Source organism: Coregonus clupeaformis, chromosome 19 (genome assembly GCF_020615455.1).
Source record: "Coregonus clupeaformis isolate EN_2021a chromosome 19, ASM2061545v1, whole genome shotgun sequence".
NCBI lineage: Eukaryota > Metazoa > Chordata > Actinopteri > Salmoniformes > Salmonidae > Coregonus > Coregonus clupeaformis.
In genome coordinates, this window is record NC_059210.1 from 9,628,308 (window position 1) to 9,688,574 (window position 60,267).

The following is a 60,267-nucleotide window of genomic DNA, read 5'->3' on the forward strand; positions in this document are numbered from 1 at the left end:
AAACGTCTGATAGTTGACCTTTGCATTGGTACACATGTCATATAGAACACAAGTAGAGATAACACTGATCCTAGATCTGTGGTGAGGCGCAACCTCTAAAAGTGCATGGGAAAAACACCTCTGTAGAGTTATGAAAAGTGTGCTGTAAAATGCTTATTTCTTTTCAAATCCGCATCAGGCTCCAATTAATGTTAATTATCTGGCCCTGGACAATGAGCAAGAAGCGTTGAATGAGGGTGGTTGTGGTGGTGGACATGTAGGTCAGTGGATTGTAACAATGTGACATTCATTTGTGCATTTTAATATTCCATTGGTTCCCAGCTAATATGGAACACTGTTACAGTAACACTGAATACTGGAAGAGAAATTCCCATATACAGTGGGGCAAAAAAGTATTTAGTCAGCCACCAATTGTGCAAGTTCTCCCACTTAAAAAGATGAGAGAGGCCTGTAATTTTCATCATAGGTACACGTCAACTATGACAGACAAAATGAGAAAAAAAAATTCAGAAAATCACATTGTAGGATTTTTAATGAATTTATTGGCAAATGATGGTGGAAAATAAGTATTTGGTCAATAACAAAAGTTTCTCAATACTTTGTTATATACCCTTTGTTGGCAATGACACAGGTCAAACGTTTTCTGTAAGTCTTCACAAGGTTTTCACACACTGTTGCTTGTATTTTGGCCCATTCCTCCATGCAGATCTCCTCTAGAGCAGTGATGTTTTGGGGCTGTCGCTGGGCAACACAGACTTTCAACTCCCCTCCAAAGATTTTCTATGGGGTTGAGATCTGGAGACTGGCTAGGCCACTCCAGGACCTTGAAATGCTTCTTACGAAGCCACTCCTTCGTTGCCCCGGGCGGTGTGTTTGGGATCATTGTCATGCTGAAAGACCCAGCCACGTTTCATCTTCAATGCCCTTGCTGATGGAAGGAGGTTTTCACTCAAAATCTCACGATACGTGGCCCCATTCATTCTTTCCTTTACACGGATCAGTCGTCCTGGTCCCTTTGCAGAAAAACAGCCCAAAAGCATGATGTTTCCACCCCCATGCTTCACAGTAGGTATGGTGTTCTTTGGATGCAACTCAGCATTCTTTGTCCTCCAAACATGACGAGTTGAGTTTTTACCAAAAAGTTATATTTTGGTTTCATCTGACCATATGACATTCTCCCCAATCCTCTTCTGGATCATCCAAATGCACTTCAGACGGGCCTGGACATGTACTGGCTTAAGCAGGGGGACACGTCTCGCACTGCAGGATTTGAGTCCCTGGCGGCGTAGTGTGTTACTGATGGTAGGCTTTGTTACTTTGGTCCCAGCTCTCTGCAGGTCATTCACTAGGTCCCCCCGTGTGGTTCTAGGATTTTTGCTCACCGTTCTTGTGATCATTTTGACCCCACGGGGTGAGATCTTGCGTGGAGCCCCAGATTGAGGGAGATTATCAGTGGTCTTGTATGTCTTCCATTTCCTAATAATTGCTCCCACAGTTGATTTCTTCAAACCAAGCTGCTTACCTATTGCAGATTCAGTCTTCCCAGCCTGGTGCAAGTCTACAATTTTGTTTCTGGTGTCCTTTGACAGCTCTTTGGTCTTGGCCATTGTGGAGTTTGGAGTGTGACTGTTTGAGGTTTTGGACAGGTGTCTTTTATACTGATAACATGTTCAAACAGGTGCCATTAATACAGGTAACGAGTGGAGGACAGAGGAGCCTCTTAAAGAAGAAGTTACAGGTCTGTGAGAGCCAGAAATCTTGCTTGTTTGTAGGTGACCAAATACTTATTTTCCACCATAATTTGCAAATAAATTCATTAAAAAATCCTACAATGGGATTTTCTGGATTTTTTTTCTCAATTTGTCTGTCATAATTGACGTGTACCTATGATGAAAATTACAGGCCTCTCTCATCTTTTTAAGTGGGAGAACTTGCACAATTGGTGGCTGACTAAATACTTTTTTTCCCCACTGTATGTGAGTCAGTGAACACTGCAAAGATGATTGATGTCTCTCTGAACAGCACTAGAACATCTCCTGACTGGAAGACACTGTCATGGCTGCTTCACTCTTTTCGATGATGGCCTATACCAATGTAATCAAATTCAAACCTATTTGTTATTCAAATTTAGAGTTCATAATAATATGTAATACATGCATTTTATACATATTCAAGGTCGATTGAATTTCTCAATGATTGGACCACAGACAGCCGACATTATAATACTGTATACTAGTGCTGCATTTAATATGTTGGAGTTGTTGCCAACCGAGTTTTCAAAAAATCCCATCATTACTCCCATTTGGTCATAATATTGTTGTTTATGAAAAAACAGGATCCATTCTATTGGCTGTATGAGGCAAAGTCAAGGGAATTATGTTAATAAAATCACTTAATATGATTACAGGGCCATCATCACATAGAAACACATTTAGGACCAACCGTTTGCATGACATTACTTTAAGCCTAGCAGAAAGACCTTAGAGAAAGAAGTCATCATGTAATCATTCATACCCCAAGGCCGTTTATGAAACAAAAGGACACGTCAGATTTATGAGGTACAGAGAGAACACGCAGTACGTGTTAATACTGTGGTGGCCGTATTTCTCATTTTAATTCAAGGACATTAGAATAGATTAGGGTTGAGGAGAGAAGAACTCATCCTTCCCAAGAACAAAGACAAATGTAGATTTGAAATAACTGAAAACAGACTAGACATGTTTTCTTATGAATATTACATTAGAATGCCAGCATGTGACAGAGTGGTTGTGTGCCGAAATGACACCCTATTCCCTACATAGTACACATTAGACCCTATGACTATAGTGAATAGGGTGCCATTTCAGACACAGTCAGTGTTTCATCTGATATTATTCAGCATGGCATTGTCTTTAATAATAATCATATTATGTATTCTACAAACTCTCAGAGACAGTGTTGTAGGCCTACAGTAACCAGAGGCTCTTCATTATTAGACAAAGAATAACAGCGGATGCTGAAATGTGAAGTATTTTGATTATGTAATCCTGGAGAATAGCTCTTGCATTCATTTCTGCCTGAATAATTGGCTCAGACAAGCAATCAATGCTAGGCCCATCTAGATTTGAGAATGGAGATTAGGAAAGGACATGTTGGCCCTCTGGTAAACATTTTCATATCGCTTGTCGTATTGTAGTTGTACCACAACATGGGAATACGTCACAAAAAGTGTTTTGATAACAACATGCAGTTTAACGACTTCCTGACCTGTGGGCCTATAGGTCTGGGCCTTCATTCATAAAGAAACTCAGAGAAGGAGTGCTGATCAGCAAGATCAAAAAGGCTCAACTGATCCTAGATAAGCACCTCTACTCTGAGAGGTTTTATGAATACGTGTCCACTGCCCAGGTTTCCGTTATCACTCAGTCAAACCATCTCCTTGGACTCTGCTGGCCGTCCTTTGTGTGTACATCATCATCTCCTTTATGTGTACATCATCATCTCCTTTATGTGTACATCATCATCTCCTTTATGTGTACATCATCATCTCCTTTATGTGTACATCATCATCTCCGTTTGTAGATCATCATCATCATCATCATCATCTCCTTTATGTGTACATCATCATCTCCGTTTGTAGATCATCATCATCATCATCATCTCCTTTATGTGTACATCATCATCATCTCCTTCGTGTGTACATCATCATCTCCTTCGTGTGTACATCATCAGCTCAGTGAGTCCGTCCATTCATCCCCCTTTAATCAGCCTCTCTGTCTGTCAGGTGAAATATAGAGTCCGACATTGAAGAGCGAGGGGTGTGTGTCTTTATAATGTCAGATAAGACAGTGTGTGTGTGAGTGCAAGTGTGTGTAGGACCGTAACCAGGGTCTGAGTTTTAGTGAATGCTAAAATACTATTTAGAGAACAGCAAAAACAAGCCAAAATGACCCCAGTCATTATCACATTGCTTGCTATATTCACCTCAGTCTACAGTGGGGAAAAAAAGTATTTAGTCAGCCACCAATTGTGCAAGTTCTCCCACTTAAAAAGACGAGAGAGGCCTGTAATTTTAATCATAGGTACACGTCAACTATGACAGACAAAATGAGTAATAAAAATCCAGAAAATCACATTGTAGGATTTTTTATGAATTTATTTGCAAATTATGGTGGAAAATAAGTATTTGGTCAATAACAAAAGTTTCTCAATACTTTGTTATATACCCTTTGTTGGCAATGACACAGGTCAAACGTTTTCTGTAAGTCTTCACAAGGTTTTCACAAACTGTTGCTGGTATTTTGGCCCATTCCTCCATGCAGATCTCCTCTAGAGCAGTGATGTTTTGGGGCTGTCGCTGGGCAACACAGACTTTCAACTCCCTCCAAAGATTTTCTATGGGGTTGAGATCTGGAGACTGGCTAGGCCACTCCAGGACCTTGAAATGCTTCTTACGAAGCCACTCCTTCGTTGCCCGGGCGGTGTGTTTGGGATCATTGTCATGCTGAAAGACCCAGCCACGTTTCATCTTCAATGCCCTTGCTGATGGAAGGAGGTTTTCACTCAAAATCTCACGATACATGGCCCCATTCATTCTTTCCTTTACACGGATCAGTCGTCCTGGTCCCTTTACAGAAAAACAGCCCCAAAGCATGATGTTTCCACCCCCATGCTTCACAGTAGGTATGGTGTTCTTTGGATGCAACTCAGCATTCTTTGTCCTCCAAACACGACGAGTTGAGTTTTATTTTGGTTTCTTCTGACCATATGACATTCTCCCAATCCTCTTCTGGATCATCCAAATGCACTCTAGCAAACTTCAGACGGGCCTGGACATGTACTGGCTTAAGCAGGGGGACACGTCTGGCACTGCAGGATTTGAGTCCCTGGCGGTGTAGTGTGTTACTGATGGTAGGCTTTGTTACTTTGGTCCCAGCTCTCTGCAGGTCATTCACTAGGTCCCCCCGTGTGGTTCTGGGATTTTTGCTCACCGTTCTTGTGATCATTTTGACCCCACGAGGTGAGATCTTGCGTGGAGCCCCAGATCGAGGGAGATTATTAGTGGTCTTGTATGTCTTCCATTTCCTAATAATTGCTCCCACAGTTGATTTCTTCAAACCAAGCTGCTTACCTATTGCAGATTCAGTCTTCCCAGCCTGGTGCAGATCTACAATTTAGTTTCTGGTGTCCTTTGACAGCTCTTTGGTCTTGGCCATAGTGGAGTTTGGAGTGTGACTGTTTGAGGTTGTGGACAGGTGTCTTTTATACTGATAACAAGTTCAAACAGGTGCCATTAATACAGGTAACGAGTGGAGGACATAGGAGCCTCTTAAAGAAGAAGTTACAGGTCTGTGAGAGCCAGAAATCTTGCTTGTTTGTAGGTGACCAAATACTTATTTTCCACCATCATTTGCAAATCAATTCATTAAAAATCCTACAATGTGATTTTCAGGATTATTTTTTCTCAATTTGTCTGTCATAGTTGACGTGTACCTATGATGAAAATTACAGGCCTCTCTCATCTTTTTAAGTGGGAGAACTTGCACAATTGGTGGCTGACTAAATACTTTTTTTCCACACTGTATCTACAAACACATAGATTATTAGCTATACAATTAGCCACTACACATTAGCACCAGGATTAAAAACGATAATTTAATAAGTACAGAGGGATCTGTTAGCAGAAAAATGATTTTATTAAAAGTCCAATGCAACCGTTTTTATCTCAATATCAAATCATTTCTCTAACAATTAAGTACCTTATTGTGATTGTTTTCAATTAAAATGGTCAAAAAGAAACAAAAATAGCTTCTTAGCAAAGAGCAATTTCTCAAGAAAGAATTTGGCAGAGAGGTTTGGAACTCTCTTTCTTATTGGTCTATTCACAAAATTTCTAAAACTCCATCCCACCAACAGCTCGTACACTAAAAGGGCATTATCACAATTTCACAGTATTATTCCAACCTCATAGTGTGGAGATATATATAAAACACAGACAAATCTAACTCTCAACAGTAAGATGAGACCCCGACCAAGTTCCACAATTTTTGTTTTTTCAAATTCGAAAAGATTACAGAGGTCCGGACCTCGGTGTCCTCATATGTAGTTACGGCCCTGAGTGTGTGTGCGGGCATGTGTGTGTGCGTGAGCTTGCGTGTGTGTGTGTGCGTGTGTGCAGTCACCGTCGAGTCACCTCAAGAGATGACATGTATCGCCATGCTTATGGTTAAACTCATCTGATTTTAAGAGGCACTGTTAAAGACAAGCCATATAAATGTGTTGCGGCATCAGTTCATGATCAACAACACACAGCGACTAAAGGAATAAATAACAACAGAGAGTACAGGAATAAATACAGTGGGGAAAAAAAGTATTTAGTCAGCCACCAATTGTGCAAGTTCTCCCACTTAAAAAGATGAGAGAGGCCTGTAATTTTCATCATAGATACACGTCAACTATGACAGACAAATTGAGAATTTTTTTCCCAGAAAATCACATTGTAGGATTTTTTATGAATTTATTTGCAAATTATGGTGGAAAATAAGTATTTGGTCACCTACAAACAAGCAAGATTTCTGGCTCTCACAGACCTGTAACTTCTTCTTTAAGAGGCTCCTCTGTCCTCCACTCGTTACCTGTATTAATGGCACCTGTTTGAACTTGTTAGCAGTGTAAAAGACACCTGTCCACAACCTCAAACAGTCACACTCCAAACTCCACTATGGCCAAGACCGAAGAGCTGTCAAAGGACACCAGAAACAAAATTGTAGACCTGCACCAGGCTGGGAAGACTGAATCTGCAATAGGTAAGCAGCTTGGTTTGAAGAAATCAACTGTTGGAGCAATTATTTGGAAATGGAAGACATACAAGACCACTGATAATCTCCCTCGATCTGGGGCTCCACGCAAGATCTCACCCCGTGGGGTCAAAATGATCACAAGAACGTTGAGCAAAAATCCCAGAACCACACGGGGGGACCTAGTGAATGACCTGCAGAGAGCTGGGACCAAAGTAACAAAGCCTACCATCAGTAACACACTACACCGCCAGGGACTCAAATCCTGCAGTGCCAGACGTGTCCCCCTGCTTAAGCCAGTACATGTCCAGGCTCGTCTGAAGTTTGCTAGAGTGCATTTGGATGATCCAGAAGAGGATTGGGAGAATGTCATATGGTCAGATGAAACCATAATAGAACTTTTTGGTAAAAACTCAACTCGTCGTGTTTGGAGGACAAAGAATGATGAGTTGCATCCAAAGAACACCATACCTACTGTGAAGCATGGGGGTGGAAACATCATGCTTTGGGGCTGTTTTTCTGTAAAGGGACCAGGACGACTGATCCGTGTAAAGGAAAGAATGAATGGGGCCATGTATCGTGAGATTTTTGAGTGAAAACCTCCTTCCATCAGCAAGGGCATTGAAGATGAAACGTGGCTGGGTCTTTCAGCATGACAATGATCCCAAACACACCGCCCGGGCAACGAAGGAGTGGCTTCGTAAGAAGCATTTCAAGGTCCTGGAGTGGCCTAGCCAGTCTCCAAATCTCAACCCCATAGAAAATCTTTGGAGGGAGTTGAAAGTCTGTGTTGCCCAGCGACAGCCCCAAAACATCACTGCTCTAGAGGAGATCTGCATGGAGGAATGGGCCAAAATAACATTAACAGTGTGTGAAAACCTTGTGAAGACTTACAGAAAACGTTTGACCTGTGTCATTGCCAACAAAGGGTATCTAACAAAGTATTGAGAAACTTTTGTTATTGACCAAATACTTATTTTCCTCCATAATTTGCAAATAAATTCATTAAAAATCCTACAATGTGATTTTCTGGATTTTTTTTCCTCATTTTGTCTGTCATAGTTGACGTGTACCTATGATGAAAATTACAGGCCTCTCTCATCTTTTTAAGTGGGAGAACTTGCACAATTGGTGGCTGACTAAATACATTTTTTCCCCACTGTAACAACAGAGAGAGTAAAGGAATAAATAACAACAGAGAGTACAGGAATAAATAACAACAGAGAGAGTACAGGAATAAATAACAACAGAGAGAGTACAGGAATAAATAACAACAGAGAGAGTACAGGAATAAATAACAACAGAGAGTACAGGAATAAATAACAACAGCGAGTACAGGAATAAATAACAACAGCGAGTGCAGGAATAAATAACAACAGCGAGTACAGGAATAAATAACGACAGAGAGTACAGGAATAAATAACAACAGCGAGTATAGGAATAAATAACAACAGAGAGAGTACAGGAATAAATAACAACAGAGAGAGTACAGGAAGAAATAACAACAGAGAGAGTACAGGAAGAAATAACAACAGAGAGAGTACAGGAAGAAATAACAACAGAGAGAGTACAGGAAGAAATAACAACAGAGAGAGTACAGGAAGAAATAACAACAGAGAGAGTACAGGAAGAAATAACAACAGAGAGAGTACAGGAAGAAATAACAACAGAGAGAGTACAGGAAGAAATAACAACAGAGAGAGAACAGGAATAAATAACAACAGAGAGAGTACAGGAAGAAATAACAACAGAGAGTACAGGAATAAATAACAACAGAGAGAGTACAGGAATAAATAACAACAGAGAGAGTACAGGAATAAATAACAACAGAGAGAGTACAGGAATAAATAACAACAGAGAGAGTACAGGAATAAATAACAACAGAGAGAGTACAGGAATAAATAACAACAGAGAGAGTACAGGAATAAATAACAACAGAGAGAGTACAGGAATAAATAACAACAGAGAGAGAACAGGAATAAATAACAACAGAGAGAGTACAGGAATAAATAACAACAGAGAGTACAGGAATAAATAACAACAGAGAGAGTACAGGAATAAATAACAACAGAGTTCAGGAATAAATAACAACAGAGAGTACAGGAATAAATAACAACAGAGAGAGTACAGGAATAAATAACAACAGAGAGAGTACAGGAATAAATAACAACAGAGAGAGTACAGGAATAAATAACAACAGAGAGAGTACAGGAATAAATAACAACAGAGAGAGTACAGGAATAAATAACAACAGAGAGAGAACAGGAATAAATAACAACAGAGAGAGAACAGGAATAAATAACAACAGAGTACAGGAATAAATAACAACAGAGAGAGTACAGGAATAAATAACAACAGAGAGTACAGGAATAAATAACAACAGAGAGAGTACAGGAATAAATAACAACAGAGAGTTCAGGAATAAATAACAACAGAGAGTACAGGAATAAATAACAACAGAGAGAGTACAGGAATAAATAACAACAGAGAGAGTACAGGAATAAATAACAACAGAGAGAGTACAGGAATAAATAACAACAGAGAGAGTACAGGAATAAATAACAACAGAGAGAGTACAGGAATAAATAACAACAGAGAGAGTACAGGAATAAATAACAACAGAGAGAGAACAGGAATAAATAACAACAGAGTACAGGAATAAATAACAACAGAGAGAGTACAGGAATAAATAACAACAGAGAGTACAGGAATAAATAACAACAGAGAGAGTACAGGAATAAATAACAACAGAGAGTTCAGGAATAAATAACAACAGAGAGTACAGGAATAAATAACAACAGAGAGAGTACAGGAATAAATAACAACAGAGAGAGTACAGGAATAAATAACAACAGAGAGAGTACAGGAATAAATAACAACAGAGAGAGTACAGGAATAAATAACAACAGAGAGAGTACAGGAATAAATAACAACAGAGAGTACAGGAATAAATAACAACAGAGAGTTCAGGAATAAATAACAACAGAGAGTACAGGAATAAATAACAACAGAGAGAGTACAGGAATAAATAACAACAGAGAGTACAGGAATAAATAACAACAGAGAGTACAGGAATAAATAACAACAGAGAGTACAGGAATAAATAACAACAGAGAGAGTACAGGAATAAATAACAACAGAGAGTACAGGAATAAATAACAACAGAGAGTACAGGAATAAATAACAACAGAGAGTACAGGAATAAATAACAACAGAGAGTACAGGAATAAATAACAACAGATAGTACAGGAATAAATAACAACAGAGAGAGTACAGGAATAAATAACAACAGAGAGTTCAGGAATAAATAACAACAGAGAGAGTACAGGAATAAATAACAACAGAGAGAGTACAGGAAGAAATAACAACAGAGAGAGTACAGGAAGAAATAACAACAGAGAGTACAGGAATAAATAACAACAGAGAGAGTACAGGAATAAATAACAACAGATAGTACAGGAATAAATAACAACAGATAGTACAGGAATAAATAACAACAGAGAGAGAGTACAGGAATAAATAACAACAGAGAGTACAGGAATAAATAACAACAGAGAGTACAGGAATAAATAACAACAGACTACAGAAATAAATAAAGGAGTCATACACACTGATGGTATCATTCATTCACTTTAATAACAACTTTAGAGGTTATACAGAATGTAGCCAAACTAAAAACATAGATATCAAGACACACTGGTAGTTTAACTTCAAAACAGTAATAACTTCATTACAACATTGCAATAAAACACTTGATGCGGTTGTACTTACCATATACACCATACATCATTATATATATCATATACATGTAAATTACGATTTGATCAGTTTCCATGAGCTGCTAATCTGCCTCCCAGAACACTGATTTCATATGGTGCTAGAACAGGGAACATCTAGACCACCACAGGAAACCAGCTTCTGGGGGGAGTTATTCAGTGTATTTTTACTGTGTCTGAAGTCACTGAAAATGTCTTCATTCTGCCAGAAGAGGTCCCTGTCTGCAGACAGTAGGTGTGGTAGGCTATTTGTGGATTAAAGAGCAATGCGATGGCCTGGCTGAGACCGGCTTGTTACTAAAGTAGGAAGATCACAGGTTACCTTGGTCACGGGTTGGAGAGAGAGAAACTGTCCTTTCTCTCATTTCACTGTCTGCATGTCATGTCCCATTCTAAAAATTAACAGCAGAGGGCGTGGCCTGGTCACATGTATTATTCAGAAACCAAAACGGTAGTGATGAAAACCTGAACAGGGAAACAAGGAGGGTGGGGATCATGGAGAAATTCTGCATTCTAGCAATACAATGGGCAGTATTTGCTGGATACACACGAGGGTAGGTTACAGTTTACTTCAAGAGGAGTGAGGACCAGTACATGGATATTCTGAACGCTTGCACATTTAGCATTACAGTTGGCAGTATTTCCTACATTCATTCGAGAGCACAGTTTCATTGAAGAGGACAGGGGTCCAGTACAGTACCGTCGCAGCATCAGCGAAGCAGGGCAGGAAGCTTTGCGGTGGTTGGGAGGGGTCTGCCTGAGAGTAAGAGGGAGTGGAAAACAGACTGAGCTTTGTAATAAAGAGAGGAGTTGTGTGTTATATTGAGTCTACGAGTCTCAATGCAAGCATGTACATAAGGGTTGTGTTGAGAGCGTGGGCTGTCTTTCTCGGACAGTGACGATTCCACCCTACAGGGATTATGAGTCATATTGCTCTCAGATGGTCCACACACACAGCCCTGGGTGTCGACCGGTGTCATTTGGCATGGCGAGTTGACAGGGGTGAGTTTATCATGATGTTGCACGCACGCACGCACGCACGCGCACACACACACACACACACACACACACACACACACACACACACACACCATATGTTCCCTACAGGCTCTATGTACGTGTCAGAGCTCCTCAGCTAAGCAAAGTAGTTCAAACTGTCATGCAGAGAGACAGTTACAGCAATACAAAATACATGTCGATGTAAGACGAAAGCTGAAAGGCAAGCTGAAAGAACACCTTCATTACTCTGCCATCTTCTACAGACATCACAACACATGAGTAGGCCTGTCTGTGACCCGTTGTGTTTGTGTGAAAGGGCGTTGTCTCTGCATCACTTAAAGGATCATATTTCTAGAAGCAATGACTGACTAAGGCAGACAGGAATCTGAGAGAGTGGCAGAGTGGCACTTCAGAGGATGATTGCTGGGTTTGTCACAGAAAAACATCATGTGTTTTGAGTCACCAATTTGTTACTCATCACATCAGTAGTTCTCCCATCCCACTCCCCTATGTCATTTAACATATCCTGGAAACCGGCGCCTGGTCCGTAACCTGATACAGTCTAAGGAGTGGTCCTCCTGAGTGGCTCAGTTGGTAAGAGCATGGTGCTAAACACCAAGGTTGTGGGTTCAATTCCCACAGTGATCACATACACAGACTCAAAATGTATGCATTTCCTATACGGTAAGTCACATTGGACAAAAGAGTCTGCCAAGTGCCATGTACAGTATCATATTATAAATAGAAGTGGCGCTGTCCCCTAAAGATGAGGATAAAACAGTGAGTTATCCCCCTGTGCCTGAGGAGGACAGGGAGCTGTCTCAGTATGCTCTACCACAGTTCATGTTGAATTTAACGTGGCTTGGTGTGCCTCTCCAGGTTCACATCCGAGTTAATTTCCCTTCGGTTCACGCTTGGGGTAAACACACACAGCAATTATCCTTAATAACACAAGCTAGGCTATGGCCGTGGAGAGTGTGAATCTGCTGACAGAAGCGTATTCCAGGGGAATCGCCCTAGAGAAGCGGTCTGATATTCATCATGCCATGGCTACTAGGACATTATACAACAGTGTACTTACATCAACACTCCCTGTTTAAATGCACACGCACACTTTAATTCCTAACGTGGGTAAGCATTTTACTTTAAATGTAATACAGGGGATTGAAGAGGGATTAAGGAGTAAATTACTTGACTCTGTTTTCTGGATGTACACCCAAAAAAAGCTCCATGACACGACATGTGCTCCAATCACAACCTGGCTATGACTAACAAGGTCGCTACCTGGATTTCGATTCCAATCAGCATTCTAATGGCAGTTAGTCAAAAAAGCTAAGAACAAGCTCTTATCCAAATTCCTTTCAAATGTGTCTGTCTAAAACCCCCGACCTTATACTTTCCCAGAACGGACACAAAAAGCTTTACTTTATAATAATTTCAAGCAATACTCCATGTCCTCTTATCGTTTAATATGCATACAAATGTCAGCACAATTTCCCAGGCGCTACTTCCCTAAGGGATCCTGCCTCACAGTGAGAGACTTCAGGGAGTGTGTTCTGTGTTGTTGGAAGAGCAAACACTAGGGAGGGGCTGCCGTTCTGTTGTTTATTTTCAAATGACTGAGTGGGGATTTCAGTCCAGGAACCCAGTAAGGCTCTGGGTCTGGGCAGTGGGCCAGACAGGAGAAACCCATCCCTTCCCATCATCCCTCAAACCAGGATGTTATAATGTACTCCTTCGACCAGCTCCGCCTTGCTTTCTCCTATCAATGTCAACACTTCACCTGAGACGTCAGAGCGGTGGGCGCAACATGGCAACGACGCACTCCATTCTACAGGCAGAAAGCATTCACTGGGCTATCATTGTGCTGGATCACTCATAATAACATGGATTGTCACTCAGTAGATTTTCATTTCAATGGACAGCTTCAAAAGGGGACATGGTCTGAGACCACGTAAAGCAGATTGTAATGCCCATAAATGAAGATATTAGCCATCTACATAGAGATCCCTTGACATTATGAGATGCAAAAATATGCAAAATACCCACATAAATAATGGAGGAAAAGGTCAAAGTGCATTTCCTAGTACAGTATTTGATGTATGGGCCAGCCATGAGTCCTCGCCAGTACAGTAATGCATGGATGAGAGTCCTCTTCTAACTAGACAGCGTTGCTACAGTTAAGCTACACTTTACACTGAGAGAAGAGACAGTTTGTAGTTAATTAGGCTGAACCTTTGTCACCTGGGCTACAGATCAGGGACTGTACAGACAGAGGGACTGACCCTACAGATCAGGGACTGTACAGACAGAGGGACTGACCCTACAGATCAGGGACTGTACAGACAGAGGGACTGACCCTACAGATCAGGGACTATACAGACAGAGGGACTGACCCTACAGATCAGGGACTGTACAGACAGAGGGACTGACCCTACAGATCAGGGACTGTACAGACAGAGGGACCGACGATACAGATCAGGGACTATACAGACAGAGGGACTGACCCTACAGATCAGGGACTGTACAGACAGAGGGACTGACCCTACAGATCAGGGACTATACAGACAGAGGGACTGACCCTACAGATCAGGGACTGTACAGACAGAGGGACCGACGATACAGATCAGGGACTATACAGACAGAGGGACTGACCCTACAGATCAGGGACTGTACAGACAGAGGGACTGACTATACAGATCAGGGACTATACAGACAGAGGGACTGACTATACAGATCAGGGACTATACAGACAGAGGGACTGACCCTACAGATCAGGGACTATACAGACAGAGGGACTGACCCTACAGATCAGGGACTATACAGACAGAGGGACTGACCCTACAGATCAGGGACTATACAGACAGAGGGACCGACGATACAGATCAGGGACTATACAGACAGAGGGACCGACTATACAGATCAGGGACTGTACAGACAGAGGGACCGACTATACAGATCAGGGACTGTACAGACAGAGGGACCGACTATACAGATCAGGGACTGTACAGACAGAGGGACTGACCCTACAGATCAGGGACTATACAGACAGAGGGACCGACGATACAGATCAGGGACTATACAGACAGAGGGACCGACTATACAGATCAGGGACTGTACAGACAGAGGGACCGACTATACAGATCAGGGACTGTACAGACAGAGGGACCGACTATACAGATCAGGGACTGTACAGACAGAGGGACTGACCCTACAGATCAGGGACTATACAGACAGAGGGACCGACGATACAGATCAGGGACTATACAGACAGAGGGACCGACTATACAGATCAGGGACTATACAGACAGAGGGACTGACCCTACAGATCAGGGACTATACAGACAGAGGGACTGACTATACAGATCAGGGACTGTACAGACAGAGGGACCGCCTCTACAGACAGGATAGAACTGACAGAGGGACCGACTCTACAGACAGGATAGAACTGACAGAATGAGGCTCGCCACTCTGAGGAAGAGACGTAGCTATATACATGCACAGCCAATGTAGGACAAACTCCAGGTGTGATCCCCCGGCACTAACATGGGCTAGTTGGGTCTGACAGAGAAAGAGAAAGAGAAAGCTAAGCAGAGTCAAAGTGAAACTTACACACAAAAAAGGCACAGACACACACACACACACACACTCTCATACAAGAGAGAAGTAGACTGATAGTGAAACACACACACACACACAAACACACACAAACACACAGCTAAAAACATGACACCTAATAGGGTCACACAACTCTCGCACCATCTGTATGTTTATAGGGTGTGTGTGTGTATGTGTGTGTGTGTGTGTGTGTGTGTGTGTGTATGCATACGTGCGTGCGTGAGGTTACAACTGAATGAGATCATTGTTTACTCTTGAGTGGGAAATGTCTTCCAGCCAGTCTCTCTGTGGCTAAGCCTTAGCTTCTGTGAGGGTAATGTCTTCCAGCCAGTCTCTCTGTGGGTAAGCCTTAGCTTCTGTGAGGGTAATGTCTTCCAGCCAGTCTCTCTGTGGCTAAGCCTTAGCTTCTGTGAGGGTAATGTCTTCCAGCCAGTCTCTCTGTGGCTAAGCCTTAGCTTCTGTGAGGGTAATGTCTTCCAGGCAGTCTCTCTGTGGCTAAGCCTTAGCTTCTGTGAGGGTAATGTCTTCCAGCCAGTCTCTCTGTGGCTAAGCCTTTGCTTCTGTGAGACGTGTGGCGGGAGGGAGTAGCTTCACACTGCCTTACACCACAGCACATCATTCTATTGATGTCTATGAGTGTTTGGGGATACTGGTGTCTAAAGTACAGTGCATGACAGATGTTCGTGAAACCTCATACGCCCAGTTTGTTAGCAGGCTTATCAGAGAATATCGATTAAACAGTCTTTGTGGTTTGACTGCTGCATGCACTACATGTTTTCAAAGATGTACTACTACATGAACAGTTACCACGTCTATGACAAAATTAAAGACAAACCGTTATTATAAATGGATACGCTATAAATTCTGAATCTTACTGAAAACACGAGTTACTTTTCCGATTACACCATCTAAATGCCATTGAACATAATTTAACATAGTTGTTGTAACAGTGAATTTCAGTTGCATTTATACTCTAGAATATAAATGTACCATGTACACAAAGACACACTAACCTGTTAGAAAACTCCCCCTGTGAGCCACATGACGTCCAGGAGCCATCTCCATGTTGCCTGTGTTGCTGTGCTGTTCGGATGTAAGGAGAGGAGTCCATCCACCCGGCCCATCTATAAGCACATTCTATTGTTTGGTTGTAAGGAGACGAGACCACCCAGCCCATCTATAGGAACATTATGTAGCTCTCTAAGCCCTCGTGTCTGTCTCTAAACAAGCCCACAGAGAGAGTGAGGAATAGATGCTATGAACGGTAGGTTCCAGAGAGACTGTACAGCTACAGCCGCTCTTCCTCTCCTCTTTACTCTCTCTCTCTCTTTCCTCTCTCCCTCTCCTCTTTATTGTAAGTGTGAGGCTGTGAACTGCTCATCCAGACCTGAAGCAGATTAAGTCATTCTTATGCTGTGAGTCAACAGACTTTATGACACACTCCATTTCACACACACACACACACTCTTTTAGAATCACAACTGTACAAAACACACTTTTAGAATCACTTCCTGTACACTTGAAACAGAATACGACACACCCACAGTGCAGCTCTAGTGTTCACCACATGGTGGCATTGTTTGCTTTTTCTCTTCAGAGCTTGGCTGCATCTCCTCTTTAAAAATAATACTTAAAAACACATTTTAAAATAATATTGTTTCGGTGAAAGAGACAGACTCCTCATTAATGATAAATCACTCAAATCAGGGATACTTGAGATCCAATTGTACACACACACACACCACAACCCCTGTGACATTCACCATGTCCAGACCACACAGAATGGAAAATTCCCGGGAAGACGCAAGAGGAAGTAATGGTATCCAGGTGGTGACTAACAGGACAGGAATCCTGCTCCAACATTCCAATCATGTGACAGGAAACAGAACTAACGGAAGCCCTGGCTGTCAAAGACCACACACACACAGAGAGAGAGAGAGAGAGAGAGAGACCCCTCCAGCTGCACATGCTCCCTGTCGTTCCTGTGGTTTGAGTCAGCTGACCACACGCTGAGTCGCTCCCTCTCCTTCCTCTCCTCCTTTCATCTCTCCATCTCTGTGGGAGCTGAGTCACAACTACCCTTAAACCTATAACCCCTCACCCAGATCGGCCTCCATCACCACCACCATCACTCATCCCCTCCACACACCACTAACATGTGACAGAATCATCAGGTTTCAGGGATGGTTTCTTAGACAAAGATTTAAAAAATACCCATGGACTAAAAATCTATTGAAAATCTCAAAATAATCTGTGTCTGGGGCACCAGCTCTTAGAGTACAGCCACTTCTGCTCTAACTGTCAATCATCAGTGACAACCTATCAACCTCCAGTGGCAACGTCCATTGCATGGGCACTTGCTGCTCCTCCTTCCTCCTCTCCTCTCCTCTCCTCTCCTCTCCCCTCCCCTCTCCTCTCCTCTCCTCTCCTCTCCTCTCCTCTCCTCTCCTCTCCTCTCTCCTCTCCTCTCCCCCTCGGTGTGTGCGCTGACCAGCTGAGCTGCGTGCTGCCGCAGCATCGTGTAGAATGCCTGTTTGGACGTCTCCTGTCCCACAAACATTCCAAACAGTCCCCACCCTAGCCTTTTACCAGAAATCCTGACCACCCCTCCATTTCTCTGTCCGTCTAAAACACAAACCAGCTGTATTATCTGGCACCTAGCAAGGGGAACTTTCTGTTTCACACGAACGCTCACGCACACACAGTTTCACAGAAGCACTTTGCACGTGCATCTACATTAATCTGTCAAAATCAATTACATATCAAATGCACATAATTACAATGAACATTCACTGTATAATCAACAGTGCAATCAGTTTCCATAATGTTTACCCTGCCACTGAGGGCGAGACTGAGGTCACATAAACACTGGTGTTACATAAGACTTCCCCTGAGTACAAAGTACAACAAAGTACTTTGCTTTATGTTTTTTCTGTGTTTTATGTTAAATGTCAGCTCAGCACACATGCTCTATATATGTAATTATATAATAACTATGTATTCATACTATGACTCTCCCATTCCATGGAATGTCCACCACCCTTATATGTCTCCTAAAATGTTTTTATTTGGTTCTTCAATGATAGACAGAACAGAAAAGGTTCACTTGATTTTATACAAGACCAACAAAATCCAACTTATTACATGGAATGTGCATAGGCTCCATGATGAAGAAAAAATATATATGGTTCTTGAACACTTAAAGAGATTGTCAGCAGATGTGGTTTTCCTGCAAGAGCTACATTTCAAAAAAGGAGAAATTGAATATTTAAAGAGGAGCTGGGTTGGAGAGGCCTATGCTGCCACCTACTGTAGTAACAGCAGAGGTGCAGGCATCCTGATAAATAAGAATACACAATTTTCCCTTATATCCCAGCATATGGACCAAGAAGGCAGTTTTCTCATGTTAAATTGTACCTTACATGGTGAAAAATACACATTGATTTCATTGTATATCCCACCAGGGGAAAATCTGGTGTTTTTAGATAGAATTCAAGCTATATTAGATCAAATCCAGAAAGGAACTATTATTTTAGCCGGCGACCTAAATCATACATTCGATAAGATTGAGACGTAGCAACAAAAAAAGGCAAATTTCAAGGAACCTCCAAAGAGGCTGAAAAATATCATCTCTACAAATAATTTACCGGACACCTGGAGTTTACTATTCCCAACTACAAAAGACTACTACTTTTTTTCTTAAAGTAAGAAAAGCTATTCAAGAATTGACAACTTTTTTTCTAAAAAAAATGCTCTCAACAATTTACTGGGTTAAAAAATTCATGACAGTGATATTGGATCATTCTCCGGTATCATGCTTAATTACAACAACAGAAAATCCACTTAGAGACAGAATATGGAGAATGAACAGAGGCCATCTTCCAGACCCAAAACGTATTAAATACGTAAATAAAATAATGAAAACCTTTACTATTACAAAAGTAGACTGAGGACAGAGAAAAGCAGACCCCCGATATAATTTGGGATGCTTTTAAGGCATACATTTGGGGAATGCTAATCTCATACTCTGCAAAAGTTAAATCTGAGTTAGAAATTTAAATGAAATAAAAAGAAATCCCTATTTTAGAAAAAGATCAAAAATCTTTACAAGGTAAGAAGATAAAAAATTCTGAATTTAAGCAGGAATATTATATTTTTCTTTTGAAGAGAGCCAACAACTACAGGTTAAACTCAAATAAAGCATACTACTTAATGGCAAATAAAGCTGGTAAACATCTCGCAGCTCTCACAAAATGAATACACCCCCAAACCAGTTATAATTTCAAAAGATAAGGATACAAAGGCTTTAATTAGAAAACAACAACGCAATTAATGTCCATTTTAAAAGCTTCTACGAAAATCTATATAAAATCAGAATTAAACAACCTACAGCCTTAGACTCTACACCCCTGAAGCAATGATCAGCAGACAAAAAATAAAATCACAAAAAAAAACAGAGATCACCCAAATATAAATATTAGATACTGTTAAAACATTTGCACAGAGCAAAGCACCAGGAATGGACGACTTTCCATTAGAATTCTATTTAACATTCTGGGACAAAGTAGCGTCCCTATTTACACAAATGTCACTCAATTCCATGCTTCCTAGTTCCATGTATCAAACAGTTATTTCAGTGATATTAAAACCAGGAAAATCTAGAGTCCCCTGCTGATTACAGACCAATTAGTTTAATAAATTGTGACAATAAAATAATAACAAAGGTCATAAGCAATAGAATGACAAGAGTCTTACTAGACTTGATACATATCAATCAAACAGGGTTAATTAAAAATAGACACTTACAAAGAAATACAATAACATGTTTCAGTTTAATACAATATGCTAAAAAAACAAGATATAGATTTATCAATAATGGCTGTTGACGCCGAAAAGGCTTTCGACCATATTGAATGGCATTTTCTATTCAACAATCTTTTGGACATCAGAGCAATCTTGAGGGAATCCTATTTGAGTCAGAAAATGATACTCATATGATAGGTAAGATATACCAAACCTTGCAGAGAGCATATCCAACTGACAATCTCTCAGAACCCCCCCCCCGTCAGAAGAATTACAAATGGATTAAAAGTAAAATTACATTTGTAATCCATCTGTCTGCATATTTCAAGACATGGCATATGAGGGTGTAGTGAGATACCTGATTGGTTGGACGATACTTTTCTTGTCAATCATCTGGAAAAAACGCATACTTAAACTAGAAATCAACCAATCCTCCATCGTTAACACAATGGAAGGGTCAAATGCTTTATTATCTAAATGTTGAAAGTGCGTGGGCGACAGAGAGAAACAAAATGGTGCAGTTTAAGGCCATGTGGCGGAGAGTGATGCGGGCGCTGGAGATGGGGGTGTAAGCAGGTGTTTCTGGGCAGGGGTGATGTTGTGGATGTTTATGTACGTCTGTCGATTGTCGTTTGTATGTGTATGTTTTGTACTGTTAAAAAATAAATATATATATACACAGTACCAGTCAAAAGTTTGGACACCTACTCATTCAAGGGATTTTCTTTATTTTTACATTGTAGAATAATAGTGAAGACATCAAAACTATGAAATAACACATATGGAATCATGTAGTAACCAAAAAAAAAAATGATTTTATATGTGAGATTCTTCAAATAGCAACCCTTTGCCTTGAGAGCATTGCACACGCTTGGCATTCTCTCAACCAGCTTCATGAGGTAGTCACCTGGAATGCATTTCAATTAACAGGTGTGCCTTCTTAAAAGTAAATTTTAAGAAGTAAGTAAATACGTGTTCTAAAACTTTTGACCGGTAGTGTAAATATAAAATAAATACTTCCCCTGAGTGGTCTCCAGACTTCAGACAGACACACCCTTGGTAACAATCACTATGGCATGCCCTGCCACCTGCTTCTATGAAATGAGGCCCTTATATAATAGCTAATTGTATCTCTTATAGAACACAGCTATACAGCTGGAGCAGCTATACATTTACCAGTGGTGTAAAGTACTTAAGTAAAAATACTTGAAAGTACTACTTAAGTAGTTTTTTGGTGTATCTGTACTTTACTTTACTATTTATATTTTTGCCAACTTTTACTTCACTACATTCCTAAATAAACTATTCTACTTTTTACTCCATACATTTTCCCTGACACTCAAAAGTACTCATTACATTTTGAATGCAATTCACACACTTATCAAGAGAACATCCCTGGTCATCTCTACTGCCTCTGATCTGGAGAACTCACTAAACACAAATGCTTCGTATGTAAATTATGTCTGAGTGTTGGGAGTGTGCCCCTAGCTATCCGTAAATAAAAAAAACATGAAAATTGTTCCGTCTGGTTTGCTTAATATAAGGAATTTGAAATGATTTATACCTTTACTTAACTTTTGATACTTAAATATATTTTAATAATTACATTTACTTTTGATACTTTGACTTTTACTCAAGTACTATTTTACTGGGTGACTTCTACTTTTACTTGAGTCATTTTATATTAAAAAGGTATCTTTACTTTTACTCAAGTATGACAATTGGGTACTTTTTCCACCACTGACATTTACACAGGGGAACATGATACTGACACAAGGCTGTATGAACACATTCGTTAGAAAAATGTTTTTACCAAAATCTTAATCTGAAGATATAACATTCCCCAGATTCTGTTGCTACGGACACGGATGTAATTGTAATTGTATGAGTCAGTACGACATATAGCTATTGCGTACATCTTACAACATGCATCTCAAATGTGTGAATTCCTGTACCTTCCTGAGATTTTACATCTGAGTGAGCAATCGGGTCAACATGGGGGGGATTTACAATCTCTAATACAGGTTGAGTGACAGCAGTTTGCTCTGGCCTTTACAAGTAATTCACACAAAGAGAAGGTACTGTACTTCTCGCTCATGCACACACACACACACACACACAGAGTATATGGGTATGCACTTACACGGTTACATCAAACATGCACCAGTCAGAACCATGTTAGAACAAGCCACAGAAAAACAACATGTTATTCTGACCACAGCTTCCCCTCTGGGTAATAGAGTAGGGAGCAGACAGACGTCAAGTCTGGTTTTGGAGATGCAGATCACAGTTTGGTTAGTGTTTTGCTTTCCCAGTCTGCTATTAGGTGGGGAGGCCCATAAGCGGCTGTGGGAGAGTGTTTGAGGCAGAAGACACACACACACACTTAAACTTGCTCTATTAAAGACAGACAGAACTTTTACTGTGGTAATTACTGTGGTCATTACTGTCCCCCCTGCAATATTCTGGCATTGGATCCCTAACAATGAACTACCACATGATCTTCTTCTCAGAGATGCACTGGCTGGTCCTGCAGAGTGTCGATGTCACACCTCAGCAACTGAACTCCTGTTGCCAAGAGATGCAAAAGAGAAAAGGAGAGAAAATGTTGTGCTCTAAATGTGTGGTAACCACATCCCCTTCCTCCTGCTCGTACTACCCCTACTAGGCTACTGTACATCTCACTTGGCCGACCCACCTTCTCTGTCTATTTCCTGCCATCACACACACACACACACACACACTTGTAAACACAAATGGCACCAGTGTGTGTGTGTGTGTGTGTGTGTTGAGAGATGTCAGGAAATAGACAGAAGGTGGGTCGTCCAAGTGAGATGTACAACACTCAGTTATAATATCTTCTGCAATGGTTGATGGGTTCGGATATGATACATTGTTTTCATATCTCCTTCATGCTGCTTGTACTATATTGGAGGCATTGACTACCAGTCCCACTCACAAACACACAAGCCTAAAACACTCACCCAGACTTGCTGGCGGAAATATGCACTGTCAGACACTGGCAAGACAGAGACATGCCCTGATGTCTGTCACAGGAGAACTGCCAAGACTCCTACTCTCTGTAGGAGGCATGGCAAAGCATCAGTCAATGGATGCAAAAGAGAACCGTTGAGTTCACAGCTTTTTAAGCAGCAGATGAGATGAACTAGAGTTGACTGAGGAACGAGTCAAACTGACTCATAGTCCTTTAGCTTTTAAAAAAACAGGCCAATGCAGCACAGCTCGGCTCACTAGCGTGACAAGAGTTTAAGAAAGAGGGCCCTCTCCTGGTGACAGAGCATGGTGCAGTCAAGTACCACAGCACATTTTCTTTAAAATCGGTAAAAACGGGGTGGACATTGAATAAAATCTATACCAGGCCGTAAAGGCACGGATGGCCAGACATAATTTTAGCAAGCTGCTATACATTTTGGACACTTCAGGTTCACCTGAAGGAACAATTACTATAGAGCCTATAGAAGTAGTCCATGGAGAATAAGAGCACTTCCTCCCAGCTGCCCACTGCACTGAGGCTAGGAAACATTATCACCACCGATAAATCTACAATAATCGAGAATTTCAACAAGCATTTTGCTACAGCTGGCCATGCTTTCCATCTGGCTACCACTAACCCGGCCACCAACTCTGCACCCTCTGCTGCAACTTGCCCATGCCCCCCCCGCTTCTCCTTCACACAAATTCAGACAGCTGATGTTTTGAAAGCGCTGCAAAATCTGGACCCCTACAAATCAGCTGGGCTAGACAATCTGGACCCTTTCTTTCTAAAACTAGCCGCCGAAATTGTCGCAACCCCTATTACTAGTCTGTTCAACCTCTCTTTCATAACGTCTGAGATCCCCAGAGATTGGAAAGCTGCCGCGGTCATCCCCCTCTTCAAAGGGGGTGACACTCTAGATCCAAACTGCTACAGACCTATATCCATCCTGCCCTGCCTTTCGAAAGTATTTGAAAGCCAAGTTAACAAACAGATCACCGACCATTTCGAATACCACCGTACCTTCTCCGCTATGCAATCCGGTTTCCGAGCTGGTCACGGGTGCACTTCAGCCACGCTCAAGGTCCTAAACGATATTATAACCGCGATTGATAATAGACAGTACTGTGCAGCCGTCTTCATCGACCTGGCCAAGGCTTTCGACTCTGTCAACCACCGCATTCTTATTGGCAGACTAAATAGCCTTGGTTTCTCAAATGACTGCCTCGCCTGGTTCACCAACTACTTCTCAGATAGAGTTCAGTGTGTCAAATCGGAGGGCCTGTTGTCTGGACCTATGGCAGTCTCTATGGGGGTGCCACAGGGTTCAATTCTTGGGCCGACACTTTTCTCTGTGTATATCAATGATGTCGCTCTTGCTGCTGGTGACTCTCAGATCCACCTCTACGCAGACGACACCATTTTGTAAACATCTGGCCCTTCATTGGACACTGTGTTAACAAACCTCCAAACGAGCTTCAATGCCATACAACAATCCTTCAGTAGCCTCCAACTGCTCTTAAACACTAGTAAAACTAAATGCATGCTTTTCAATCGAACGCTGCTGGCACCCGCCCACCCGACTAGAATCACCACTCTCGACGGGTCTGACCTAGAGTATGTGGACAACTACAAATACCTAGGTGTCTGGTTAGACTGTAAACTCAACTTCCAGACTCACATAAAGAATCTCCAATCCAAAGTTAAATCTAGAATCGGCTTCCTATTTCGCAACAAAGCCTCCTTCACTCATGCTGCCAAACATGCCCTCGTAAAACTGACTATCCTACCGATCCTTGACTTCGGCGATGTCATTTACAAAATAGCCTCCAACACTCTACTCAGCAAATTGGATGTAGTCTATCACAGTGCCATCCGTTTTGTCTCCAAAGCCCCATACACTACCCACCACTGTGACCTGTACGCTCTTGTTGGCTGGTCCTCACTACATGTTCGCCGTCAAACCCACTGGCTCCAGGCCATCTATAAATCACTGCTAGGCAAATCCCCGCCTTATCTTAGCTCATTGGTCACCATAGCAGCACCCACCCGTAGTCTGCGCTCCAGCAGGTATATCTCACTGGTCATTCCCAAAGCCAACACCTCCTTTGGCCGCCATTCCTTCCAGTTCTCTGCTGCCAATGACTGGAACGAATTGCAAAAATCTCTGAAGCTGGAGACTCTTATCTCCCTCAATAACTTTAAGCATCAGTTGTCAGAGCACCTTACCGATCACTGCACCTGTACACAGCCCATCTGAAATTAGCCCACCCAACTACCTCATCCCCATATTGTTATTTATTTTGCTCTTTTGCACCCCAGTATCTCTATTTGCACATAATCTCTTGCACATCTAGCATTCCAGTGTTAATACTATTGTAATTATTCTGCACTATAGCCTATTTATTGCCTTACCTCCATAACTTGCTACATTTGCACACACTGTATATATATTTTCTGTTGTATTTTTGACTTTATGTTTTTTACCCCATATGTAACTCTGTGTTGTTTTTATTGCACTACTTTGCTTTATCTTGGCCAGGTCGCAGTTGTAAATGAGAACCTGTTCTCAACTGGCTTACCTGGTTAAATAAAGGTGAAAAAAAACAAAAAAAAAACAAAACAAAAAAAACAAACATACTTTGGCCTCTCCTGGAATCATGGCATTCTCCTGCAAATCTCTCACCGGAGTAGAAAACTGTGTGTTTGAGGATGATAATTTATCAGGTCATCCACTGAGGAGTTGCGTGCATCAAATAGCAGAGGGATCCACAAGTTATTTACGCTTTAATTACGACTTCACGTTCATGTATTGATAGATTAAGATATTAACCTCCTGGTTATTCCGAATACTTCAGCCCTGGATTTGTATCTGCGCAACATGATGGGGAATGCGGACGTTGGGCAATGCCCCAAGTGTCAGACCCATGTGGCAGGTGATGAAAACATCCTCCCTTTGGCAACAAAAACATGGCGCAGCATCAATTCCGCTAGTCACACTAGTCTATAAAAACAATTCTATAGACTATTTAATAAAACAAACAAAGAAACATTAGGCTATATCGTTGGCCACTGACATTGTAGCTACAATAAAAGATATAGAATATATTAGCCTAGCCTACTTAGAATCTGCATAATAAAACACCACACTTCAGCATCAAATCATCCAACTGCGATACAGTAAATAATTGTACTTACATAATTGAAATTAAGATAAAATAAATGGCAAACTTGCATGTACAAGCAAATGGCGAAGCTTCAGTGCAGGTGTCTGTCTCCCCGCCATGCAGATGAAGCGAGGAAGGTTCGTTCCGTGCGCTCGCTTTGACCGATGTTTTTGTGGTCCGTTGCGCACTTTGCTTTTCCGTATATATACTGTCATTGTACCCATGTGATAATGTGCGTCTTCTCTCTGTGGAAACTTAAGGGAACTCCGAAGTGGTCAAGTAGAAATCCGACATGCAACAGGTAGGTAGGCCTACAGTTAAGTATGTACCCGGATCGCCCGATCTCCGCATGCTGCAGTATTCCAAAAAGGTGCGCAATCAAATGGCCAAAACAGGAGCGCAGTAGACTATACGCAGAGTGATAGGTATCACAAGACGATACATTTCCACACACGTAGGCTACACTGGATGTGATAAAGTTAAAACAATAACCGTTTAAAGAGTAACCCTTTGGGTATGTTGTTTACTTGTTAAACTCTAAGTGCGCAATTCGAACCTATTCTAACCTATTGAAAGCATGTCCACAGGTGGGCAGTGCTATTTAAATAAAGCGAACATTCTATTTCCAATAATCATTCTAATAGCTTAACCGATATAAATTCCAATCTGAAGGCTGACTGGGGTTTCACAACAATTTATTGAGATCAGAAGAACTCCCGTTCACACCCTCCATGAAAAATGTGCCAAATGTGTCTTGGTTTGGTCTGTGGCGACCAAGTGTGAGCGTCTGTCCCAAATGACACACTATGCACTACTTTTGCACTAGTTTTGGCCAGAGCCCTATGGACCCTATAGTCTAAAGTAGTGCACTTCATAGGGTATAGGATGTCATTTGGGACGAACAGCAGTTTCCACCCCCATATCTGTTTGTATGTTATAACAATAAACATTACATTATTTTTTTGCATTGGCAACATTTGTGTTTTGATAGGACATTAAGGCATAGGTGCAGATTAACTCAACAAACAAACAATGCACAATATATTTCACAACTAGGCCATTCCATTATGTTTCATACTGCTGTCAATGGCAAAACCTTAATTCCAATATTTCCATTGGTGGATATATATGATGCATTTTATGTCCAGTCAGGGATTAGATGTGTCGCATTTCCTGTTCCATTTCCTGTCATAGTGTAGTCATGGTAACAATGTCCATTTTCAGTCATAGTGTAGTGTAGGCCTATATGTTGCATTTCCTGTCAGTGTAGTCATGGTAACAATGTCCATTTTCGGTCATAGTGTAGTGTATATGTTGCATTTCCTGTCAGTGTAGTCATGGTAACAATGTCAATTTTCATTCATAGTGTAGTGTATGTGTTGCATTTCCTGTTCCATTTCCTGTCATAGTGTAGTCATGGTAACAATGTCCATTTCCTGTCATAGTGTAGTGCTAGTAGCACTGTCCATTTGTGTAACCCAATAACCATATTGTGCGCTTTCTTCACTTTCGGACCCAATCTCTCACACCATTTGACATCAGTACCAGCTAAGACAGTACCAGTCTCTAGCCTTTACTGGGTCACAACATGGTCTCATCATTCTACCTCTGACCCTCTCGGGGGGTTAATACAGATACCATGGATGGGAGGAAGGGATGGTGGAGCAGGAGTGTCTCCAGCTGTGGTGGTCATGGCCTCAGAACAGTTCAACTGGCTTTGGTGTGTCTTGATGGCTGATGGCGTCCGGCTCCTGTCCCTATGGTTAAACAGTAATGCCATTGGTGAAAAATGACTATTTTAACCTCCAGTGCGCTTAGTCTGAAAAACAAAGAAGAAGAAAGGACTAAAATTTCAGCTCACAAGCTGCGTGTGTGTGTGTTAGAGAAAGAAATAAAGATGTGTGTGAGACCTTGTGGTTGTCCACACACTGCATGTATAGGTTGGCGATGCCAGAGCAGGCGAGGGTCTGTCCAGTGTTCTCCCTATAGCACTTCAGGATCCGACTCTGCAGGTCACCGCACACTGGCTTGATGTCAACACGCCTGGGAACAGAGAGAGATGACACACACATCCTACTGTACCATCTTCTGCCCAGTCAAGACAGTTCACAGAAAGATAGTTTTTGTCAAACAGAATGTGTTCTCAATAACCTACCTGGTTAAATAGTAAAGGTAAGAAAAACCGTATTAGCCTATGGCCCAGTGTGATGATTAGCAATGAGGGGGAAAAATAGATAGTTACATATTGCAATATGATTTTTGGATGATATTATAAATCGATACTTGACTCCAAGTATTGATTTTTATTTTATTTTTTGTTAGGTAGCATTAGCTAGCGGTAGTCAGCTGTCGGCTGTACCTCCGACAAAACGCTGGTCTTTTTCATCCTATAGCTTGTTCTCCATCTTCTTTTTAAATAGTAATCCAACATGTTTTTAGCACTTTTATTTCCATGACTGATCAAAACTAATGCTGTCATGCTCTCTTGCAGACTTTTGTGAGCAATATGTAGGGCTGTGACTGGCCAGTCAAATTACCATGGTAAGAACCGTTCTAATAATTTATATAAAATAAAATAAACAGATGCACATTTTCTCCTTTCCTCCACTCCTGACTGCATGTGATGCCATATAAATATAATGAATAGAACGGGTGTCCGAATTCAAGTCAATGATGGCATAATGGGTGGACTGGCGGCCATTGCGAGTGTACCAATAGGAGCAAAGAAGGAAGTAAAAGCAGGAAGTGTACCCATCAATATGTGCTGTGATTTGTTGATTCAACTCAACTGACATTTTAAAAAATACATTCCATTGCATGAGCCACATCAGTTAAAATCATTTGAATTAACATTCTCCATTACCATGGAAATTATTGCATCACAATACCAGACAGTCATTGAACCCATGAGTTTACCAGTCAAATTGCCAGGGTTAGAGTTTCCAAGCCCATTCTATTCATCGTTTACTACAACACCTTGCTTGGTTCAGCAAGGGGCAACACAGTTTCATTACATTGTTAAGAGTCCATATTATTGCAGAAACGGACTCAACCGCACGAATGCCCGGCCGTCCGGTCTTCAGTCAGCTGTTTGTTCGGTTATAACCGTTATTTTATTTTCATGTCAGTCTTCATCCATAACCGTCGGTTACACGGTTATTGTGCCAGCCCTAGCAATGTTTGGAACATCAAATTGCAATACAAATAGAATCGTGAGAATTGCAATACAAATCGTATGGGCACCTAAGTATAGTAATAAAATCGTATTGTGAGGTCCCTGGTAATTCCCAGCCCTAATAACGATGATACTCACTTGAAGGTGTTGTGAACGTCCTCTTTGCCCTTCTTGAAGTTCTCTGTGGTGACTTTGAAGAACTGAGCACTCTTAACGAGGGGAACAACACATGGCACATCAACACAACAGCTGCTGGACTGTTGACAAGCTGTAGGACACTGGTATGACTGTGCCAACTGAGCTGTCATGCATTGTAGGTGGTGTGTCAGTATTAAGATGCAATGCAGCGTGCACAGTAATTTTGACCTGAAGAAGATCCTTTTTGGATCGAAACATTCTCAATAAAGGTGGCATTTGGGAGCATATTCAGTGTGTGGGCCTCTGTTCTTTTCTAGTATTCTTCCTTAGTCCAGCAACTACGTTTTTTAAGGATATTCATATGACCACAAACCTTTCTACAGTGTGTACAGTAATAACACAATATGACAGGAATAACAATGACAACGGTGGTAGGCCGTCATTGTAAATAACAATTTGTTCTTAACTGACTTGCCTAGTTAAATAAAAGGTTACATTTTTAAAATAACAGAGGCTATGGCTGTGTGTGACTTGTGTGTGACATTTGTATGTCAGAGAGTGTGTGTGTGTGTGTCATGTACCTTCTCTTCCAGCTTGAAGACCTGTTCCCTGAAGAGTGTGTCTTGTTTCTTCACCTGGTACTCTTTCTCCTCCAGTTTGTGGGCCTGAGGAGGACAGAGAGAAGACCTTTACATAACGGAGCATAAAAGCAATTTCTTCTTTCCTACTAAATGACAGCCTGAGCGAGATGACAATGAAAATCAAATAGAACTAGCTTTTAGTTAAAGAAGTGAATAGATAATCTTCAAGGCATGCATGAAGTAAGATCACTCCCTTATCTTACCTTAAGCTCTATCCACTGAAACAAGGTAGCAGAACAACAAGGAAGATGAAGAAAGAGAAGTGAGAAATATGATATTTACAGGTCAAAGGGGAAACCTCCAAGATGCAGCGTCATGCCATCCCCTTTCATAGCAGAGGCAAACGCAACAAACCATCCTTTTGGGATCTGTTCTGAACTCAACTTGCCAGCCTGGCAGTCAGGCTTGAAGACGTAGCTCTGTTCTGAACTGACCAGTGCTCTGTCCACAAATCTGGGTGAGCTGTATGGGCCAGCTGCAGCCAAGCTCATTAGTGGTGGCAGTTGGTTAGGAGCGGTACCTTTGCCTGTTTCCCGGGGCAAATCACCTGGCTCACCCTAAGAGGACACACCAAGATCTCATGCCAACAGAATAGGAGCAATCCAGCATGCCAAACACAAGCAGTCATGCACAAAATATTACCAACATCAGCCAGACCTTTTATGGAAACAGCTAAACACTTACTTGCAAGGCCTTCGCAAGCATTTTAGACAGAATGAAAAGAATGATCAATAAATGCAAATACTCTATAACATTAGTCATGACCAGACAGAAAGTATACAAAAGGCAAACCTCATACAATATTTCAAAGAACAGAACAGAAAATACCTTTTAGTGAACACAATTAGTGACAATTGGCTAGGTAGTTCTGGTTAAGTTGACAGACCAGTCTGACTGTACTTAGTTAGCATTTCAGGCATTTCTTAAGACTTAGATTCAGACGGACGCGCGCATGCATCCACCACTGCATCTTACGTAGAGCTGGGCCATGAGTCTCTCATCCTCTGTGGTCATGCGTTCCTTGGCGATGGCCACCATCAGGTTCTCTCCCTGGGCTGCCTTCTCCAGATCCAGGATCTTCTTAACCTCCTCCTGGATCTGGACCTGAGCTATAGCCTGTGCCTGTGCTCTGGCTTGGGCCTTCACCTCATACAACCTGTAGATAGACAGAGAGAGACAGAAGTTCAGGCCTGCCCATGTCCCTAAAAAGGCTATTCCTAGGACCACTTTGAAAACATTCTGGATCGTTTTACCGGACCAAGATTAAGCCTTTTACTAAAAGGCATTGTCAAATGAGATATTCCATTGAGCTTGTGTTTTAGTCCAGGACTAGGCTCAATCTGTGTCTGGGAAACTATGATCTTCATTGGTCTCCTCACTGTTTCTCAAACTCCTGCTGCTTCAGTTTCATCTCCTCTTGCAGGCCCTTCGTTAGCTCAGCTTGGATCTGCCTCCTCAGCACTTCTTCATCTAGCACTAAACCAGAAAAGAGGGACACATTTCATGTGAGAGGTTTGTGTAAAATCAACAATGCTCTACTTATCAAATAATCTGAGTTGTCTGAAAGGTCTATATTGAATTCTGAAGTGTATGAGTCAAGCAAAGCACACACTTATGCATCATGATGCAGTTGAAGTCGGAAGCACTTAGGTCGGAATGCACTTAGGTTGGAGTCATTAAAACTTGTTTTTCAACCACTCCACAAATGTCTTGTTAACAAACTATAGTTTTGGCAAGTCTGTTAGGACATCTACTTTGTGCATGACACAAGTAATTTTTCAAACAATTGTTTACAGACAGATTATTTCACTTATAATCCACTGTATCACAATTCCAGTGGGTCAGAAGTTTACATACACTAAGTTGACTGTGCCTTTAAACAGCTTGGAAAATTCCAGAAAATGATGTCATGGCTTTAGAAGCTTCTGATAGGCTAATTGACATCATTTGAGTCAATTGGAGGTGTACCTGTGGATGTATTTCAAGGCCTACCTTCAAACTGAGTGCCTCTTTGCTTGACATAATGGGAAAATCAAAAGCAATCAGTCAAGACCTCAGAAAAGACAATTGTAGACCTCCAAGTCTGGTTCATCCTTGGGAGCAAACGTCTGAAGGTACCACGTTCACCTGTACAAACAATAGTACGCAAGTATAACCACCATGGGACCACGCAGCCGTCATACCGCTCAGGAAGGAGACGCGTTCTGTCTCCTAGAGATGAACGTACTTTGGTGCGAAAAGTGCAAATCAATCCCAGAACAACAGCAAAGGACCTTGTGAAGATGCTGAAGGAAACAGGTACTAAAGTATCTATATCCACAGTAAAACAAGTCCTATATCGACATAACCTGAAAGGCCGCTCAGCAAGGAAGAAGCCACTGCTCCAAAACCGCCATAAAAAAGACAGACTACGGTTTGCAACTGCACATGGGGACAAAGATCTTACTTTTTGGAGAAATGTCCTCTGGTCTGATGAAACAAAAATAGAACTGTTTGGCCATAATGACCATCGTTATGTTTGGAGGAAAAAGGGGTATGCTTGCAAGCCGAAGAACACCATCCCAACCATGAAGCTCGGGGGAGGCAGCATCATGCTGTGGGGGTGCTTTGCTGCAGGAGGGACTGGTGCACTTCACAAAATAGATTGCATCATGAGGAAGGAAAATTATGTGGATATATTGAAGCAACATCTCAAGACATCAGTCAGGAAGTTAAAGCTTGGTCGCAAATGGGTCTTCCAAATGGACAATGACCCCAAGCATACTTCCAAAGTTGTGGCAAAATGGCTTAAGGACAACAAAGTAAAGGTATTGGAGTGGCCATCACAAAGCCCTGACCTCAATCCTATAGAAAATTGGTGGGTAGAACAGAAAAAGCGTGTGCGAGCAAGGAGGCCTACAAACCTGACACAGTTACACCAGCTCTGTCAGGAGGAATGGGCCAAAATTCACCCAACTTATTGTGGGAAGCTTGTGGAAGGCTACCCAAAACGTTTGACCCAACAATTTAAAGGCAATGCTACCAAATACTAATTGAGTGTATGTAAACTTCTGACCCACTGGGAATGTGATGAATGAAATAAAAGCTGAAATAAATCATTCTCTCTACTATTATTCTGACATTTCACATTCTTAAAATAAAGTGGTGATCCTAACTGACCTAAGACAGGGAATTTTTACTAGGATTAAATGTCAGGAATTGTGAAAAACTGAGTTCAAATGTATTTGGCTAAAGTGTATCTAAACTTCCGACTTCAACTGTATATCTCTGTCTCCATTTATGTCATTGTTGCATGGGGTGCACATGGTCAACAACAACTATATACGCTTGAATTATTGCAGCCAATAAGGAATACATCATTACTACATTATTACACACCAATAACACAAATCAATACAACTTAGATGAGAGAAAGCAGACTCACCTGCTGGAGGTTGTGGTGGGATCACAGTGGGGATCACAACGGGAGCCACAATTGGAACAGCCACATCTTCAATGAGGGGGGGTAGTGGAATGCTGACCATAGGTTCTACTGGGGCAGGGAGGGGAGTAGGGGGAGCCATGGGCTCTTCTACATGGGGAGGGAGATCAGCTGGTTTGCTAGCAGCCGATACAGTAGACAGGGTGGCCAGCTCCATGGATGGACAAGGTGCTGGAGGGAGCTCCTCCATGACAGGCTCTGGGATGGGTGCTGGAGGGAGCTCCTCCATGACAGGCTCTGGGATAGGTGCTGGAGGGAGCTCCTCCATGACAGGCTCTGGGATAGGTGCTAGGACTGGGGCAGGTGGGGTTGGAGCTACAGGTTTTGCAGCAGGGAGAGGAGTGGAGACAGGTTGGGGCTCTACAGGTGGAGGTGTGGGTAGGACAACCTCTTCAACAACAGGTGGTGGCGTATTGGTGACAGGTTCCACAACAGGTGTAGGAAGATCAACTGGTTCAACCACTGGAGGCAAGACTGTAGTTTCAATTACTGAAGGTAGGACTGTAGGTTCAACAGGTGGAGACATGACTACAGGTCCTACAGGTGTAGACAGAACTACAGGTTCTACAAGGGTAGGCAGCACTACAGGTTCTACAAGGGTAGGCAGCACTACAGCTTCCACAGATGGGTGTAGAGGGGTAGCTAGGCACTCGGGTTCAACCACTGGAGGCAGGACTACCAGTTCTGCGAGGGTAGGTGGTGCCACATCCTCAACCACCACTGGAGGCAGGACTACCGGTTCTGAGAGGGTAGGTGGTGCCACATCCTCAACCACCACTGGAGGCAGGACTACCGGTTCTGCGAGGGTAGGTGGTGCCACATCCTCAACCACCACTGGAGGCAGCACAATAGCTTCAACAGGTGAAGGGGCAGGGGTAGGAGGGTCTACCTGTTCTACAGGGAGATGTAGGACAACAGATTCAACCACTGGAGGCAGCACAATTGGTTCCACAGCTGGAGGAGGGGTAGCTAGAACCACAGGTTTCACAGGTTTAGGTGGTACTACGGGTTCTATAGGGACAAGTGAGATAATAGGTTCAGCCAGTGTCGGCAGAACTACAGGTTCCTCGGGGGTAGGGGTACATAGGAGTAAAGCTACTGGCTCTTCTATTGGTGGAGATGCAGCCAAAGGTAGCACTATAGGTTCTAAAGGCACCAGAGGACGTATGGGTTCTACCGCTTGAGGAAGCACTTCAGTGTCTACAGGTGGAGGTGGAGCAATAGATTCAACAGCTGGAGGTAGGACTATCGGTTCCTTAGGTGGAGGGGGAGGTGTGGGTAGGGCCGCAGGTGGAGGGGGAGGTGTGGGTAGGGCCGCAGGTGGAGGGGGAGGTGTGGGTAGGGCCGCAGGTGGAGGGGGAGGTGTGGGTAGGGCCACAGGTGGAGGGGGAGGTGTGGGTAGGGCCACAGGTGGAGGGGGAGGTGTGGGTAGGGCCACAGGTGGAGGGGGAGGTGTGGGTAGGGCTGCAGGTGGAGGGGAAGGTGTGGGTAGGGCCGCAGGTGGAGGGGGAGGTGTGGGTAGGGCTGCAGGTGGAGGGGGAGGTGTGGGTAGGGCCGCAGGTGGAGGGGAAGGTGTGGGTAGGGCTGCAGGTGGAGGGGGAGCAGAGACAAATGTGACAGGAGGAGGTGGAGTGAGCTTTACTGGCTGAACAGGGGGAGACGGAGGTGTTGGTAGGACCGCAGGTGGAGGGGCTGTGGTTGGAGCTGGTTCCAAAGTGGGGGCCAAATGTTCGACTGTGGGGGCCGGCGTGGACAGAGGGACCACAGGTTCTGTCAAGAGCGTGGAAGCAGGTCCATTCTGCTGTGAGCGAGGATGGACCATCTTCTGGGCCTGACGCTCTTCTCTCATTCGATTGATTACTTTATCTGTCAGCTGTCATGGAAAGAAGGAAAAAGGTCAACAACCATCAGGCATAACATGTTTCTAGAACCACAGCACTAGACTGTACTAAAGATAATACAATTCGATTTTTGTGCCATGTAAATCAACTAACACTGATAGCTTTCAATGGAGTAGCACCCCATCATTCATATGAAGAGGAGACGCCGTTACAGAGGTCGATGAACCGGATGCCTGGAGAATAAACTGGATGAGCTCCATTCGAGACTATCCTATTAATGGGACATTAAGAACTAATATCCTGTGTTTCACCAAGTTGTGGCTGAACAAGGACATGGATAATATAGAGTTAGCTGGGTTTCCCGTGCATCAGCAGGACAGAACAGCAGCCTCTGGTAAGATCAGGGGGGGGGGGGGTGGTGTGTATCTCTTTGTCAACAAAGACTGGTGCGCAATCTCTAATATTAAGGAAGTCTCGAGGCTCTGCTCGCCTGAGTTAGAATACCTCATGATAAGTTGTAGACCATAATATTTACCAAGAGAGATTTCATCTATATTCTTCATAGCTGTCTATTTACCACCACGAACCGATGCTGGCACTAAGACCGCACTCAACGAGCTGTATAAGGACATAAGCAAACAGGAAAATGCTCATCCAGAGGCAGCGCTTCTAGTGGCCAGGGACTTTAATGCAGGAAAACTGCAATCCGTTTGACCACATTTCTACCAGCATGTCACATGTGCAGATACAGGGGGGAAAAAAACTCTAGATCACCTTTACTCCACACACAGAGATGCGCACAAAGCTCTCCTTCACCCTCCATTTGGTCAATCTGACCATAACTCTATCCTCCTGATTCCTGTTTACAAGCAAAAACTCAAAAGTACCAGTGCGGAAGTGCCAATACGGAAGTGGTCCGATGAAGCGGATTCTAAACTACAGGACTGTTTCACTAGCACAGACTGGAATATGTTCCGGGATTCAGCCGATGGCATTGACGAGTTTAACACATCAGTCACCAGCTTCATTAATAAGTGCATCAACAAAGTCATCCCCATAGTGACCGTACGTACGTACGTACATATCCCAACCAGAAGCCATAGATTACAGGCAACATCTGCACTGATCTAAAGGCTAGAGCTGCTACTTTCAAGGAGCGGGACACTAATCCGGACTCTTATAAGAAATCCCGCTACACCTTCCGACGAACCGTCAAACAGGCAAAGCATCAATACAGGACTAAGATCCAATCCTACTACACCGGCTCTGATGCTCGTCGGTTGTGGCAAAACTTGCAAACTATCACGGATTACAAAGGGAAACCCAGCCGCGAGCTGCCCAGTGACGCGAGCCTACCAGACGAGCTAAATGCCTTATATGCTCGCTTCGAGGCAAGCAACACTGAACCATGCATGAGAGCACCAGCTGTTCCGGACGACTGTGCTTGATCACGCTCGCCGTAGCCGATGTGAGTAAGACCTTTAAACAGGTTCATATTCACAGACAGATTACTAGGACTCAGAGCATGCACTGACCAACTACCTCCCAGTAGCACTCACATCTGTAGCCATGAAATGCTTTGAAAGGCTGGTCATGGCTCACATCAACACCATCCTCGCAGAAACCCTGGACCCACTCCAATTCACATACCGTCCCAACAGATAGCGCAATCTCTATTGCACTCCACAATGCCCTTTCCCACCTGGACAAAATAAAACACCTACATGACCAAAAGTATGTGGACATCTCATTCCAAAATCATGGGCATTAATATGGAGTTGGTCCCCTTTGCTGCTATAACAGCCTCCACTCTTTTGGGAAGGCTTTCCACTAGATGTTGGAACATTGCTGCGGGGACTTGCTTCCATTAAGCCACTAGAGCATTAGTGAGGTCGGGCACTGATGTTGGGCGACTAGGCCTGGCTCGCAATCGGCGTTCCAATTCATCCCAAAGGTGTTCGATGAGGTTGAGGTCAGGGCTCTGTGCAGGTCAGTCAAGTTATTCCACATTGATCTAGACAAACCATTTCTGTACGGACCTAGCTTTGTGCACGGGGGCATTGTCATGCTGGAACAGGAAAGGGCCTTCCCCAAACTGTTGCCACAAAGTTGGAAGTACAGAATCGTCTAGAATGTCATTGTATGCTGTAGCGTTAAGATTTCCCTTCACTTGAACTAAGGGGCCTAGCCCGAACCACGAAAAACAGCCCCAGACCATTATTCCTCCTCCACCAAACTTTCCAGTTGGCACTATGCATTCGGGCAGGTTCTCCTGGCATTCGCCAAACCCAGATTCATCCGTCAGACTGCCAGATGGTGAAGCGTGATTCATCACTCCAGAGAACGTGTTTCCACTGCTCCAGAGTCCAATGGCGGCGCACTTTACACCACTACAGCGACGCTTAGCATTGCGCATGGTGATCTTAGGCTTGTGTGCGGCTGCTCGGCCATGGAAACCCACTTCATGAAGCTCCTGATGTTGCTTCCAGAGGCAGTTTGGAACTCGGTAGTGAGTGTTGCAACTGAGGACAGACCATTTTTACGCGCGCTTCAGCACTCGTTGGTACCGTTCTGTGGGCTTGTGTGTCCTACCACTTCGCGGCTGAGCCATTGTTGCTCCTAGTTGTTTCCACTTCACAATAACAGCACTTACAGTTGACCGGGGAAGCTCTAGCAGGGCAGAAATTTGACTAAATGACTTGTTGGAAAGGTGGAAACTTATGACGGTGCCACGTTGAAAGTCATTGAGCTCTTCAGTAAGGCCATTCTACTGCCAATGTTTGTCTATGGAGATTGCATGGCTGTGTGCTCGATTTTATACACCTGCCAGCAACGGGTGTGGCTGAAATAGCCGAATCCACTAATTTGAAGTGGCATCCATATACTTTTGTATATATAGTGTATGTGAGAATGCGGTTCATTGACTACAGCTCAGTGTTCAACACCACAGTGCCCTCCAAGCTCATCACTAAGCTAAGAACCCTGGGACGAGCCGCCCCCAGGTGGTGAGGGTAGGCAACAACACATCCGCCACGCTGATCCTCAACATGGGGACCCCTCAGGGGTACGTGCTGTTGTGGAAAATTAAAAATGATTCCACCACAGTGCTTAGTCCCCTCCTGTACTCCCTGTTCACCCATGGCTGCGTGGCTACGACAGTGGTAGGCCTGATCACAGACGACAATGAGACAGCCTATAGGGAGTAGGTCAGAGACCTGGCAGTGTGGTGCCAGGACAATAACCTCTCCCTCAACGTGAGCAAGACAAAGGAGCTGATAGTGGACTACAGGAAAAGGAGGGCCGAGCACGCCCCCATTCACATCGACAGGGCTGTAGTGTAGCGGGTCGAGAGCTTCAAGTTCCTTGGTGTCCACATCACTAAGGACCTATCATGGTCCAAACACATCAACACAGTCTTGAAGAGGGTACGACAACGTCTATTCCCCCTCAGGAGGCAGAAAATATTTGGCATCGGACCTCACATCCTCAAAAAGTTATACAGCTGCACCATCGAGAACATCCTGACTGGTTGCGTCACCGCTTGGTATGGCAACTGCTCGGCATCCGACTGCAAGGCGATACAGATGGTAGTGCGTATGGCCCAGTACATTACTGGGGCCGAGCTTCCAGGCGGTGTCAGAGGAAGGCCCTAAAAATTGTCCGACTCCAGCCACCAAAGGCATAGACTGTTCTCTCTGCTACTGCACGGCAAGCGGTACCGGAGCACCAAGTCTGGGACCAAAAGGCTCCTTAACAGCTTCTACCCCCAAGCCATAAGACAGAACAGTTAATCAAATGGTAACCCGGACTATTTACATTGACCCCCTTATTTTATAATTTTTTGCACCAACTCTCTTGCACAGGCTCGATGTACACTTACTGGACTCTAACCACACCCACACCTTCACATATGCTTCTGCTACTCTCTGTTTATCATCTATGCATAGTCACTTTACCCCTACCTACATATTAAGTCCCCTGTGGCTCAGTTGGTAGTGCATGGCGCTTGCAACGCCAGGGTTGTGGGTTCGTTTCCCACGGGGGGCCAGTATGAAAATGTATGCACTCACTAACTGTAAGTCGTTCTGGATAAGAGCGTCTGCTAAATGACTAAAATGTAAATATTACCTCAATTACCTCGACATTAACTCAATTAACTCTGCATTGTTGGTTACGGGCTCCAAAGTAAGCATTTCACGGTAACGTCTACACCTGTTGTATTCTGTGCATGTGACAAATACAATTTGATTTGCAACTACAGTTATACTGCACTGTAACTGCGGGGGGGGGCGGCGGCGGACTTTTTCCCAAATGATTAAAGGCCTGGGCAATTTGGGGGGCGTAGCAGCATACTGTGTTCAAATCAAATAGTTGTGCAATGTGTAAAGGCTGGCTGTTTGCCTGCTTATGAAAATACATAGATTTTGATTTTCTTGAAAAGTGAACGTACTGATCAGACTGTTGGTAGAAGCCTATACATCAATGTTTTTCACGAATTTGGTGCGTTTCAGTATTTTGGCATTATATCGACATTCGACAAAAACTAATGGAACATAACCGTATCATTTCAGTGATGTTTCAGTTTAGTGTCGCTAATGACTAAGCGCGCGTAACATTGTTGCATGTTTTTGTGTTACAGAAACTTTGTATCTCGTTGCTCACTCACCCTAATGCCCTTCACAAATGTAACGTGGTCGCCTTCGTTTTCATACGACACGTGGCTGCTGCTGTTGCCTCCCATGCTTTCCGTACAGACAGAGTGCCTAAATGTTATTGAGAAATTTGCAGGTAGGTTTGGTGTAAATCTTGAGCCACAACGTGGGTTTTTGGACCGAGACCACACAGCCCAGTTTAATCTCACAGTTTGGATACAAACACAACGGCAATTGCCTGCCCCCTGAGTTATGTTTATTGGTCATTTCTATTGGCTGAGAAAAGGCGTCTTGAACAAGACCCCTCTCCATTGGTCTCCATTTTCACGGAAACTATGATGTAAGAAGTACAATATGTCCCATTATCAGGGACTCATGCTATGGAAATATACGTACAGAGAAATGTAATGTAAAGAAACTATACAATACAATGCAATTTTAGTAGATAGAGAATGGATGGTGTAATGATTCTAGAATGTAGGAAAATGCCAATAACGCATTTGCATGTTTTTTCACAAAGGTGTTTTTCATGACAAAGTTACTGGTCCTGCCAAGTACTATTTTGATAGGACAAACAGCCTCCTAATGAAATATTCCTAAAATAAAACATGAACAAGTTTCACAATACATTATCATAATACTTTTCACTTGTGTCCCATCAATATCTGTTGATGAATCACTGATGAAGTGGTTTGTCAACTCACTATGTCATTCAATATTTAAAAACCATGTTTATCTGAGGTGTACCGTAATGTTTTGTCCATATAACAGTATAATCATTATTCTGGTGTTCAGTGCATTACCATTGAAGTACATGTTATCATTATATGTCAAATACATGTTGACATACACACATACTATTAACAAACAGCTCAGAATATCCCGACCTCATATTTAGCCGAATAAATACAATTCACCAAACAAACAAAATTAACAGAACAGTAAGGTATCAGTTTTGCAATAGCTTGCCTTATTAGGTCAACAAGGTACTGTGTAGTGTTAGTCCAGCACAGGAGGTTGGTGGTACCTTAATTGGGGAGGACGGGCTTGTGGTAATGGCTGGAACGGAATAAGTGGAATGGTATGGTATCCATGTGTTTGATGCCTATCCATTTACTCCATTCCAGCTGTTATTATGAGCCGTCCTCCCCTCAGCAGCGTCCACTGTTTGGTGATGTCCTTAAAAATGGGTTAGGTGAGAAGCAACTATTGTTCAAGCAACGAAAACAATAGGAAAAACCTTACTAAAAATACATAATTATGATTCTATTAAAAAACGGACGTGGTCCTACTGCGACTGCAGCAGAGAGGGGAAGGGGGTGGGGGGAGCACGCCTACAACAAATACAGTACAGTACACACACACACACAACTGTGCAGCCAGAGGCACTCTCTTGTGACATTGGCTCTATCTTAATTTCTCTTTTCGAGATTCCTCGCATCCTCTCTCCTCTGCTCCTTTTCAGTCATATTGGAAGAGAATGTCTCAGGCCCCTCCCCAGATCTTCTTCTCCAATGCGTTTTGAGAAGGAGGCAAGGAGAAAGGATGCAGGGAATTGAGGAAAGATTAAGTGAAAAAAAAAAGAGTCATTGAGTGATACGTCGGTGCTGCGTATCACTCCGCCTTCTTCTCTTTCAGCTCTTCTTTTCCTCTCAGTGCCATGCGGACGCTAGTCCAGACCTCTGTGTAGATCAGGGTGCCCAGGAAGACAACGGCAGTGCCCACCCAGTGCCAGGCGGTGAAGGGGTTCTTGAAGTAGAGAATGGAGATGATGAGGCTGATGAACTTCCTCAGTGTGACCACCAGGGTCACGGTGAGAGAGGCACACTCTGTGGTCAGGATGAACACGCCGCGGATACACACGTATCTGAGGAGAAGGTGAAGGACTGCAAGAGGGTGATGATGTTATGTGTTTAATAAAAAAATTATATGCATTTTTTTTTGATGGGCTCTTCTACATCCTTGCATGGGTGCTATGTACAATCTTACATTTTTAAGGTGAATGTTCACAGTCTTCTAGTATGCAGAGAGGTCAGCAATAGTGTGTTGTTCTTACAGTTGTATAAAAACAGGTCTCTACACTAATCTTATTAAACTAAGAGTATTGTGGGGGGGAGTGACGTGAGTGACGACACACTTTTCTGAGATTTTTGTCCATGATGTTGTATTTATAATTTGTTACTGCCGATTATGTTTAGTCTTTAGGTCTACCTTAAAAACCAATTCAACAATTGCAACAATACTGTGAAAGTATTATAAAAAGGATACTGTGTGATTACGTTAATCAGTAGGTATAGCCACATCACTGGAACAGCCTGGCCAATCACAGTAATCTCTACAGGAGCTGGAAGACAAATGACATTTAGGCTACAGGACAACAAGACGACAACAAGAGAACAACAAGAGAACAACAAGACGACAACAAAATAATAACAAGAAGACAACAAGAAGACAACAAGAAGACAACAAGAGAACAACAAGAGGACAATAACTCAATATAAGATTACAAGAAAGACAGACACCAACAGACATAACATGTAAAGTCACTTCTTTACTATTATATACAGTACCAGTCAAACGTTTGGACACACCTACTAATTCAAGGGTTTTTCTTAATTTTTTACTATTTTCTACACTGTAGAATAATAGTGAAGACATCAAAACTATGAAATAACACATATGGAATCATGTAGTAACCAAAAAAAGTGTTAAACAAATCAAGATATCTTTTATATTTGAGATTCTTCAAATAGCCACCCTTTGCCTTGATGACAGCTTTGCACTCTTGGCAACAGTGAAGAGGCAACTCCGGGATGCTGACCTTCTAGGCAGAGTTGCAAAGAAAAAGCCGTATCTCAGACTGGCCAATAAAAAGAAAAGATTAAGATGGGCAGTCTGAGATATTACTTTTTCTTTGCAACTCTGCCTAGAAGGTCAGCATCCCGGAGTCGCCTCTTCATTTTACATTTACATTTTAGTCATTTAGCAGACGCTCTTATCCAGAGCGACTTACAGTTAGTACTGTTGACGTTGAGACTGGTGTTTTGCGGGTACTATTTAATGAAGCTGCCAGTTGAGAACCTGTGAGTTGTCTGTTTCTCAAACTAGACACTAATGTATTTGTCCTCTTGCTCAGTTGTGCACCGGGGCCTCCCACTCCTCTTTCTATTCTGGTTAGAGCCAGTTTGCGCTGTTCTGTGAAGGGAGTACTACATAGCGTTGTACGAGATCTTCAGTTTCTTGGCAAGTTCTCGCATGGAATATCCTTCATTTCTCAGAACAAGAATAGACTGACGAGTTTCAGAAGAAAGTTATTTGTTTCTGGCCATTTTGAGCCTGTAATTGAACCCACAATTGCTGATGCTCCAGATACTCAACTAGTCTCAAGAAGGCAAGTTTTATTGCTTCTTTAAATCAGTACAACAGTTTTCAGCTGTGCTTAACATAATTGCAAAAGGGTTTTCTAATGATCAATTAGCCTTTTAAAATGATAAACTTGGATTAGCAAACACAACGTGCCATTGGAACACAGGACTGATGGTTGCTGATAATGGGCCTCTGTACGCTTATGTAGATATTCCATAAAAAATCAGCCGTTTCCAGCTACAATAGCCATTTACAACATTAACAATGTCTACACTGTATTTCTGCTCAATTTTATGTTATTTTAATGGACAAAAAAAAGCTTTTCTTTCGAAAACAGGGACATTTCTAAGTGACCCCAAACTTTTGAACGGTAGTGTATATACACAGTACACTGAACAAAAGTATAAAATGCAACATGCAACAATTTCAACGATTTAACTGAGTTACAGTTCATATAAGGAAATCAGTCAATTTAAATAAATTCATTCGACCCTAATCTATGGATTTCACATGACTGGGAATACAGATATGCATCTGTTGGTCACAGATACCTTTAAAAAAAGGGTACAGGCGTGGATCAGAAAACCAGTCAGTATCTGGTGTGACCACCATTTGCCTCATGCAGCGCGACATCTCCTTCGCATAGAGTTGATCAGGCTGTTGATTGTGGCTTGTGGAATGTTGTCCCACTCCTCTTCAATGGCTGTGCGAAGTTGCTGGATATTGGCGGGAACTGGAACACGCTGTCGCACACATCGATCCAGAGCATCCTAAACATGCTCAATGGATGACATGTCTGGTGAGTATGCAGGCTATGGAAGAACTGGGACATTTTCAACTTCCAGGAATTGTGTACAGATCCTTGCGACATGGGGCCGTGCATTATCATGCTGAAACATGAGGGGATGGCCGTGGATGAATGGCACGACAATGGGCCTCAGGATCTCGTCACGCTATCTCTGTGCATTCAAATTGCCATCAATAAAATGCAATTGTGTTCGTTGTCCGTAGCTTATGCTTGCCCATACCATAACCCCACCGCCACCATGGGGCAAACCGCTCGCCCACACGACGCCCGGTACAGTTGAAACCAGGACTCATCCGTGAAGAGCACACTTCTCCAGCGTGCCAGTGGCCATCGAAAGTGAGCATTTGCTCACTGAAGTCAGTCACGACGCCGAACTGCAGTCAGGTCAAGACCCTGGTGAGGACGACGAGCACTCAGATGAGCTTCCCTGAGACGGTTTCTGACAGTTTGTGCAGAAATTATTCAGTTGTGCAAACCCACAGTTTCATCAGCTGTCCGGGAGGCTTGATCCCGCAAGTGAAGAAGCCAGATGTGGAGGTCCTGGGCTGGTGTGGTTACATGTGGTCTGCAGTTGTGAGGCCGGTTGGACGTACTGCCAAATTCTCTGGCACAGCTCTGGTGTACATTCCTGCAGTCAGCATTCCAATTACACGCTCCCTCAAAACTTGAGACATCTGTGGCATTGTGTTGTGCTGTGTGACAGAACTGCACATTTTAGAGTGGCCTTTTATTGTCCCCAGCACAAGGTGCACCTGTGTAATGATCATGCTGCTTAATCAGCTTCTTGATATGCCACACCTGTCAGGTGGATGGATTATCTTGGCAAAGGAGAAATGCTCACTAAGAGGGATATAAACAAATTTGTGCACACAATGAGAGAAATAAGCTTTTTGTGCGTATGGAAAATTTCTGGGATCTTTTATTTCAGCTCATAAAACATGGGACCAACACTTTACGTGTTGCATTTATATTTTTGTTCAGTGTAGATTCAACAAAGCGTAAATTACGTCAGTCAGCAAAGACGACAACAACAAACTTAACCTTAGATTATTGAGGTTTGAAGTCCTTTCAATACACTGAACGAGTTGTAAAATGTGGTTAATTTTCCAGGTTTTTCTGAAATCCCAGAGGATTTCTGGAATCATGAAGGAATAAGCAGGAAGAGAATCCTCCAACTGGGATAAAAATACATAAAAAATGAGGATACTTTGACATGTTTCATTCAAATCTTTGACTGTGTTTTAACTCACTGCTTTGACTGAAGAGGACACAATGTTTGTAGATATCTGAGGACAGCAGCAGGAACCCAGGAAGAGGCAAGCAGTGCTGAGAGGGCAACAACAAAACATATTACAATGGCAGAGATTATGGGCCAGTTTCCCAGACACAGATGAAGCCTAGTCTTAAACTAGAAAACATTCTCAATAGAGAATCTCCATTGAAAGTGTTTTTTGGTCCAGGACTAAGCTTCATCTGTGTCCAGGAAACTAAATACACAGAGAATAGACATACATAAAGGTACAGTACAAATCAAGCAATGCAGACAAAACACTGAAAATGCAGCAACTCTTTTTGCAGCAAATGTTAAGGATTAAGCTTTGTACTATTGTATGGTGGAGCATTATGTGAGAGAAGCAAAGCTTTTTAATCTCCATTGCCAGGGGATACATGACAATCACATTTGTTAGTTACTTTGCCTGAAGAAGTGTACGGCATCTGTTAGGTATGAAATGCATTGCATACAGAAGTTTGGGGTTGACACTAGGGCTGTGTTGATACCAGCACTGCAATATTTTTTTCATTGTAAAAATGAAAACACGAAGCAGACGAAACTCATTGGTTCTTTAAAATCTTGTTGTATGTAAAATAGTGTGCTATAGCTTGAAAAAATCAATAAAATGTGACTCTGGATGACAACATTAGGGCTATTTTCCTAAAGAAGTTAAATCCACTTTGCGTTTTGTTTCCTTGCCACATTACATTTACATTTACGTCATTTAGCAGACGCTCTTATCCAGAGCGACTTACATTATTATTTTTCATACCCCCTGTGGGAATCGAACCCACAACCCTGGCGTTGCAAACGCCATGCTCTATCAACTGAGCTACATCCCTGCCGGCCATTCCCTCCCCCTACCCTGGACGACGCGGGCCCAATGCCCCCCCGCCCCATGGGTCTCCCGGTCACGGCCGGCTACGACAGAGCCTGGATTCGAACCAGGATCTCTAGTGGCACAGCTAGCACTGCGATGCAGTGCCTTAGACCACTGCGCCACTCAGGAGACATTAGTAAAGAGTATCGCGATACTGGTATCATCTCGTCCCTAGTTGACACTCACATTGTAGAAGAGAGCCTCCTTGGAGTGTTTGCCATACTGCTTGTACAGGGTCTCCTGAAAGATGCCCATTCTCGCAGACATGAGCAGAGCAAAGGTCAACATGGCGATCCCTAGAATAACAACAAACCTAGGTCAGAAAATCAGGTGGATCATGGTTGAGTTACTGATACCAGAGAGAGAGAGAGAGAGAGAGAGAGAGAGAGAGAGAGAGAGAGAGAGAGAGAGAGAGAGAGAGAGAGAGAGAGAGAGAGAGAGAGAGAGAGAGAGAGAGAGAGAGCACATCAGGCTGGGGCTGAGTGGGTTCCATTTATTTTCAAACACTGAAGGAAGTTTGCTTTGTTTAGCTCGACTCCCCAGAGTCAGATGAACTTGTGGATACCATTTTTATGTATCTGCGCTCAGTATGAAGGAAATTAGAGGTTGTTTCACGAACCAATGCCAACTAGTGTTAGCGCAATGCCTGGAAGTCTTCGGGATCAGCTAGCATGTTAAAATTAAATAGGGAATGGGATAGGTAATGCACCAGGGAATGGGATAGGTAATGCACCAGGGAATGGGATAGGTCATGCACCAGGGAATGGGATAGGTAATGCACCAGGGAATGGGATAGGTAATGCACCAGGGAATGGGATAGGTAATGCACCAGGGAATGGGATAGGTAATGCACCAGGGAATGGGATAGGTAATGGGATAGGTAATGGGATAGGTAATGCACCAGGGAATGGGATAGGTAATGGGATAGGTAATGGGATAGGTAATGCACCAGGGAATGGGATAGGTAATGCACCAGGGAATGGGATAGGTAATGCACCAGGGAATGGGGATAGGTAATGCACCAGGGAATGGGATAGGTAATGCACCAGGGAATGGGATAGGTCATGCACCAGGGAATGGGATAGGTAATGCACCAGGGAATGGGATAGGTAATGCACCAGGGGCGGAATTCTTGAGATCTGCAGGCGGAAATAGAATTTGTGCAAGTCAAGTCATTTCCCATTGACATGAATGTGTGGTTTATTTATGTAATAGTCAAAGAGTTGTGCATGCTTATCTCAAGCCTTTGTCAACAACAGAAACAATAAGTGGCCAGTTCTCAGTTAAAAGGTAGTCCCAACTTGTCTGGGCTCAGGTAACGATCTCTTTATCAAAAATGTGTCGTCAACAAAGAGTTCTGGCTGAGCGGGAGTGATGACTCAGTCAAATCATTCCTATACACACCCAACAGTCCATGGCAAACTTACCTAACAGCCAATGCAGGAAGGCATAAACATCTTGTTCCTCTGAGCCCTCGGCCCCTGTGTTCTGCACAAGGAAAAACAGAGTTCACTAAATAGCACAGCATAACTTATTAAGTTGTTCTGTGTTGAGTTAAAGATCTCACTGTACACTATGAACATGTACTGTAGGTGTGTAACAAAGTGTAGCAACTGTGTAACAATGTTTTTAACAACTCTGCTACAAGACAACTGTGAAGCTGCGACCCACAATGCACATTATATGGAAGAAAAGTGTGTGGTTGAACAGAAACATGTTATTGAGGAACTCACCACTTGTCTGGCGGACATAATGGTGCATATGAAGATACCCAGAGACACCATCGCTATGGAGAGATATTTACTCATTGAATACCTGCAGGGGAAAGATGCAGTACATGGTTTTAGAACCTCCCTATCAGAGTTTGGATAACCAGATGTTTTACTTAAGCTATAAGATCACAATTATAACAGCAGTCTGTGCATGCAAAATAGTGACAAAAGCAGCAACGCATTCCCAGAATGCAACACATAATACAACTGAAGAGCAAACCATTCATCTATCAAAATAATGGTTCTAAGGTGTCTTTTTAGCAACATCTACATTCTAACATGTTAAACAAGTATAAAGGGTTTGTGACGCGAGAGAGGGGGGGTTGGGGTATATAAAGACTGCCAAGTCAAGAGATATTAGGCAGGGATGTATACCTTTTCTTCAGAATTATTATACCCAGGATCATGTTAGCTATTAATGATCCCTGTGGAGATATAAACACACAAAGCACACAATTAGTCAACCAAGAAGAGGTTTTAGATGGTAATAGGTGGTATGAGGCATCAGATATTAAGTTAAAGTTAAGCTATAAGGAAATTGATATACTTACAGATCTGAAGATCATGTGCAGAGGCATAGCGATATTGAAGTTGAGGGCATAGTTGTTGATCACACTGACAGTGAAGAACATGGTTACCATGATCACATAGTTGCTATAAAGAAGAAATAAACACAAAGGTTGAATTAAAACTGTGCTTCTCATCTCATCCCTGATAGACAGACAAACGGACAGACGGACCAACAGACTGACACGCAGACAGACAGACAACACAATTATAGATAGACAGACAGCTCAATAATTCCATCACTGTAGCTACATTCTCAGACATTAGGCTACCTCATGGGGATGGCTGGTTTCTTTCTTCCAAAGTTCGTCTCGAAGATGAATCCCTCCAATGCAATGAAGGCAAATTGAGCAAAGGTCACAATGTTGCCACATCCTGGGAACTCTCTGGGAGTAGAATAATGCATAAAAGTGTGCATGAATAGCATCAATTATTAGGAAATATGCTAGCCTACATAATAGATTACTGCAATGTAAGCACAACAGCATCTTAGCTATACAACCAAAGAATGCAGAAATACTCTAAAGATTGAACCTAATTTAACCATGGAAGCTAGTAGCCTAGTCTAGTGCAGTCAATAGTTGTTAATGAGTTCAGAGTTGATAACTGACCTTACAAGTAGCTCCAGAAACACAACATTGCTGCAGCACCCAACAAAAACAAGAAGTACTGCAAAAATGGTGTTCATGTTTGTAGTTACCGGTAAAAACCTTGTTGAAAATTAGATAACGTTACTTGTTCAAGAGTATTTCTAACGAGGACATTGTGTAAACACAGATTTCTGCTCGTGATAAAGAAGTTGGTACGCATGGGTGTTGTAGTTTTCGCAAGGATAACCACATTTCCCATAAAGATAGTATTGTTCAAAGAAATGTAAACTGCAGAGAGCCCTGATAGAATGTCAAGCGGCAGTAGCTTAAATATTCACAAATAGATCCCCCATTATCTTCATTTTCTCACATTTTCTACAACAAACAACAACAAAATAGCTTCTACGCAGCACTGCGCAGAACTGATTCCCGCGAACGTATCATTTGAGTTTGCGTGAGTGCGTTGTTCCAGAAGACGTAGCGCCAGCATCTCTCTGCTGTCAACAAGCTTCGCACCACATAGACTGCTAGTTAGCTATCTAACGATTATTGAATGAGAACAAGTTGTTTGCCAGTTGCTACACTGCACCCAAAATGATCTCTCTAACGGATTCACAAAGTAAGACCACTTAATTAATAAATGAAATGTTTTAAGCTTGTATCTTTTCTTTGTGAGCAACTTCTTCTAGCTAGCCACTCACCATGATTGAATGAATGGCACCATCGCCCTATTTTATGAGCTCCCTATTATGAGCTTCAATGCTAGTCATATCATGTCACCTAGGTATCGCTAGCTAGAAGAATCTGTACTGTAGTCCGTAGCTAGCTAGCTACCAACGCTTATTCATGAGTTCACTGATCTGTAGAGTGAGTGCCATATGAATGAATGGATGGATGAATGAAGGTGTCAATCAATGTCAATGGAAAGCTTAACTATGTATTGACATCTATTTTGGCTACACAGAGATCGGTATGGGGTTGACAGGCTTCGGCGTGTTCTTCCTCTTATTCGGGATGGTCCTGTTTTTTGACAAGGCTCTTCTTGCCATTGGAAATGTGAGTTGCAGCCCAAGCCTACATAATCATAATGTTGTGATGTATTCCATAGATGCCCTCTGTGTGTATGTGTACCAACTTTCTTTATGGTAAAGTTACAAGAATTACTTATTTCTGCTGCTATACCCCTTACTCTCTGGAATAAACACTTCCAGCTAGTGTTATGGAGGCCTTTGATGATTCTCTGTTGTAATGCATGGCGACAGTAATTGTCAGGGTTTCTGATCAAACCACCATGTCAGGACATGTTTAGCTGGTGTTATTGGTGTGTGACCTCCAGCAGTTTGCATAGCTAAATGAAGTGATATGACAACGACATACTGTACTGCACTAGCCTTGCATCCAAAATGATTTCACTAAGAAATATTATTTCTCTCATATTTTTGGCACACATTTTTTTTACATCCCTGTTAATGAGCATTTATCTTTTGCCAAGATAATCCATCCATCTGAGAGTTGTGACATATCAAGAAGCTGATTAAACAGCATGAGCATTACACAGGTGCACCTTGTGCTGGGGACAATAAAAGGCCACTCTAAAATGTGCAGTTTTGTCACACAACACAATGCCACAGATGTCTCAAGTTTTGAGGGAGCATGCAATTGGCATGCTGACTGCAGGAATGTCCACCAGAGCTGTTGCCAGATAATTGAATGTTAATTCCTCTACCATAAGCCGCCTCCAACGTTGTTTTAGAGAATTTGGCAGTACGTCCAACTGGCCTCACAGCCGCAGACCATGTGTATGGCGTTGTGTGGGCGAGAGGTTTGCTGATGTCAACGTTGTGAACATAGTGCCCCATGGTGGAGGTGGGGTTATGGTATGGGCAAGCATACGCTACGGACAACGAACACAATTGCATTTTATCGATGGCAATTTGAATGCACAGAGATACCGTGACAAGATCTTAAGGCCCATTGTCATGCCATTCATCCGCCGCCATCACCTCATGTTTCAGCATGATAATGCACAGCCCCATGTCGCAAGGATCTGTACACAATTCCTGGAAGTTGAAAATGTCCCAGTTCTTCCATGGCCTGGGATGCTCTGGATCAACGTGTACGACAGCGTGTTCCAGTTCCCGCCAATGTCCAGCAATTTCCCAAAGCCATTGAAGAGGAGTGGGACAACATTCCAAAAGCCACAATCAACAGCCTGATCAACTCTATGCGAAGGAGATGTGTCACACTGCATGAGGCAAATAAATGGTGGTCACACCAGATATTGACTGGTTTTCTGATCCACGCCCCTACCTTTAAAAAAAAGGTATCTGTGACCAACAGATGCATATCTGTATTCCCAGTCATGTGAAATCCATAGATTAGGGCAGAGTGAATTTTATTTAATTGACTGATTTTAACTGTAACTTGGTAAAATCTTTGAAATTGTAGCATTTTGCGTTTATATTTTTGTTCTGTAAAAATCCGTTTGGATGCAGCCAGGCTAGTACCTCCAATCCTCTGTTTATTTTCCCTGTGTTTGTGTGTCAGATATTGTTTGTAGCAGGCCTAGCCTTTGTTATCGGCTTGGAGCGTACCTTCAAATTCTTCTTCCAGAGACACAAATCTAAAGCCACCAGTTTCTTCCTGGGAGGCGTAGTCGTGGTTCTGATTGGCTGGCCCATCATTGGAGTGGTGCTGGAGATATATGGATTCTTTCTCTTATTCAGGTGAGTTGGTCTGAAATGACAGTTGGTCAAAAATAAGTTGGTCAAAAAATGGGCTAATATCAAGTTCTTTCCTCGATTCCTTGCTTCTTCTCTCCTCAAAATATCAGAGGGAAGTGATGAGAGCATTGGAGGAGAAACAACCTTGTATCCTTTCCTCCAATGCTCTCCCGTTTGCTTCCCTATAACATTTTGCGAAGTAGGGGAAGGGGGGAGGATGTGATGAATCAAGAAAAATCTTTTTCAGATTCACCCTAAATGACAGTCCTCAGATTCTCACCTCTCTGTGCCACTCTCTTCTCTTTTCCAGGGGCTTTTTCCCAGTGGCAGTAGGCTTCATCAGGAGGGTGCCTGTCCTCGGGTCCATACTCAACCTCCCAGGGATTAGTGGAGTAAGTATCAAGTTTCATGTTTATTCGCTGTGTGTAATGTGGCAAAGTTCATAGAATTGTTTTCGTCTCCATGCTCCTTTTCATCTCTGCCCTGCGTCTCTAGGGGCCAGTTTTCCCAGACACAAATTAAGCTTAGTCCTAGACTAAAAAGGGCTTAAATTGAGATTCTCTATTGAGTTTGCTTTTTAGTCTTAATCTGTGTCCAGGAAACCGCCCCTAAATTGTAAAGATTGTGGTATACTGATAATCGAATTATCTCTCTTTTTCAGTTGATGGACAAAGTCAGTGAGAGCAACAATATGGTATAACAGGTAACCTCTTTGGATTGGAAGATATTAAATTGCTTTACTCTATTCATAATAGTTTATAATGGTGACTTTGTTCCCTACTGGTCAACTACTATTGGTCAACATAAGTTAAAGGTCAAAGCTGTGAATCAAAAACGTATTTCTGTTCAAAGAAAAATTATGTTATTTTGGGCAGGTGTATGAATACGACTGGCATCGTAAAGTATATTTTGACAATAAGGAAACGGCCTCATAACCTGGTTGCCATTGATGGACATTGTTACTAAGGGACTACTTTATTTCAAGGCCCAATGGGTGAATTGGGCCCTTTTTGTGTTACTGCCCGTTCCTGATGATGATGATTCACACGTGACTGGACCAACCACTGGAATGGACATCTCTATGGAGGAGTCTGGAATCTGTTACAGATGCCTTCCTTCTAGATTAATAGATATGTTCTAGATTGGAATGTTCTGGAATGTTGTGCCTGTACTGTCATGAAGAAAATCGTTTTTTGGTTACCTTGATGATGAAGCGTTTAGAACACAGCTTGTTTTACACCTGGGGCCTGTTCAGGAGGCTGTAGCGTTACAGAACGTTCAGATAGAAATGTATAGTGTAGAACAGATATGATTCTGTCAGAGAATTACATCAGCTCTATTTGTTCCTTATTCTATCTGCAATGTTCAGAATGTTTAGCATCACCGAATACACTCCTGCCTATGAGTGGTATAACTGAGCTGTTGTAGATAAATAGCCCTGTGCGCACAATGGATACAATTGTTTTAGCTGGTCCAGGGCACTGTGTGAGCTGAATTTCCACATTTTAGACTGGTCCTATAGGAAACCTCCGCCCAACCGGGACACTGGACGAGCTACAAGGAATGGATCCAATACTACAGATGTGTCTCTACAGTCCAGATACTGCTGGCCTCACAGCAGCTGGGCTTTACCAGTCACTTTCTATTTAATGTATTAAGAGGCTTGTTGTCAGAGAGATGTTTTACTCAATGTACAGTATCTTTTATAAATACATGATTGAAATAAAGTATGTTTTTTTAAATTCTGTTTGTCAGAGAAATGTGTTTTAATGACACATGAAATTCAGATGACTAATGTAGATTAGTGACTAGTGATGTAGTTTGAAATAGGACATTCAAAGACGTATCAAGATTGCAGATTGAACACAGACAACCTGTGAAAACATGAATCATCAACCTCCCTCAATAATGCCAATGTATAATAACAAAGTATTCAATCTGAGAAAATATGAATGTGAAGTAATTATGGGGGAAAATATGTCAAAACATACATTGATCAACCACTCTTGGGCTCATTCTCAAACAGAAAAGCGCATGGGAGGTATGACCTTCTCTGGACTCGTGCACCACCAGTGAGCCTAGTGCACCACCAGTGAGCCTAGAGCACCACGAGTGAGCCTAGTGCACCACCAGTGAGCCTAGTGCACCACCAGTGAGCCTAGAGCACCACCAGTGAGCCTAGAGCACCACCAGTGAGCCTAGTGCACCACCAGTGAGCCTAGTGCACCACCAGTGAGCCTAGTGCACCACCAGTGAGCCTAGAGCACCACCAGTGAGCCTAGAGCACCACCAGTGAGCCTAGTGCACCACCAGTGAGCCTAGTGCACCACCAGTGAGCCTAGAGCACCACCAGTGAGCCTAGAGCGGTTAGAAGACACCGACTCCATTTCTCATTCATGAAATGTATCATTAGTAACAATAAGCGGGGTAATCCAGTGAACACAGGTTATGCATACTCTGTGTTCTATGAATGCATGCCAGCAAAGCCACTCAATAATGCCAATGTATAATAACAAAGTATTCAATCTGAGAAAATATGAATGTGAAGTAATTATGGGGGAAAATATGTCATAACATACATTGATCAACCACTCTTGGGCTCATTCTCAAACAGAAAAGCGCATGGGAGGTATGACCTTCTCTGGACTCGTGCACCACCAGTGAGCCTAGTGCACCACCAGTGAGCCTAGTGCACCACCAGTGAGCCTAGTGCACCACCAGTGAGCCCAGAGCACCACCAGTGAGCCCAGAGCACCACCAGTGAGCCTAGAGCACCACGAGTGAGCCTAGTGCACCACCAGTGAGCCTAGTGCACCACCAGTGAGCCTAGTGCACCACCAGTGAGCCTAGAGCACCACCAGTGAGCCTAGAGCACCACCAGTGAGCCCAGAGCACCACCAGTGAGCCCAGAGCACCACCAGTGAGCCTAGAGCACCACGAGTGAGCCTAGTGCACCACCAGTGAGCCTAGTGCACCACCAGTGAGCCTAGTGCACCACCAGTGAGCCTAGAGCACCACCAGTGAGCCTAGAGCACCACCAGTGAGCCTAGTGCACCACCAGTGAGCCTAGTGCACCACCAGTGAGCCTAGAGCACCACCAGTGAGCCTAGTGCACCACCAGTGAGCCTAGTGCACCACCAGTGAGCCTAGAGCACCACCAGTGAGCCTAGAGCACCACCAGTGAGCCTAGAGCACCACCAGTGAGCCTAGTGCACCACCAGTGAGCCTAGAGCACCACGAGTGAGCCTAGAGCGGTTAGAAGACACCGACTCCATTTCTCATTCATAAAATGTATCATTAGGAACAATAAGCGGGGTAATCCAGTGAACACAGGTTATGCATACTCTGTGTTCTATGAATGCATGCCAGCAAAGCCACTACACAACACAACACTAAACAATACATTAATTGCACTATAACGGTGACAAACGATGCCCACAACCTGTTAGGGCCTACATAAAGCTGTCCCAACAACAGAGTTTTCTTTTCAGCACCATGGAGTGAATCCTTACCACCGCTACACCTGGCTATCAGCGGAGCCTTGTCTGGCAGCGAAACAGTTCATTCAGCCTCATTTACTGCCTTTTGAAAAAACATAGCTGATATGGCTGACTTGCTTAAACAAATGTGGTTTCTACTGACAATTGAGATGTACAAACTATGGCATAAGGGGACGACAAGCGGATAAGAGACAATCTGTAATTTCGATTGAGACATTAATGAGCGAGCTAGGACAGACGTAGTCAATATAACTATTTGTTCAGCACTTTTGAAATGTACAGCAACATAATTCAGAACATGGGCCATTCTTAGAGTATTCTCCCTGTACACCAAGTCAGAACCGTAGGATAAATAAAGGGGGAATATAAGCAGACAATGAAAGCTCTTACGATATTTGATATTATTACATTTCTCTAAAACAGGCTATAGGCTACATGTGCACCACCAAGCCAGAACAGTAGGCTAAGTTATGAGGGGGGAAAGGGACCAAATTATTAGGGTGAGGCACACGGGCTCTAACAGCTTGCTACACAACATATACTTGGTATTACTTTCTTAGCTACAGTATACGTACAGTGAGGGGAAAAAGTATATGATCGCCTGCTGATTTTGTACGTTTGCCCACTGACAAAGAAAGGATCAGTCTATAATTTTAATGGTAGGTTTATTTGAACAGTGAGAGACAGAATAACAACAAAATATTCCAGAAAGACGCATGTCAAAAATGTTATAAATTAATTTGCATTTTAATCAGGGAAATAAGTATTTGACCCCCTCTCAATCAGAAAGATTTCTGGCTCCCAGGTGTCTTTTATACAGGTAACGAGCTGAGATTAGGAGCACACTCTTAAAGGGAGTGCTCCTAATCCCAGTTTGTTACCTATATAAAAGACACCTGTCCACAGAAGCAATCAATCAATCAGATTCCAAACTCTCCACCATGGCCAAGACCAAAGAGCTCTCCAAGGATATCAGGGACAAGATTGTAGACCTACACAAGGCTGGAATGGGCTACAAGACCATCGCCAAGCAGCTTGGTGAGAAGGTGACAACAGTTGGTGTGATAATTCGCAAATGGAAGAAACACAAAAGAACTGTAAATCTCCCTCGGCCTGGGGCTCCATGCAAGATCTCACCTCGTGGAGTTGCAATGATCATGAGAACGGTGAGGAATCAGCCCAGAACTACACGGGAGGATCTTGTCAATGATCTCAAGGCAGCTGGGACCATAGTCACCAAGAAAACAATTGGTAACACACTACGCCGTGAAGGACTGATATCCTGCAGCGCCCGCAAGGTCCCCCTGCTCAAGAAAGCACATATACAGGGCCGTCTGAAGTTTGCCAATGAACATCTGAATGATTCAGACGAGAACTGGGTGAAAGTGTTGTGGTCAGATGAGACCAAAATCGAGCTCTTTGGCATCAACTCAACTAGCCGTGTTTGGAGGAGGAGGAATGCTTCCTATGACCCCAAGAACACCATCCCCACCGTCAAACATGGAGGTGGAAACATTATGCTTTGGGGGTATTTTTCTGCTAAGGGGACAGGATAACTTCACCGCATCAAAGGGACGATGGACGGGGCCATGTACCGTCAAATCTTGGGTGGGAACCTCCTTCCCTCAGCCAGGGCATTGAAAATGGGTCGTGGATGGGTATTCCAGCATGACAATGACCCAAAACACACGGCCAAGGCAACAAAGGAGTGGCTCAAGAAGAAGCACATTAAGGTCCTGGAGTGGCCTAGCCAGTCTCCAGACCTTAATCCCATAGAAAATCTGTGGAGGGAGCTGAAGGTTCGAGTTGCCAAACGTCAGCCTCGAAACCTTAATGACTTGGAGAAGATCTGCAAAGAGGAGTGGAACAAAATCCCTCCTGAGATGTGTGCAAACCTGGTGGCCAACTACAAGATACGTCTGACCTCTGTGATTGCCAACAAGGGTTTTGCCACCAAGTACTAAGTCATGTTTTGCAGAGGGGTCAAATACTTATTTCCCTCATTAAAATGCAAATCAATTTATAACATTTTTGACATGCATTTTCCTGGATTTTTTTGTTGTTATTCTGTCTCTCACTGTTCAAATAAACCTACCATTAAAATTATAGACTGATCATGTCTTTGTCAGTGGGCAAACTTACAAAATCAGCAGGGGATAAAATACTTTTTTCCCTCACTGTATCTCCCTGGCATATTACATCATTTATGCAGCAGCATACAATACATTTTTGGACTCACCTTGTTGTGCTGTGGTCACTTGAACAGGAAGGTGGCGCAGCGGTCCTTCTTGTGGGCAAATTTTGTCATACATTTTTGTCATCAAAGTCTGGCATTCTCTGGATTTAGGGTGCTTTCACGACAACTGGGAACTTGGAAAAAAAACAAGGTTGAATCATGATTTCAGTGAACTTCAGGTCGGAGCTCTAGAAAGAGGCTAGAGTTCCTGACATGGAATTCCGTGTTGGATGACCGTTCAAAACATATTTTCCCAGTCGGAGCTCGTTTTTTCCCCCGAGTTCCCAGTTGTCTTGAACTCACTGAAGTCTGAGATTTGCCAGTTCCGAGTTTCCAGTTGTTTTGAACGCGGTAGAAGTCATTCCTGGATTGACAGCATGGCCAATGTATTCAACCCTTTCTGGCCCATTGTGTTGTATGAGAATGTTTATCCTTTTAAGCTTGGAAAAGAGACCCTTAAACCCAGACTTGGACCACACACCCACTCCACTGAATAACAGGCTAGTGATTGCTTTGCAACGCTTGCAGTTAGCCACTGATTCCTTCCAAACCACTCATTGTTGAATTTGCGATTTCCAACTTGTGTAATGTTTATGTCCAATGGCCGATGAGCACCGATAGGTATTATCTATAATTTATCTTAATATGATTGAAAAGGATTTGCCAGTAGATTGTCGATTTGATTCATGATGATGATTGCTTGTCTAGCTTGCTAGGTATGATTTTGAAAGTATGATGTTGATATGATCAGTCCAATCAAAGCTACGGTAGATATAACGTGATTTGACTTCATTTTATCTGTGGCCAATGACCTTGAGCCTTCTTGGATGGGCACTTTTAATGTAAATCTATGGCAGCACCCAAGGGGCTTGATTTCTACTCATGCTCTCCCTGTAGATTTTGCAGTGACGTAGTGTCCCCATGAGTGACAGAACACTGAGCCGATCACGGCCAACTAGAGAACATTACCAACCCTTGTGCTCTGTATTTTCCGCTGGGTGCCCCACCACCACAGAAAGCACTGAGCTAGGCTGAAACACCTGCATTTTGGAGCTGCCTTACTCAACTATTTAAAAAATTACATTGTTTGCAAACTGATATGTGACATGTATTAATGCCAAAATAACATGCAAAACAGTCACAAAAAAATGAATGATGGTTCGCCACTGGTGTGGTGTCTTGACAGTGACCTGCAAGGAGAACGCTGATGGGCTGAAAAGGTCTCGGTGGCATCAGCTCTCCTAAAACATCTACAGCAGCTGGCTAGTGAGACCTTCTAAAGTGCCACTCCTTTCTTTAGCTTGACCCAGTTTCACATAATGACATGCAATACATTATTTATTTGCAGCCAGGGAAAATATTTATATTTTCAAGACCAACCAAGTTGAAAACCAACTACAATGTTGAACGCTACATTTTTCATGTTGTGAAAAATTATTTATGTACTACCAATTTGGTAATGCATTGAATAAAACGATTAAAATTATATTATTATTATTAATGCAGTAAATCACTTTGGTATTTTTTAAAATTATTATTTTTAAAGCTCTCCAATGTCACTTGAGCTGTTTTCCTGAACAACTATATTGCTGTGTTCCGTGCTGGACTTTCATTCATAAGGGATTTCCCATCACAGTAAACTCTTGCGGTGAGAAGAGAAGAAAGTGAAGTAGACAACTGACAGAGCACCTTACTTCACATCGTTTATATCCAAAATGACACCCTATTACCTATAAAGTGCACTATTTTTGATCAGACCCCTGGAATAGGGTGCCATTTCAGACGCTGTCAGAAACACCACTCTGAACACCATCCATACCCGTCTCATACCGACGTGGGACGACATGACAAGACACATTTCTATGGGTCAGACTTGGGGAATAGCGTGTCTGCTGTTAGGGCAGTGACAAACAGAGGTTGCACATAGAGGCATAATCTGTCTGCTACAAAACAGTACGGTGACACTCCACCCTAGGCCTAGGGCTCAATCTGAGCATAACTGAAAACAACCCTTATAAAGGGCTGTGTTAACAAGTGTTAATGCATGCCTTAAAGGGGCAAACCCTTTAGATTCATGATCTTGTACCCATTGATTCTTGAAGAGTATAATGTATAAATGCCTCATGAGCTGAGTTCAACTGTCGTCCCCCTTCAGAACCCAAAATATAAGATTGTTTTACTCCAATGTTTGAAACAATGTAAATGTAAACAAACACTGTATAGCCTCAAAACATGGTTAAGACTATACTTTGATATAATGGATGGTCAGTTCTTGCATCCATAACTGTCTATGAAGTTGAGAGTGATTACATTTCTCCATGCTCGATGCTTTGTTATTGTTTCAACTGCTGATTGGCCCTTTAAATCATTATTGTTTAAAAATACAGTTCAACTAAGTAGACCCCAAAAATATTTTTTTAGAAGGCATACACTTCTAAATCTTAACCAAATAAAATACCATTGTGTCACGATCGTTAGACGGAGTAGACC

General features: G+C 42.8%; 3 protein-coding genes across 3 annotated transcripts; 1 reads left to right on the top strand and 2 right to left on the bottom strand.

The window, feature by feature from the left end:
* Positions 1-26,812: 26,812 nt before the first annotated feature.
* On the bottom strand, positions 26,813-41,143 carry LOC121531481 (calphotin). Its single transcript, XM_041836718.2, has 10 exons — positions 40,077-41,143; positions 33,513-35,442; positions 31,468-31,564; positions 31,064-31,244; positions 30,773-30,781; positions 30,292-30,306; positions 30,029-30,112; positions 29,448-29,518; positions 28,045-28,177; positions 26,813-27,891 (listed from the first exon to the last, which is right to left on the bottom strand). Exons 1-10 carry the CDS (start codon positions 40,149-40,151, stop codon positions 27,832-27,834), a joined length of 2,655 nt encoding a protein of 884 aa, XP_041692652.1. The 5' UTR covers positions 40,152-41,143; the 3' UTR covers positions 26,813-27,831.
* Positions 41,144-41,329: 186 nt separating this feature from the next.
* slc35b4 (solute carrier family 35 member B4) lies at positions 41,330-49,732 on the bottom strand. The gene is made up of 10 exons (XM_041836925.2): positions 49,340-49,732; positions 49,001-49,114; positions 48,713-48,815; positions 48,537-48,586; positions 48,123-48,204; positions 47,817-47,877; positions 46,576-46,685; positions 45,487-45,562; positions 42,331-42,406; positions 41,330-41,929 (listed from the first exon to the last, which is right to left on the bottom strand). Exons 1-10 carry the CDS (start codon positions 49,414-49,416, stop codon positions 41,677-41,679), a joined length of 1,002 nt encoding a protein of 333 aa, XP_041692859.1. The 5' UTR covers positions 49,417-49,732; the 3' UTR covers positions 41,330-41,676.
* A 54-nt stretch (positions 49,733-49,786) lies between these two features.
* Positions 49,787-53,763, top strand: LOC121531277 (vesicle transport protein GOT1B-like). The gene is made up of 6 exons (XM_041836517.1): positions 49,787-49,937; positions 50,283-50,374; positions 51,866-52,044; positions 52,352-52,433; positions 52,703-52,744; positions 52,917-53,763. The coding sequence occupies exons 1-5, from the start codon at positions 49,913-49,915 to the stop codon at positions 52,739-52,741; spliced, it is 417 nt and encodes a 138-aa protein (XP_041692451.1). The 5' UTR covers positions 49,787-49,912; the 3' UTR covers positions 52,742-52,744; positions 52,917-53,763.
* The last annotated feature ends 6,504 nt before the right edge of the window (positions 53,764-60,267 follow it).

What these genes read in the sequence shown, in the direction of transcription:
- LOC121531481 (XM_041836718.2), bottom strand. Translation starts at nt 40,151, where the DNA reads ATGGGAGGCAACAGCAGCAGCCACGTGTCGTATGAAAACGAAGGCGAC. An exon ending in CCCACCACAACCTCCAGCAG is followed by an intron (nt 31,565 to 33,512) that starts GTGAGTCTGCTT and finishes TTTCTGGTTTAG; the next exon opens with TGCTAGATGAAGAAGTGCTG. An exon ending in TCTTCAAGCTGGAAGAGAAG is followed by an intron (nt 29,519 to 30,028) that starts GTACATGACACA and finishes CCCCTCGTTAAG; the next exon opens with AGTGCTCAGTTCTTCAAAGT.
- slc35b4 (XM_041836925.2), bottom strand. Translation starts at nt 49,416, where the DNA reads ATGAACACCATTTTTGCAGTACTTCTTGTTTTTGTTGGGTGCTGCAGC. An exon ending in AAACCAGCCATCCCCATGAG is followed by an intron (nt 48,816 to 49,000) that starts GTAGCCTAATGT and finishes TCTTCTTTATAG; the next exon opens with CAACTATGTGATCATGGTAA. An exon ending in ATAATAATTCTGAAGAAAAG is followed by an intron (nt 48,205 to 48,536) that starts GTATACATCCCT and finishes TTTCCCCTGCAG; the next exon opens with GTATTCAATGAGTAAATATC.
- LOC121531277 (XM_041836517.1), top strand. Translation starts at nt 49,913, where the DNA reads ATGATCTCTCTAACGGATTCACAAA. An exon ending in CTCTTCTTGCCATTGGAAAT is followed by an intron (nt 50,375 to 51,865) that starts GTGAGTTGCAGC and finishes TTTGTGTGTCAG; the next exon opens with ATATTGTTTGTAGCAGGCCT. An exon ending in ACCTCCCAGGGATTAGTGGA is followed by an intron (nt 52,434 to 52,702) that starts GTAAGTATCAAG and finishes TCTCTTTTTCAG; the next exon opens with TTGATGGACAAAGTCAGTGA.